Here is a 72089-nt window from a genome sequence, read left to right as displayed (position 1 = left end):
TGTTAAATTGCAACATTTTTAGGCGATTTTCTGAAATGTCTTAAAAACCAATAAACGTTGAATCTCTTTGGGTAGAAATTTCAGTAGGGCTGAAGGTCACAAAGAAAATGATCATTGGTGTATGCTATAAACCACCCCGTATAGATGAGGGGGATGAGTCCCAGCTACTTTTACAAATGGAGGAGGCTTCAAAATTGGGTCAAGTTGTTATTATGGGGGACTTTAATTATCCGGACATTGACTGGAGTAATGGGGTGGCTAAGTCAGAAAAAGCTAGTAGGTTTGTAAATATGCTTAATGACAACTTTTTATTTCAGGTGGTTCAAGAACCTACTCGGAATGAGTCTATTTTGGACCTGGTAATATCTAATAATACTGAACTTATCTCTAACATTTGTGTGGGTGAGCATTTGGGGAACAGTGATCACAACATGGTCTCCTTTGAGATAATGCTACAGAGACAGCTCTATAAGGGAGTAACTAAAACGCTCAATTTTAGACGTGCAGACTTTGCCAGTTTAAGGGCATCTCTGCAATGTGTCAACTGGGAAAGGCTTTTCATGGGGTTAGACACAGAAGGAAAATGGAACATCTTTAAAACATTGCTTTGCAGGTATACACAACAGTATATTCCCCTTGTAAGCAAGGAGAGGCATCGCAAAGCAAAACCCTTATGGCTGAATAAAAGAGTTAAGGTCGAGGTTGGTAATAAAAAACGTGCTTTTAAAGCATTCAAGTTAGCTGGGACAGCGGAAACTTTCATCAGGTACAAGGAAGCAAATAAAGCATGCAAAAAAGCTATCAGGCAAGCTAAAATAGAGATGGAAAGGGATATTGCAGCTAGGAGTAAAAAGAATCCAAAATTATTTTTTAATTATGTGAATAGTAAAAAAATGAAGCAAGAAGGGGTGGGAACTTTATTATCACGGGGAGGTACGTTGGTTGATGAGAACGGGGAAAAAGCTGAAATTTTGAACTCTTATTTTTCATCTGTCTATACATCTGAGGAGCCAGATAATGAAGGCTTCCCTTTTAATATACCCAGTGCTAGTAATTTAGCTACTGGCGCATGGGTCACTCAGGAGGAAATTCAAAAGAGACTTGAACATGTAAAGGTAAACAAAGGTCCAGGACCGGATGGGATTCATCCCAGGGTATTAAATGAGCTGAGCGCTGTGATTGCCAAGCCTCTTCACATAATTTTTCAGGATTCGTTGAGGTTTGGCATGGTGCCGAGAGACTGGCGGATTGCTAATGTGGTGCCGTTATTTAAAAAGGGATCTCGTTCTCAGCCTGAAAACTATAGGCCTGTTAGTCTGACATCAGTAGTAGGAAAGCTTCTGGAAGGGGTAATAAGGGATAGGATAGTTGAATACATTGCAGTTCACAATACTATTAGTTTGTGCCAGCATGGTTTTATGCGTAACAGATCTTGCCAGACTAATTTAGTTGCCTTTTATGAGGAGGTGAGCAGGAACCTTGATGCTGGAATGGCAGTTGATGTCATCTACTTAGATTTTGCTAAAGCGTTTGATACAGTACCTCACAGAAGGTTAATGATCAAATTGAGGAATATTGGCCTAGAACATAATATTTGTAATTGGATAGAAAACTGGCTGAAGGATAGAGTACAAAGAGTGGTGGTAAATGGAACATTTTCTAATTGGGCCAGTGTGGTTAGTGGAGTACCGCAGGGGTCAGTCCTTGGGCCTTTGCTTTTTAACTTGTTTATTAATGACCTGGAGGTGGGCATAGAGAGTACTGTTTCTATTTTTGCTGATGACACTAAATTGTGCAAAACTATAAGTTCCATGCAGGATGCTGCCGCTTTGCAGAGCGATTTGACAAAATTGGAAAACTGGGCAGCAAACTGGAAAATGAGGTTCAATGTTGACAAGTGCAAAGTTATGCACTTTGGTAGGAATAATATAAACGCAAACTATCTACTGAATGGTAGTGTGTTGGGGGCATCCTTAATGGAGAAGGATCTAGGGGTTTTTGTAGATCACAAGTTGTCTAATTCCAGGCAGTGTCATTCTGTGGCTACTACAGCAAATAAAGTGCTGTCTTGTATAAAAAAGGGCATTGACTCAAGGGATGAGGACATATTTTTGCCGCTTTATAGGTCCCTGGTAAGGCCTCACCTTGAGTATGCAGTGCAGTTTTGGGCTCCGGTCCTTAAGAAGGATATTAATGAGCTGGAGAGAGTGCAGAGACGTGCAACTAAACTGGTAAAGGGGATGGAAGATTTAAGCTATGAGGTTAGACTGTCGAGGTTGGGGTTGTTTTCTCTGGAAAAGAGGCGCTTGCGAGGGGACATGATTACTCTGTACAAGTACATTAGAGGGGATTATAGGCAGTTGGGGGATGTTCTTTTTTCCCATAAAAACAATCAGCGCACCAGAGGTCACCCCTATAGATTAGAGGAACAGAGCTTCCATTTGAAGCAGCGTAGGTGGTTTTTCACGGTGAGGGCAGTGAGGCTGTGGAATGCCCTTCCTAGTGATGTGGTAATGGCAGACTCTGTTAATGCCTTTAAGAGGGGCCTGGATGAGTTCTTGATCAATCAGAATATCCAAGGCTATTGTGATACTAATACCTACAGTTAGTATTACTGGTTGTATATATATAGTTTATGTATGTGAGTGTATAGATTGGTTAGTATAGGTTGTGTGCTGGGTTTACTCGGATGGGTTGAACTTGATGGACAATGGTCTTTTTTCAACCCTATGTAACTATGTAACTATGTAACTATGTAATAACTTTAGGAAAGCTTTGCAGATTGGTACTTTGGTGTACAAAGGACTCTTTACCCATGTTGGATTTGTCAGAATGTGTACTTTCCAAAACTATATGGTTTTCTGGCGGTCTCTGTATAGTTAGGGGGTGTACCGGCACATAATACGTTGACAGGGGGCTCTGTATGCAAAAGCTGAGTTGGCAGGCGAGAAATCCATATGCGTGTGTACTTTTTTGTAGCATTATCCCACATAAAGGATGTAAATGTGTTAATTTTGCAGGAGCTGAAATGATAGATCATATGGGGGTATGTTCCCATTGGGGCCCCTACATGCCACATATTTAGGTAAACCTATACATATTGGGCATCAAACTGTTCAGTGGACCCCTGGGGTTCAAATTCAGGGTGTTTTTTATCTTGGTACCTAATGCTATGTGGTACATAAGATGCTGCAAAGTGGAAGCTTTGAGGGGATTTTTGGAAATGTCATCAAAATTGGCAAATTTAGAAAAGCTGTACGGCTTGGTACTTTGGAGTAGAAAGACACAGGTACCCATTTTATGACTTTCTGGGGTGAGCGTACCTTTTACTAGCTTTATCCCACATATAATGATGTAAATGTGTTGATTTTGCAGGAGCTGAAATGACAGAAATGATAGATCATATGGGGGTATGTTCACATTGGCCCCCTACATGCAATATACTTAAGTAAACCTATACATATTAGGCATCAAACTTTTCAGTGGACACCTGGCATTCATATTTAGGGTGTTTTATTAGGTTACTTTATGACCTGTAGGAGATAAGATACTATAGACTAGAAGCTTTGAAGCAAATTTTTATTCTGGATCCCCAGAATCCCCAGAATCTGTTCTTTCCAAAAATGTACAATTTTCTGGGATAAACCTTCTGTTAGTGTAATTTTTGTCCTTGAAATCTAAAGAATGCAGCTTTCTGAAGCAGTGCTTTGGAAATTTGGTAGTGTACTCCTAAGAGTTTTTGACCTATACAAGTGAGAAATCTCCATAAAACCATATATATTTGGTATTGGCACATTCAAAAGACATGGGACTTTCCTAATCAGTTGTATATTCGTGCATAAAATAATTTTAGTTAATTCTAATTCTAGTATGTGTGTTTATATGTGTGTTTGATTTTTTTTTCAGTTTTAGACATTTAGAAGCCTATATCTTGTTACAGAATTGGAATTACACCAAAATTCTACCATATTTTGAGATCTTAGGTTGTCCTGAAAAAAAACATATGAGGCTTGATTCACTAAAGTGCGTTAAAACGCGCGCTATTTATAGCATGCGTTAAAATTTTTATCGCGTCTAAATTTTCACGAATTCACGCGTAATTTTTGCGTCTATTTTAACGCAAAAATAGGTGCGATAAAACTTATCGACCTTGAATCAACCCTATATTGTTTTCCTGGGTAAACTAAAAGTCCCCCCGAGGAAAGGCCCCTAAAGTTAAACAGTGCAAAATGTTAAGAAACTGTCTGGCAATACAAGTTCCGCTTTGACCAAAACGGCTGGCAGTAATAAGGTTAAAGGTTTCAAAGAGGCATTTCACAGGTTGCACCTCAGTACATATATACAATAGACCCCTTTTTACCCAATGCATTGCCTTCCTTGATTTCCTTTATAGATAAGGTAACAATGGTAGGAAGGAGGTGTTATTGTGTTGGTAGGCATTGTAGCCCTGTTTAATATAATTATATTACACTTAACATAGTAACATAGTAACATAGTAAGATAATAAGTTGGGTTGAAAAAAGACATACGTCCATCACGTTCAACCATAATGCCTATATATAACCTGCTTAACTACTACTTGATCCAGAGGAAGCCAAAAAACCCCATCTGAAGCCTCTCTAATTTGCTGCAGAGGGGAAAAAATTTCTTCCTGACTCCAAGACGGCAATCAGACCAGTCCCTGGATCAACTTGTACTAAGAGCTATCTCCCATAACTCTGTATTCCCTCACTTGCTAAGAATCCATCCAGCCCCTTCTTAAAGTTATATAATGTATCAGCCAGCACAACTGATTCGGGGAGGGAATTCCACAACTTCACAGCTCTCACAGTAAAAAATCCTTTCCGAATATTTAAACGGAACCTCCCTTCTTCTAAATGGAGTGGGTGCCCTCGTGTCCATTGGAAGGACCTACTGGTAAATAAAACATTAGAAAGGTTATTATATGACCCCCTTATTTATTTATACATAGTTATCATGTCACCTCTTAAGCGCCTCTTCTCCAGTGTAAACAGACCCAACTTGGCTAGTCTTTCTTCATAACTGAGACTTTCCATACCCTTTATCAGCTTAGTTGCCCTTCTCTGGACCCTCTCTAACTCAATCATGTCCCATTTGAGCACTGGAGACCAGAAGTGGACAGCATATTCTAGATGGGGCTTTACCAGTGCTCTGTAAAGGGGAAGAATAACCCCCTCCTCCCTTGAATCTATACCCCTTTTAATATAGGTCAAAACCTTGTTTGCCCTTGCAGCTGCTGCCTGGCATTGCTTGCTAAAGCCAAGTTTATTATCTACAAGGACTCCAAGGTCCTTCTCCATTATGAATTTGGCTAGTGCAGTCCCATTAATGGTATAAGTGTCTTGCATATTTTTACATCCCAGGTGCATGACCTTACATTTATCCACATTAAATCTCATCTGCCACTTAGCCGCACAGATTGCCAGTTGGTCAAGATCCTGCTGCAAGGATGCCACATCCTGGATAGAATTGACTGGTCTGCAGAGTTTTGTGTCATCTGCAAACACTGATACATTACTTATAATACCCTCCCCCAAGTCATTTATGAACAAATTAAACAATGATACTAATATAAGTATCATGAAAAACATACATATTTATAAAGGCTAAACATGCAGGAGGAAGTAGTGGCATAACATTGGTACGTTGATCCATTCTACCAAGATATATTAAAATTGCTCATTGCACCCACAGGGTCTCCTTCCTATCTAGGTACACCCCTGGGAGATGGGTAAATGTAAAGAACAATTAATTTCTGCATATTAGGAATACAAGTATACAAATGTAATTTACATCATCTTTCTTTATCAGGGAGATGCGAAAAGACAACGTCATATAGTTTGTCATAGAAAAAGAAACCGCATCCTCTATGAGCATTAACAGAAAGGTTAACTGTCCTACAAACTCATTCAGGAAAATAACAGTTTACTTAAAGGAAAAAGAAAGTCAAAGTCACTTGGGGGTGCCAAAATGTTAGGCACCCCCAAGTGACTTTAACCGCCTACCTTTTACCCCGGGCTGGTGACCCTGTTTGGAGAGAACAGCACCAGCCCGGGGTAGCTGCCTGTGCTTCCTCCTTTGTGATTCGCTGCGCGCACATGCGCAGTAGAGTGAAAAGCCGAACTTAAACATTAAAGTCGGCTTTTTCTCTCTACTGTGCATGCCCGGCCACCGGCATTTTAGAAAGCGGAAGCCGGAAGGAGGAAGCGCTCCGCTCCAGGTGCCCTGGGCTGGTGCTGTTTTCTCCGAACAGGGGCACCAGCCCGGGGTACGAGGTAAGCGGTTAAAGTCACTTGGGGTGCCTAACATTTTGGCACCCCCAAATGATTTTGCCTTTCCTTCTCCTTTAATTCTTTTGAGCCACTGACATCTTGTCATTGGCTGAACACTTACGTGAAAGTTTTGAGAGAATTTATTTATTTTCTTTTTCCTTGCAAAACTCCTTTTGAACCTTTGCAGTGTATTCTATTCACCTACCTCTAGAGATTCCCAAACAATATGTTGAGAGCCTGCGTCACTCTCTTGGGAATCATTGCCTGTAGAGAGAGGCCCTCTACAGCAGTGGTTCTCAACCTTCCTAATACCGTGACCCTTTAATACAGTTCCTCATGTTATGGTGACCTCCAACCATAAAATCATTCCTAAGACTATTGGAAATATGTGTTTCCCGATGTTCTTAGGCGACCCCTGTGAAAGGTTCATTGGACCCCCAAGAGGGTCCCGACCCACAGGTTGAGAACCGCTGGTCTACAGGGTGCAGGATGACCAATAGAACAACCTGGACGGGTGAGATACTCTTAGGGGCTGATTTATCAAAATTTAAGTTTGCATTTTTTTTCACAATATGAGAAAAACATGAACACAAATATACTTAATAATATTCTTAAGAAACACGGATAGTTGGTATCTATTAAAGAAAAAATCCATAAAAAAAGAAAATCTAGTGTGGGCAAAAGGGAGGCTGCTCTGGGGTTTGTGCATCCCAACAGATTTGCCAGAATGTAAGAAGATGGGAGCGTGAACTCTGGACTGTTCTTGATGAGACTGATTTCTCTAACAATAAATTCACTGATAGTCAACACGGTACCAGGCTCCTCTCTTTCTGGGTGCACGCACCTCTGCATTCACATTACAGGGCCAATAATCATCAAATTATGAAATGAACTCCATATTCCAATTTTTTTTAAAATGCCTTTATTCACAAATTGGCACAAACCAGTACAGTCAAGCTAACCACATGTGTTGCATATTAATCTATTTATAGTCTGTAACATACCATCTAGTGGTCATTAATTAGGTACAAGCCCATACACAATTACAAAAAAAACAAAATAGAAAAAATCCAATAAAACATAACACAGAAGCTTTCTTTTTATATTGTATGCAAAGTCCACTTAGCTTGTAGAAGAAATACCCCGCTACTGCATTTTTTCACCTAAATATATGACAATCTTTTACTCAATTATCATAAAAAATATATAATTTAGCTAAAAATTGGAATAAAATCATATTCTTTATTCATGCCGTGGGGGACGAGGTTCTCAAACCTCCTAATACACATTGCCTCTTGGCGTAGCTGCTTTTTAACCCTGTCTCAGCCACAGCAAAACCTCCCCACTATATCAACTATTTGAAGTTTTAGTTGATTAACTCCATAACTCCTCCATTTTCTTCCTAACAAAAGGTTGCAGTACACATTGTCTAGTAACTTGCTCCACACTTCTCCTCTCAGTATCCAAAAGATCTCTAGGATACCCATGTTTAGCAAACTTATATTTTGTCATTTCCATAAGTCTCTCTCCACTCTTTTCTGGATCCGATACAATTCGCCTAATACGAGTAAATTGAGACTTAGCCAATTACTTTCTCATTGCTAATGAGTGAAATGAGTTATAGTGGAGCAATGTATTTCGATCACTAGTTTTGACATATAAGTCTGACATTAAATATCCCCCACTTTTATAGATCTTTGTATCAAGGAAACTTATTTCCTGAAATCAAAATTAACCATACATAAAAAAAGAAATAGATGCTCAATGTATATCATGAACAAACCTCTCCAGGGTCCCCTGTGACCCTGTCCACACTGAAAAGATATCATCAATAAAACAACACTTTTGACTTTGCATAAAATATAAAAAAAAAAAGCTGCTGTGTCATGTTTTAACTGATTTTGTTCTATTTTCCAAACCCATAATTGTGTATGGGTTTGTACCCAATTAATGACCACTGGATGGTAGTATGTCACAGACTATAAATAGGTTAATATGCAACAAGGTTTTTTGACCTGAAACATTGCTGTACTGGTTTGTGCTAATTACTGTATGTGAATAAAGCTGTTTTTAAGAAGATTGGAATAGGGGGTGCTGTTCATAATTTGATGATTTTTCTAACAGCCGGGAGACCAGTTGCTTTGTTAGTGATGGGGAGGGAAGCTGAGCTAGGCCCAAGCAGATGTGGTTATATGGCATTCAATTATTAGAAAAGGGTAATCTGATTTCGCATCTCCAGCATTTGTCTGTGGGTAATACCTTAAATTTATAAAGCTGTGTTGGTGTCCTATACCATCTGGTGGCACGAAATATGTTTTCCCACTTTTCTTCTGAAAATGTAGTACTTAATTCTCTTTCCCAAGATTTGGTATATTGAGGTAGATTTGTGTATTTACAGTCTTGTAATATTTTGTAAAATAGTGGGTATGCCTGAGGTCGACCTCTATTAAACATATTTTTTCAAAGTTAGTTCGCAAAGCAAAACCCTAATTTAAGTGTGTAGGAGGAGGCCCAGCTCCTGTTGCAAATAGAAAAGGCTGCTAGTTTGGGGCAAGTGATAATAATGGGGGACTTTAATTATCCTGATATTGACTGGAGCAATAGTACTGCCAGGACAGTAAATGGGAACAAGTTTATAAACTTGCTGCATGACAACTTTATGTCACAGGTTGTTGAGGTTGAGGTTGATTGGATCTAGTGATCTCTAATGACCCGGAACGTATAGCAAATGTGCAAGTGGTTGAACCCCTGGGTAATAGTGACCATAATGTTATTTCATTTGATGTTTGGTGCAGGAAACAAATTTACACAGGGGCAACAAAGACAATGAATTTTAGGAAGGCAAATTTTAGCTCCTTAAGGGCAGCGCTTCAGGGCATAGATTGGGGCATTTTGTTTTCTGATAAAAACACAGAGCAGAAATGGTTGTCATTTAAAATGATATTAAATCATTACTTTTCTCAATTTATTCCATTATTAAGAAAAAGTAGAAGTGTTAAGAATCACCCTATGTGGCTTAACTCTGAGGTAAAGAAGTTAATAGGGAAAAAAAGGAAAGCTTTTAAGAAATATAAGTCAGAGGGGACAGCAGCTGCGTTTAATGAATATAAACACTATAACAAGTGTTGTAAAACAGCAATCCGGAAGGCAAAGATAGAAAATGAGGAGTGCATCGCGGCCGAGGCCAAAACTAACCCCAAAAAGTTTTTTAAGTATATTAATAGTAAAAAGATGCAGGTTGAGGGTGTAGCCCCATTGAGTTATAGTAACAATATGGTTACAGCGGATACAGAAAAGGCAGATGTGCTTAACCAGTTCTTTTCTTCTGTGTATACAGTAGAGGAGCCAGAGTGCCAAGTCCCACCCAATAGCTGCACTGTAGCCTCAGCTCCAACTACACAGTGGTTGGCACAGGATATGGTGCTGAAAGGGTTACACACGATAAATGTAAACAAGGCACCTGGGCCAGATGGAATACACCCTCGGGTACTGAGAGAGCTAGGGTCAGTATTACAGTGGCCCTTGTTTCTGATATTTTCAGACTCGCTTTCATCAGGTAGGGTACCTAGGGATTGGAAGAAGGCGAATGTCATTCCTATATTTAAAAAGAGAGTAAGATCTCAGCCTGGCAATTATAGGCCTGTAAATTTGACATCCGTGGTGGGCAAGTTATTTGAAAGCTTGTTAAGGGATCACATACAAAATTATGTACTGGAGAATGGCATTATGAGCAGTAATCAGCATGGCTTTATGAAGGACAGGTCATGTCAGACCAATTTAATTGCTTTTTATGATGAGGTAAGTAAGAAGCTGGACAGTGGGGATGCAGTAGATATAATCTATTTGGATTTTGCCAAAGCATTTGATACCGTTCCCCACAAACGACTGCTTTCTAAACTAAGGTCTATTGGTCTTAGTGAAGTCATTTGCACATGGATAGAAAACTGGCTACAGGATCGGGTACAGAGGGTGGTTGGATTCTTAGCAAGTGAGGGAATACAGGGTTATGGGATATAGCTCTCTGTACAAGTGAGGGAATACAGGGGTATGGGGGATAGCTCTTAGTACAAGTTGATCCAGGGACTGCTCCGATTGCCATCTTGCAGTCAGGATTGAATTTTTTCCCCTCTGCGGCAAATTAGATGGGGTTTTTGCCTTCCTCTGGATCAACTAGTAGTTAGGCAGGTTATATATAGGCATTATGGTTGAACGTGATGGACGTATGTCTTTTTTCAACCCAACTTACTATGTTACTATGGCAATGCTTTCTGCAATAAATACAGTGTTCTAGGTGGCACTAATGTGGAAAATCTATTGGCAGTAAAATGCCAAAATGACTTTCCTTCTCCTTTAAGAATGGCTTGGATGATTCTTGAACAAGCATAATACCCAAGGCTATTGTGATACTAATGTTATCTCAGGGAGACTTGCTTGCATTATATCTCTATTAAATAGAATATGCATGTATTTTATATATACATTGTGACTTGTGTATTTAAGGATGTTGTGTAATTTACATATTAGTTACAGTTACATCAGTTTACAACAGATGCAAGCTTCAAACAGTCCTATTTAGCACACAATTGCTAAGTCTCCTCCCCTTTGACCAAGGGTAGTTGGGAATTCAATACCTTCTTTCCTGAATTGTATTTTCCCAATTTCCATTGACCAACCTGCCTGAGGAATCCATGACCAACTCCCTAAAATTAACTTAATTGTCATTGACCAATTAGTAGTTGACACATGAACCTATGGTCAATCTCTAGGTTAATAGCATGGGTTAAGTTTTATTGAGTGTGTTCCTGGAGTTCCTGAGGACACAGATGCCAGACTCAATGGAAGGATGAGTATAAGGGAGGCAGTGGGATTATATGTAACATATCCACATTTATAATTATCTTTGTACATATCAGTTATATATTGTATTTAGGTTTAGTGCTGTTTTATATTTTGCATGTTTGTTATTTCTGTACATACGTGTCAATCGCTTTTGTTAATAAATGTATATTTTTGATTAAATTATCTCTTTTATTAAAGAACCCTCATAACCAGGAATATTCATGTACATGAATGTATATAAGAATAAATATACATATTTACATAAATATAATCTTGGGCAACAGTAAAATCTAAAATGATTATTGATGTTGGTATATATAGTTTATGTGAGTGTACAGATAGGTCAGTATGGGTCTATGTGTGTGTGCGCTGGGGTTTGCTTGAAAGGGTTGAACTTGATGGGCTTTGATCTTTTTTCAACCCAACTTAACTATGTAACTATGAAAAGTCGCCAGAAAAAACTCAGCAAGTAAAAGCTGAGGTTAAATAGAAGTTAATGAGACTTTATTTATTTTGTCAGATATTAAAACATTCAGCTTTTTTAGCTTTATTGAAAATAAATGGAACAGTGTGATTATCACTTTCCATCAGAGGCTAACAATTTTTTTTTTAGATTCTCCACCTTTTGTTATTTAACGCCAGATAATGTTAGACTTAATAGCCACGCTACTACAGTTCTAAGATTATCTAATATCAAAAACATTCAAACAAAATCTTATCCTAACAGCTTATCTAACAGCTCTAAAAGTATAAAAAATATAAAAATATAAAAGTTTTTCTTATGCCGGTTTGTAAAACCAATCTAAAGATTGTTGCAGCATTGACACTGACACCCCTGTCAGATATTTGGGAATGTGTTTTTTTTTTAATTACCATTTTTTTGTGCCAGTCTTCAAGTGTTAAATGTTACATTATGACTACATTTTTTTTGTTGTGAGCTCACATGTTACACATTGAGATGCAACAGAGGCAAAACGTAACTTCTCTATATGCCATTATTTTCTAAATATTTTGTGAGGAGGCCACATTTCATCATCCCTTCTCCATAGGATTCCACGCCAGAAGTCGTGCCTAAATAATATTTATAAGTTGTACCGTGTAAGAAAAGTTTATTTTGCCCAGCTAGCAAAATAAAATAGCATTTTGAATTTCTTAGGTTGACAGGGTAACAAAAGACAGGCAAAGGTCGGTTCAGGCAGCAGACAAGAAAGGTCAGGTACAAGCAAAGGTCAAACACGGCAGAATCAGCAGACAAGTCACACCCAGGAAGTAAACCTACGATGGGCAGGGAATACAGGCAGCAAGCACCTTAAATATTAGAATTTTGGCGCCAGAATGATGTCACGCGCACTGAGTGACAGACATGAGTTTGCATAAGCAAGGGCGACGAACGTGAACGCGCATGCGTGCGCATCACCGGACAAGGCAGCGCCTAGAAGACGGCGGGCGTCCCCGCCACCCCACTACACCACCAGGTATTGTTACAGGCACTAGGCAATGCCCATTTGTTTTTTTTAACAACATAAATCTTTGTAAAAATGCTTGTGCAGAATCCTCAGATATTACTTAAAGGACATGTAACGTGTGTTTCACTGGGGGTTGCTAAAATACTAGGCTGGTGCTCCTTTTAGGAAAAACTGGTCCAGCCTGTGCCTGTGCTGACATTTTACTTATCATTAGTGATGAGTTTCGGCTAAAAATTTGCAAATCATGTGTCTTTTTTGTTTAATTTTTTTGACCCAAGCGCATAATTTGCTGATGGAGAAATTCGGAATTTCGCTGCGAATACATCCCTAGCAAAAAAATTTGCTCATCAATTACTTATCCTATCCCTTATTATGCCTACCAAAAGCTTTGCTACCACTGATGTCAGACTAACAGGCTTATAGTTTTTAGGCTGAGAACATTCCACATACAGATGGTATAGCCGCCTGCAAAGAATTTCTGGAAAAGGAGGGCCTACCATCTCATGCAGTTACACAACTGATTGGGTTCACCTTGACACACAATCACTTCCTATTCGGGCAGGAAATATATCTACAGAAGATGGGAACCAGTATGGGTACACGATTTGCAACCCAATATGCCAATCTTTTCATGGCAAAACTAGAAGAGGACTTTCTCTCTACCTGTAACACCAAGCCTCTGACGTACCTCCGCTATATAGATGACATATTCATAATCTGGACCGGTACTGAACAAGAACTCATTCAATTTCACAAACAATTTCATGACTTTCACCCAACTATCAATTTAAAGCTGGACTACTCCCATACTCACATTCACTTTTTAGATACAACCATTCTTATCAGGGAGAATAGTTTACAAACCACCATATATCGAAAGCCAACGGATAAACCATCTTATCTAATGCATGATAGCTTTCACCCTGACTACACCAAACACTCCATCATCTACAGCCAGGCTCTACGATATAATCGGGTATGTTCTGACACTACTGAAAGGGACCACCATCTAAAAACACTTAAAGCAGACTTCATTAACAGGGGCTACAACCCAAGGATTGTGGATCAAAACATCTATACAGCCACCAGAATTCCCAGAAGTCAACTTCTGCAATATAAACAAAAAACAGAAACAAATAGAGTTCCTCTAGTAGTCACATAAAATCCCCAACTAAAGACCCTCAGAAAAATAGCTAAAGATCTACAGTGCACACTCCATAAGGATGAGAGGCTCCAAAACATATTCCCAGACCTACCACTTCTGGCATTCAGGCAGCCCCCAAACCTAAAAAGACTAATAACAAGAAGTGCCTTGGTACAACCCAACAAAAATGGAACCTATCCCTGTGGCAAAAAAACAATGCAAAACCTGCCCACACGTCTGTAATTCAGACAAAATACAGATTCCGGACACATCAGAGGAATACAGCATCCATGGCCAGTACAACTGTTCTTCCTCCAACGTGGTGTACTTAATACAGTGCACTAGATGCCCAACAGGAGGACTGTATATAGGAGAGACTGGCCAAAGCCTGAGAAAGAGGAATACACACCACCGCTTTACCATAGCAAATAAAAAACTGGACACACCAGTAGGGAACCATTTTAACAGCCCTCACCACTCCATAAACGATTGAAGAATCTTGGTTATTAAGGGAAACTTTAAAACAGAGAATGAAAAGAAGGTTTGGGAGTATAAATTAATGAAAACTTTCAACTCTCTGGAGAAGGGACTGAACCTGGGCCTTGGATTTATGGCAAATTATATAGATTAAGAACTGCCTGCACCCAGCCAGAAATACCAACATCTGTAGTGACACTGGGCCTGTTAATCACATGGAATTCCATTCACTTCACACTTCAGTAACTTACCCTAATTTACATCAAGTCACTTTGATCCACATTATCCTGTACCTTATCTGTTTGTATCTGTTTGTCCCTTGCAGCCCCCCCCCCCCTGTTTATATGACTTTGTTAACACCTTCCACACAGATATTCTGGTTATTTGATCTATGAGCTGAATGTTGTATATATATCAGAGAGCACCACAGCTTCATTGTAATCAGCTTGAAAATGGAACTAAAATGTTCTGAAAGCTTGCTATGGTTATCTTAGTTAGCCAATAAAGGTATCACCTTTATACCACTTTTGTTATTTTTTATTTCAAAAGGGTTACCCTGTAAACATAGGCTGAGAAAGGGATCCCTTTTTGAATAGCGGAACCAGCGCAATTGCCAGTCCCTTGGCACCATGAAAAATTAAGTGCAGAGGTTTAGCAATCACAGAGCTAAGCTCGTTTAACCCTTTAACTGCCAACAACATGCCATACGTTGTTTGGCAGATAAAGGTACTCTCTGCAGAAGCGGCATGTGCAACGAGCCAGGGTGGCTGTCATACATACATTTACACACACTTACAGCACACAATTTAGCAGGTTTTTTTTTTTGTTTGTTTTTTTCATTTTGCACACTTATATACACTAATATATACACTTACACACTGTCACACAACTTTTACACATGTACACACATGTACAGTATACAAAAACATTTATTTTACATTTTTTTTTTACTACTTTGTCTTTAGTTTCTTTTCCCTTAAAACTATATATTTTGATAGTGTGACTATTGGATCAGATATTCTGACCACTAATTACACTGTTGTGTGACTTATTTTGTTGTTTCACTAATTTGCACAATTTTTGTGGTTTTATTGCATATTTATCCCTGTATTAGTAATCCTGATCTGTTTTTAGCATAGCTTTGCCATGGGTAACTTTGGTTTATAAAAATATCTTTACCTATTTTGAATTCATCAGAATGTGTACTTTCCAAAAATATATGGTTTTCTGGGGGTCTCTGTATAATTAGGGGGTGTTAAATTGTTCAGTAGACCTTAGGTGTTTCTATTTGGGGTGATTTGCCTTTGTACGCAACAAATTGTGTGAGATAAAAGCAGCAAATTGCAAAATTTTTGGAAATGTCATCAAAATTGCTACATTTAGAAAAGCTGTGAGGCTTGGTACTTTGGAGTAGAAAGACATGGGTACCTATTTTAGATTCGGGGGAATGTGTACTTTCCAAAAATATATGACTTTCTGGGGTGATCATACTTTTTACTAGCTTTATCCCACATATAATGATGTAAAGGTGTTGATTTTGCTGGAGCTGAAATGACAGAAATTAGAGATCATATGGGGTTATGTTTACTTTGGGGCCCCTACATGCCACATACTTGGGTAAACCTATACATATTGGGCATTAAACTGTTCAGTGAACCCCTGGCGTTCAAATTTAGGGTGTTTTATCTTGGTACCTAATGCTATGTGGGGGATAAGATGCTGCAAAATGGAAGCTTTGAGGGGATTTTTGTAAATGTCATCAAAACTGCTATATTTAGAAAAGCTTTGCGGATTGGTACTTTGGAGTAGAAAGACATGAGTACCCATTTTAGATTTGGGGGAATGTGTACTTTCCAAAAATATATGGATTTCTGGGGTGAGCGTACTTTATACTAGCTTTATTCCACATATAATGATGTAAATGTGTTTATTTTGCAGGAGCTGAAATGACAGATCATATGGGGGTATGTTCACATTGGGGCCCCTACATGCCACATACTTAGGTAAACCTATACATATTGTGTATCAAACTGTTCATTGGACCCCTGGCCTTCATATTTAGGTTGTTTTATTTGGTTACTTTATGACCTATAGGAGATAAGATAGTATAGACTGGAAGCTTTGAAGTGATTTTTTTAAAAATTTCACAAATTTTGGAGTAGACAGACAGTTGTGCCTATTCTGGATTCCCCAGAATCTGTTCTTTCCAGAAATGTGTAATTTTCTGGGATAAACCTTCTGTTAGTGGAATTTTTGGCCTTGAAATCTAAAGTATGCAGCTTTCTGAAGCAGTGCTTTGGAAATTTGGTAGTGTACTGCTGGGAGTTTTTAACCTATACAAGTGAGAAATCTTCATAAAACTATATATATTTGGTATTGGCACGTTCAGGAGACATGGGACTTTCCAAATCAGTTGTATTTTTGTGCATAAAATAATTTTTGTTTCTGTTATGTGTGTTTATATTATGGAAAATGTGATTTTTTTAAATTTTCTTAGATATTTAGAAGCCTATATCTTGTTAGAGAATTGGAATTACACCAAAATTCTACCATATTTTGAAAGCTTAGGTTGTCCTGAAAAAAAAAATATATTGTTTTCCTGGGTAAACTAAAAGTCCGCCCAAGGAAAGGCCCCTAAAGTGAAACAGTGCAAAATGTTCAAAAACTGTCTGGTAGAAGTTCCGCTTTGACCAAAACCGCTGGCAGTGAAAGGGTTAATACCTTGGGATGAATACCATCCGGTCCTGGACCTTTGTTTACCTTTACATGTTCAAGTCCCTTTTGAATTTCCTCCTGATTGACCCATGCATCAGTAGTTATATTACTAGAATTGGGTCTATAAAAATGGAAGCCTTGATTAGCTGGCTCCTGAGTTGCATAGACCAATGAAAAATAAGAGTTCAGTATTTCTGCTGTTTCACTGTTCTCACCAACAAAGTGTAACTTAATGCCTGGAAATGAACCAGTGACCTGCAGGTTGCTGTGCAGCATCTTTTACCACTGCCCTATTTGAGCAGACAGCTACGGTCCTGGTTCCCTGCTATGGTACCCTTATGGTACAATCAACCTGCCCATATATCCCTCTGCTCTGCACTCAGTCATTGCCCGTTATAGGTCTTTTTAGTAAAATTCCTGGGTGTGCTGCTATTCTGTGTATTTGGTTTCGATCCTTGTCTGTATCCTGACTCCGAGTGAACTCCGCCTGAACTGACCCGTTTCCTGTTTGACTTCTCTTCTAGATCCTGATTCTAGTAAACTCCTTCAGTCCTTTTGAAATGATCTGGTTCCCTTGCTTACCCACCAGCGTATCTGGCCGACATCTTTGCAACTGAAGACACTTCAGTCTCAGGGTCTGTGTCAGCGGTGAGATCCGAAGTGTCTTTAGTTGCAAAGAAGATGTTGGCCAGGTATACTTGTGAACTATGCAATAAGGGAGAGGTGAGGGAGGTCAAGGCAATGATAGTTAAGGGGGCTTTTATCGCCCGAGGGTTTAGGTCTCCTTGAAGACCTGGCAGCACCCGAGTAGCGGAGGGCTCCACCCGAAGCAAAAGGTAGCTGTTAAAGGCCAAATTGTGAGCTGTGACTGGGACCTTGGCAATTGTTCCGGGTTTTGGGCTACCGATCGTGACACAAAGTGACCCTCCTGTGATAATAATTGTACCACCCTACCACGATTACGCCACTTCAGACGCACGTGACTTTAGGCGTGGCTGTCTAGAGGGTCCCCTGCTCAGTCTCACACACCTGACACACAGGTCAGACTAGCGTCACAGCACCCCAAAGACCAACCAACACTCACAAACTCATACACAACTTGCTGCCACCACTCTCATACTTCTTTCACTGGCGATGAGAGATGCCAGTAGGGAAAGGGTTAATGTGAGGAACTGACACACACACTCTTCTTACCAGCAGTCAAAGGGTTAATCAGCACACAGCATGCCGAGGGCTAAGGCACACAACACAGTTACACACTCGGAGGTTAGGTACGTTTTAGAGCATCAAGGACAACTTATTAAAGTTTATATTTAATAAAAAGGTATAACAGTGCAAATTTAAAACAAGATGTTACAAAAAGGACATACAATAAAATAAGTACAAACAGTTTTGTAAAATAAAAGGGAAAAATATAGAAGTCCTATATACTATACCAAGCAAAGTCCTTCTACTCCTGGAGGCAAGGGGAAACCACAGGATAAACTTTAAATAGAAATTGGTCCTCCACAGAATATTCAAAGTATAGTCAGAAGAGCTGACTATTTATCCCAGTTTGCAGGGGATCAGGTAACTGGACACTCTCCCCTCCCTCAGGAATGCAAGAGGTGTCACCGTTAGCAAGACACAGTGTGAGTTTTATGGCCTCCTGTGTATGGACTGAGTGTATGGACTGGACCAATGATACAAATGTCCATAACTCCTTGTGGGAACATAATAGAAAGATGAAATTAAATGCATCAATTCTAAATGATCCCATACAGACCAAACACCACTACTGTGTGACCTGCCCCTGCCCAGATATTCCTATCTGACAAACCGAGTGCCAAAAGCCAGTCATGTTTGGACTTGTATAAAAGGCTATAGTAAATTAAACATATACTCAGGTTTTGGTACCTCTAGTATAAATGGTATGGGTTCTGGGACAATAAATGTTTGTGAGTTTGGGTTATGGTGTGACCTCCACATCACCTATGATGGGTCCCAATGTGAACTCTAAGTCACCCCCACGTGGGCTTTCACTCCCCCACATGGCATGGCTCTTATCATCCAGGGATTAGAGCTGGGGCTGTCCAGGTTGTGAGGCCTTTACACATGGCTGGTTCCAGACCCTAGTGACCAGAGGCCTGTTGTATATCTGTTTCTGTCACATTAGGGAAGATTTTGGGATACCTTGGCCTGCTTGATTAACCCTTACAGGCCTATATCATGACACACCCCTTCTTAATTTTTTTTTATTTACATATTTTAAAAATAATTTTGGATTCCTTTTACTCCTTACTGCAATACCCCTTTCCATCTCTATTTTAGCATGCCTATACATCCTATCAGTTTTCTGTCCGTGTTTGAAATAAAGGGTGGGCGTGTCCTAACGGTCCTTGCCAGAAGCACAGTAAGAGGGGGATCGCCAATCACTGCCCTGCGGTCACACAAGCAAAGACAAGCATCAGTTCCTTATCAGGTCAGCCTGGCTGCTGATTGGTTCCTATCCTACAGTGCAGTGTACTGGGAGCTGCCGGCTCCCCTGCACATCCAGAGAATTCAGCCAGGAGGAAGTGGAACAGATGGGAGGGACTAGTGGGGTTTTGGGGGAATTTCTCAATAAATCAGTCTGAAACACAACTTTTTTAAGAACAATCCTTCTATATCTAGTAAAGGTTTGGCTTTGCAATGTCTTTCCTTGCTTACAAGTGGAATATACTGACCTATATACTAGTTAAGCAATATTTTAAAGATATTACATTTTCCTTCTGTGTTTAACCCCGTGTTGATACATTGCAGTGATGCTTTTATGCTGGCAAAGTCTGCACACTTAAAATTTTGTGTTTTAGTTAATCCCTTAGAGTTGTCTCTGCATCACTATCTCAAAAGAGACCATGTTATGATCACTATTCCCTAAATGCTTACCCACACAAATATTAGAGATGAGTCCAGTATTATTAGATATCACCAGGTCCAAAAGCGAATCATTACTAGTAGATTCTTGAACTGCCTGAAATAAAAAATATGCATATTTACAAACCTGCTAGCTTTTTATGACTTGGCCACCCTATTACTGGATAATTAAAGTCCCCCATAATAAAAACTTGACCTAGTTGTGAGGCCTCCTCCATTAGCAATAGTAGCTGGGACTCATCCTCCTCACTTATACGGGGTGGTTTATAACATACACCAATGTTAATTTTTTTTTTTTTTTTTAATTTTTGAAATTTTTATTGGGTTTTATGTACAATCCAAACAAGCAATAGACATATGCGAGCATTGGTTCAAGGATAATGAGAAAAAGCATAGTGAATATCACAGAAAGTGGTTTGACAATGCTATCTATTATACATAATACTTAAAGCATAAAATTGTATTAGGGAAGAGACTGTCCGTTGTTGTGTATTGCTTATAGCTGTTGGATTGAGTTAAGGTAACCGGGGAAGGGAGGGGGAAAAGGGGGTATCAGACAGAAGGGGCGTCAGATGTAGAGTAGTCGTGGGTCCATCTCTTGTACTAGCTTCCATTACCCAGGCCTAAGGAGTCTATATGCTGCCATTTATTACTCCTATTGCCTTTGACTCGGTCAGCAGAGCAAACACTCCATTAGTTGTTAATTTGGATGATTTGTTGGGTTTGATATTTTCGTTTCCAAGAAGGCTCGCCAAGGTCTCCAAGTAGCCCAACGAGTTTGTTTGGCTTTATATGAGTCCGTATGTGTTTCCTCAAATTTGCGGATGTCCTCCATTTCTTGGGTCCATTCCGCAATGGTAGGCAGAGTTGTAGATTTCCATTTGCGGGGAATTAACAGTTTGGCCGCATTGAGTGCATATTGTGTGAGAGATTTTTTGTATGATGAGACGGATTGGACGTTGAAATGCAGGAGAACTGTAGCCGGGTTTTTGTCTATTTCCAATTGGAGTTTATCGTTGCATATTTGGAGTATTGCAGTCCAGAATTCTTGTATTGCAGAACAGGACCAGAATATGTGTATTAAGGTGCCTGATGTTAGTCCGCACCGCCAGCAGATGTCTGATGTTCCTGGGAACATTTTGCTCAGTTTCGTTGGTGTGTTGTACCATCTTGTGATGATTTTGTAATTGTTTTCCAGTATCCTGCAACTCCTTTGTCCGGTAAATGATTTTAATGTGATTTCTTCTAGTTCTTGTTCCGAGAATTGTTTATTTAGGTCTTTTTCCCATTTTGTAAAGTGTGGTAATTTTGGAACAAAGGAGATCGTTTGGGAGAGTAAAATTTGATATATGGAGGAAATACTGCGGGAGGGAGGTATCTTTTGGCGGCATATATTTTCAAAGCTTGTATAGATTTGATCATCCGTGATGCCTTTCAGAATAGGTGATATAAAACTTTGTTGGTATTTGAACTGTTCCGAACTTGGCAAAGCGAATGTCCTCTGGATTTGTTCCCATCGGGGTAGGGAGGCTTTAGGACATAAGTGAAAAACTTGTGATATTGTATCCTGGCTCCAATTGGTGAAGTAGCCTTTTTGTAACCCGGGTCGGAAAGCGGGATTATGTGTCAGCGGGGTTAGTAAAGAGTAGTCTGCCTCTAGTTTGAGTTTGTGTTTTAGTGAGTCCCAGGTGTCCAATGCATAAGATAATAATGGATGTTTATTCCAGGGACCTTCTCGGTGTTTAGGCTTCAGCCATGGGAGCAGCCGTAAAGGTTGTGTGACAAATGTTTGTTCAATTGATGGCCATGCTTTGTGGTGTTCGTGGAAGGTCCAGTCTATAATGCGTTGTAGCACGCTAGCCTGGTGGTATAGCTGGAAATTTGGTAAGCCCAAGCCTCCTTCTGTTATAGGGCGGTGGAGAATAGTTTGTTTGATGCGTGGTTGTTTATTGTTCCAAATGAATTTGCGGGTTAGTTTGTTTAGAATGGAGAAAAAGTCAGGTGGTTTTAGAGGAAGCGTTTGGAAGATGTAGAGAAGTCTTGGCAAGATATTCATTTTAAGAGTGTTAACTCTGCCGAGCCATGACAAAGGCATTTTAGTCCATGCACTGATATTGGTTCTGAAATCCTGGATAATAGCATGGTAATTGATGGCAGCCCAGTCTTTGTAGTTAGCTGTCAGAGAGATGCCTAAATAGGTCATTTTGTTTGTAGTCCATGGGAAGTGGAACTTGTCCTTTAAGGCGGTTACCATTGGGTAAGGGAGGCTAATGTTGAGTGCGCTAGGTTAATTTTTTTTTTAACCTTCAGCCCTGCTGAAATTTCTACCCAAAGGGATTCCACACTCTTCCCATTGCTGTCTCTGGTAATTTCTATAGCAAATGGCTTTAAATATGGCTTTACATAAAGACAAGCAAACAGATTTTTTATATATAATTTTGAAATACTCATTCTTTACTGCTGATCTGCAAGTTGTAGCGATGTCACCCCTTTACTCACCCCAGCAGCAGAACAATGGGAAGGTAGCAAAATAGCAGATACCTGACACCAATTGCCTAAACTGATAGTGCCTCCATGAGGCTGGCACTATCCCGAATTTTAGCAAGTGGGTAAACAAGCTCAACTAATCTTTTTACAGAGAAGTCAGTGCAGCATTTCTGTGAGTGCTTATGGCTGTATTTACATAGACCTTTTTGATAAAGCTTACTTAGTTTTTACCTTTCTTTCTCTTTTAAATACAGTGAGAGACAGACCCCCCTTACCCTTCCAAAAAAAAAAGGTTTCCTGAGGGCTGGAGAAGATTTCTGCTTTGCAGAGTTCAGAACAAGTCCAAAAACATATTGCTAAACATGCTCACATGCCCAACCTAGTAGGTAGACATGAGAATAGCACCTAAGCAGGAGAAACCCTGTCTTGCTATTACATAACTTGGGTCCTATTCAAAGTACAGTGAGTAGAGGAAACAATAGCTTATCTGAAAGCAGTTCTATTGTGTAGTGCTGGCTCCTTCTGAAAGTTTAGACTTAGGGGCAATACACAGAGTTGACTGCCTACACACCAATATTATAGCTAAAAAAAATAAATTTCTTGGTTTCAGAATAAAATTTGAAATGGTACAATGAGTTATTTGCAATGTAAACAGTGTAATATAGAAATAAAAAGTTATTCATAAAAATGACAGAATCACTGCAACATTTACATTCCATTCTTAAAAATATCTGTACAAAAAGTAATTTTTGTTCTTATACGCATTTTCCTACAGTTTTTTTTTTTATAAATAAAACTTTAGGCTTATGCCTGCTGTAGGGAATTTTTGGCTGTATGGTTTGGATTTATATGTACCTCACAGAGCAATCGTTTGGTTGCGCCCCCCACTACTACTGCGGTTTCCCGCCTTAAACCCTTCTGCCTTGCTGCCCCTTACATTTGGAATGCCCTCCCTGATTTCCTCCGGAGAGAATCCTTCTCCGGAGAGAATCCTCCCCCAGTCTTTTTAAAACTACCCCCAGACTACCTTTTGGAGCACTCGCCCAGCACCTGATCTGGGAACTGGCACTTATATTGTACTGTCACCCACTGTGACCTACAGCACTTATATTTGCCTATTTGTATCTGTAAGTTACCCTCCCATATAGATTGTAAGCTCTACGGGGCAGGGACCTCCATCCTCTTGTGTCTTTGACTCTTAACTTATTGCAACTGTAACTGTATCTTGTATTTATTTGTATTTATTGTTATACTTTGTATTTATCTATTATCTATGTACTGTTTCCACACTATACTGTGCCTTGCGTAATATAGGTTAACCAGCCAGCTTAACACACTCCACATAAGACTCAGCAAAGAATACTCAGACTGCTCTGTGAGTTGAATAACTTGAATGCTTTATCCTTATGAAGAGTTTATTTTGTAAAAAGACGGTTATGTAACCAGGGCCTGTGTAAAGGTGAAGGATCCTAGGGTCTGTCCCTCTACTTGTGAGCTGCCTGTGTGTGCTCAAGATGGATGCTCTTCCACTTCCTGAGAACTTTAGGGGGAGGTTTAACCTTGAATGATGTGTATAATTAACATATGGACAACTATCCCAAAGAGGGTCACTAGGTGGCAGCACATAACAGCTGAACTAATATTAATGCATACAATTCTAACATTAAATGGCATCAGATAAGATATAAACAGCACAATCTAATTAACCCCCTGTTTGTATTAATGTATTCTACTGTACAGCACTGCGTACATAAGTAGCGCTTTATAAATAAATATATACATACATACATACATACATGTACAAAGTGGACATGCTAATCCAGTTAATATCTATAATAAACTGCTAAATAAAAACTATTTAGTTTAATAAAAACTATTTAGCAATCTTGCAGTCTTATCTAATATGTGGCAATTAAAAATCTATATGATCTTTTGAAAAAAGGAGGTTAGTATAACCTGTATAAAAATAATAAAAAAAAAAAAAAAAAATGATTGGTGAACTTTATATAAAATACTTACAAAGCTCCTAGTTGTTGCTCTGTGCTGCAACCAAATACAATTGTAGAAATCCAAAAAATAGGAAAAAAGCTTCAGCAGGTTTACTGCAAAACATTTATAGTGGGTAGTGGTAACACCCAGAGTTTAGCACATGATTTTAGTTGAGGAGCTCTATTAAATGATTTATTTAAAGACTATAATGTATACTCATGACAGTATACAGGTATGGGATATAACATCCACAAACCCATTAAGAAGAAAGTTCAGAATTATAGGAAGGCCATTTCCCATAGAGTACATTTTAAGCAAATACATTTTTTTACAGTTATTTCCTTTTCCTCAGTAATAAAACAGGTGCTTAACAGTTCCTTGGATAAATCAATATTGGTGGCAAAATAACCCTATTGGATATATCTAATGATTAAATGTTTGTTAAGTAGCCTTAAAGGGGTTGTTCACCTTTGCATACCTAATTTTACAATATCACTCTGTAGTTTAATTATAAACTTTTGACTGTAGTGTAAAATTTGCAGCATTAGAACTCCAAAACCCACATCTTTTGCCTATCCTTACATTGCATCTTTCAGACTCTGAAAAGTGCTGAGAAGGAAGAGCTTAGTCTGCTTAAAGGACAAGGAAAGGCAAAGTCACTTGGGGGTGCCAAAATGTTAGTGACTTTAATCGCTTACTTTGTACCCCGGGCTAGTGCCCCTGTTAGGAGAAAACAGCACCAGCCCGGATCACCTGGGGCGATGCGCTTCCTCCTTCGTTAAGCTGTGACTATGGGGCACATTTACAAAAGCACAAACGCTCGAGCGTTCATGCGAATGCTCCGAGCGTATTTTCGCCGATTTTTTCGGGTGCCCGCACGACTTTTTTGTACGGCGCACAACTTTTTCGGACGTTTGCACGAAAAAATCGGAAAGGTTTTACCGCTGTTTACAATTGTTTGGTAAGAAAATTTCGTGACTTTTGGATCGCCAATACGATATTATCGTGACTAATACGTTTTTTTCGTAAGCATTTTCGTGATATTTGCGAAACGAAATTTTCGTTTCCAATACGATTTTTTCCCATTCGTGATTCGGATTCGTGGATTAGTAAATGTGCCCCTATGAGTTAGACGCATGCTCAGTAGAGTGAAAAACCGACTTCACTGTTAAAGTTCAGCTCTTCACTCTACTGCGCGCGCGGCGATACAGGAAGGAAGCGCTGCAGGTACCCCGGGCTGGTGCTGTTCTCTCCCAACAGGGGCACCAGCCCGGGGTACAAGGTAAGCGATTAAAGTCACTTCGGGGAGCCTAACATTTTGGCACCCCCAAGTGACTTTGCCTTTCCTTGTCCTTTAAGCAGACTAAGCTCTTCCCTCTCAGCGCTTTTCAGAGTCTGAAAGATGCAATGTAAGGATAGGCAAAAGATGTGGTTTTGGAGTTCTAATCCTGCAAATTTTAATGATTAAAGTCACTTGGGGGTGCTTAACATTTTGGCACCCCCAAGTGACTTTGCCTTTCCATGTCCTTTAAGTGGGTCAAGGTGGTCACGTCATGATGCTGCAGCTTCACTGCCCTTACTTTTCCCTTTGTACACATTCATTCCCTTCCACATGTTTTTGGAGCAGCTTGGATTGCTTAATTCATACTGTCACACTGACTCCTCTCTGCTGAGCCGGCCCATAACAGAAACCCTTAGAATGCAGTTTAGATCGTGTAGATTTGGTTGGCCTGCCTAACCTGACTGCAATAAAGATTTAGCTTTCATTTCAGATTGTGTCCTTTTTATCAGCCTGCCTAATCTGCCCATAATATAAATCTTTTTTGCCTGCTGCTTGGGTCACATGATTTTCAAAATCACGTGATCCAAGCTGCTGAGTACTAAGCGTACTGCTGTGTGTAGCGGCCTGAAGAGTTTTGTTGTTAATTCCCAGGTTAGGGAGACCAAAACGGTGCCATATGAAATGTGAGCTAAATCGTACTGCTTAGCAAAATTAATGTTCAACTGTCCTGTGTGCCGGGAAAGGGAGGCGGTACTTCCTACTGCAGTGAAAGAAAAGAGCCAATGGCAATACAATGCACATTCAGGCGAAAGAGACCCGCATGCGCAGAACGCTTTTGATGCTTGGAATGCCCTTACACTACATTAGTTAAATAGCAGCATACTACTGTAGTTAAGCATTAAAAGGGGTCAGCGACATACATGGACCTGTCATTGAGACGAGCAGTATCTTTACAGGTGATTTTCTTAAAATCTATAGAAACTGAAAATACAAATATATTTGAAACCTGCATTAACTTCCATTGTTTACTGAATGGAAAGCAGCGTCGGACTGGGCCGGCGGGTACTAGGAAAAAACCCGGTGGGCCCCGGCGGCCCAGATCCGATAAGTTTCTTTTAGGAGCGGTCGGGGGAGGAGGTCGGAGGGTGTAGGGGCCCCTGAGGCAGAAGCCCCGGTGGGCCCTGCACCCAAAGACCGACCCTGAATGGAAGACAATTTTATGAAAGAACCCCTTTAAGTTTTGGTGTTCCCTTATTTGGAGATTCCAGATCCTTAGCATTTCTCATAATAGGTCCATACCTCTTATTTGCATTGTTTTCAGAGACAAATATGTTAAGGGTCAGACTGATATGAACGAATATGCGCATGTTTACTTTGGTGCAATTTAGACTTTAGTTACAGCTGCCCTCTTTGTTCTTCACCTGCTTTTCTTTTACCAACCCTTGATTGTATATTTGCTGTTGCTTGAGAACACACAACCTCTGCCTTTACCTGAGCCTTTCTCATGCCCAGTCTACTCTACGGTTTAATTTCTAACACTGAGCAGGTTTGCATCCAGTTATCTTTAGGTTGCATTAAAAAAAATGTTTAAAAGAAGTGGGAACAAATAATAATTTCAAGAATGGATCTGCGTTCATGCAAGTAATATGATAATTTGAATTGTAAACAGTTTGGTGTAACAAGAATACATTCAACATGTATATATGTATGAGGCCTAATAGAGACACTTAATCATTTTAAAAATAATTGTAAAGAGAATTATGACTTGTAATGACAAGCAGAAAAAGCTTTGGATATATATGTGTATAAACAATAATGATGCTTTGACTGCTGGTCAGATGTTTGAAAGTTAAATACTTTGGGCAGCATAGAACTCTAATGCCTGTAGGTAGACGTACAAAAGAGTGGCAATAGCATATTCACAACAGGCAAATCGTGGGGAAACAAGTTATACCTTAAAATCACTGAACCAATATGGTAAACGGGATTTATCACTTGGAGGCTCTTTGTCCACTCAGATTAAGAAATACTGACCAATTTCTTTTAATTTCTAATTTACACAGACAAAGGATGACTTAATTGCACAAGAATTTAAAAACAATGGAGATTTTCTTGATTATTTGGTAAGATAATTTTTTTGCTGTTTTTAAAGGATAATGCTATGCTGCTTCTTTTCTGTTTTGTATTTACACAATATAGGGATGCACCAAATTCAAGATTCAGTTCGGGATTAGGCCACACACATGGCGATTTGATATCTTTCGTGCGACCATCGGTTGCACGAAAGATCGTACAATCCACCACTAACCTTCAGGGCTGAAACGGCAGATAAGGAGGTAGAAACAATAGGATTTCTGCCAATTCAGCCCTGACGGCAGATTTTGCTCAGGCGCTTTCTATGGCGCCCGATTAAAATCTTTTAACCTGGCCGATCGGCGAGTCGACCGATATCAGCAGCCTCCTGCGATATCGGTCGACTTGCCATACACGCACCAAATATTGTACGAAACGAGGTTTCTCATATCAACATAAAACTTTCCAAATATGAATGCCTACTGAGCAGTTCGATACCCAATATGCATAGATTTACTAAACTATGTGGTGTACAGAGGCACCCAAAATTATATATAGCAGACAAAATGTCCATGGGCAAAGACAAGTAACAAAGAACAATGTGAAATGCAATAAAACCGCTAAAAAAACAAAAACCCAAAAATCAATGTTTTGGTTTTTTTCACCTGGTCATACCTGCGTCAATATAATTGTACGAACAAAGTTTTGTATGAATTTTGGACAATGTGTGGGCTCCGTTGACAATTCTTGAACCATGACGATTGGTTGTTTAGTCTGACTATCCATGTGTGACCTATGACGTATAAACATATGCATACACACCCACAGAGAAACTTTATTTACGTTTGCATTGTAAGACCAACATTCGTACCAAAGATTGAAATGAAAATTTAAAAATCATTTATATACATGGTTATCAAATGTTGACATCCTTTTCATAACATCCTCATGCTATATCCTCATGCATGTGATACTTGCAAAATACTGTATATTTTTGAGTATAAGCCTAGTTTTTCAGCACCCAAAATGTGCTCAAAAAGTCACCCTCGACTTATACTCGAGTCGGGTGCCATGGGTCCCTCCAAACTAGCACCCTCTGTCCTTTGTACTCTGTCCTTTGTGTGCAAATTAGGCCACCTGCAACCAGACCCTCCAGTGCCCTGGCCCTCTCACAAATTTATCTTCATCTACCATCCTCACCTGTCCCATTCTGCACTAGACATTTCACTTTATATTCTATATAAACTATATATAGTTTTGAAGGATTTTAACTCTTTTGTGTTTTAACTTGGTTGCTGAGTACTCTTAAGGTATCATTGTTGATAAAACAATTGTTTTTGTTGACCCTCCACTTACAGAGCTAGTTTACAGTTTTTATTTGAAATAAATATTTAAAAACATATACCCCACTGATGCCTCATTTAATGTAATTTTTTTTTTTTTTAAAGATGTTTATTTTTCCATTTTTATAGACGAACAATACATACAAACTTTAGCTACATAAGTGTATCTGGTAACTGTTGCAGTCTCATTGTAAGGTACAATACACAGTTTTGTTCTCAATAATAATAATAATAATAATAATAATAATTATTTTTATTATAGTCATTGTAAAGCCGTATTTGATTGACATAGCTTTCTATTGGTCTGGGTTCGGTTGCCTCTTATGCATGGCGATTGCCCAATTTATTAAAAATTGGGTTTGCTTTGGGGCTTATTAGCTAGGATGTGTTTCGGGCAGATTTAGCATAGGGTTAGCATCCAACCAGGGGGTACATATCCTATCAAATTTTTGTGGTGTGCCTCTTGCAACAGATGTTAGTTTTATAAGTGGCACAGTCTTGTTGATCATTGCCACCCATTCTGATATTGTGGGTGCGATAGGACTCATCCATTTCATAATAAGTAATTTTTTTGCATAGAACAGGGTTGCCCTCATTAGGTTTCTAACATGGTTTTGTGGGACCAGTTCATCTATTATGCCTAGGAGACATACTTCTGGGGTCTTGACTCTAGGTAGGACCAGTTGCTCATCCAGGTATTGCATGATTCCAGACCAATAGTTAGCTATGTGGGTACAATCCCACACCATATGTATAAATCCTGCATTGGCATTATGACATTTGGGGCATTCTGCATTTGGTGATCTACCCATAACTTTGAGTCTGGCTGGGGTGATATATACTTGGTGGTAGAATTTGAATTGTATTCTATCCCTGGTGGCTATGAGGAAGTCATATATATGGTCTCAAAACACAGAAAGAAATCGCCAGTGCTCGGTCTAACCCACGCTGTAGCGTTGACCAGCTGCTAGAAACACACTATTGTGCCAGCGCTCGGTCTAACCCACAATCTGGAGTTGACCAGCTGCTAGAAACACACTATTGTGCCAGCGCTCGGTCTAACCCACAATCTGGAGTTGACCAGCTGCTAGAAACGATAAAAAGCCATTAATTATACACAAAGAGAAAGTTTGCCAGCGCTTAGTTTGCCTTTAAAAATAATTTTTACAAAAAATGAGGTGTTAGTACCACACTTTGGCCAAAATATGTAAGCTCACGTGCCACGTCAAGGCCCCTCATTGTACATGAGTCCTACACTGTCTAATATATGGTCTGTTGCTTCTTCCCATTGTTCCTCACTTAGCTGCGGGAGTATTTTGTCCCATTTCTCTTTGGCTTTATCAAATGGTGTGGGTGTTATTTTCAGTATAGCCTTGTATAATTAGGACAGGAGTTTCTTCCCTCCCGGGTCCCATAGCCTAATTTCCCATGGCGACCCAAATTGTGCTCTAAAAGCATGCCTTAATTGTAAATATCTAAAGAATTGTAAGTTTGGCTTTTCCAGCTTTCCTTTGAGTGCATTAAATTGTGCAAATTTACCATCAATTACCACGTGAGAGCCATTTCACCCCATTGACTGGCCAATAGTGAAAATCAGTCAGTTTCTTGAAGTGCTGTAAGTTGGCATTGTTCCACAGCGGCATTTGCAGTGAGTGACCCTTTGTATTTACCCTATTCTGCTTCCCCAGTTTGGCCCAGGCTATCATTGGGGCAGTAAGTACTTCTGGAAGGGTAGTGATGTCGCTCTTTTTTCTATATGGCGCATTGCGGAATGCTTCCAGTGAGCCAATTATGTTCCCATGTAGTGCTGTGAGTGGGTTGTGGGAGTGGGTCTGGGTTAAACCAATTGTGCAAGTAAGTTAGTTGGCTTGCCATATAATATAACTGCATGTTGGGAAATGCTAGCCCTCCTAGCTGGTATGGTGCTATAAGTGTATACCATCCCACTCTCGGGGCTTTGTTGGCCCATATGAAGGAACGTAATACCTTGTTCACTTGGTTAAAGAACTTGTTTGCTATATGTACCAGAGAATTGTGTAGTGGATACATAAGTTTAGGAAGATAAATAATTTTGAAGAGATTGATTCTCCCCCAGACTGTTAGAGGTAGTTTAACCCAGTGAACAGCATCTTTTTTTTAACTTATTCAGGACTGGTTCTAGGTTTGTGTCTTGGTATTTGGATAAGTCTCTAGTGACCTCAATACCTAGGTATCTGAACTGCCGGACCCATTGCAGGCCTTGTAGCGTGCCTTCATGTTGTGGCCCTGATAATACGAGGAGATGGCATTTTTGTCTGTTTATTTTGAGACCACTATAATTGCTGTATGTATCTAGGATTTTGAGCGCTTGTGTGAGCAAATTATCGTGGTCTGCCAAAAACAGAATTAGGTCATCCGCAATATAACGCTATTTTTTCCTCGATTTGCCCCACTTGTAAACCTCTGATTGCTGGATCCATACGAATTGCAATGGCCAGCAGTTCGATAACCAGCGCAAAGAGCAGGGGGGACATCGGGCATCTCTGTCTAGTTCCGTTATGCAGTTTTATTTTGTCTGATAGTGTAGTGTTTACCCGGATCCGAGCATTGGGCTTATTGTATAGTAGTTGAATCCATGTAATATAGTTAGGGCCAAACCCAAATTTTACCAGTATTGCCCAGAGGAAGTCCCAATTAACCGTGTCAAAAGCTTTGGTTATGTCGAGGGATGCCAGAAGTCCCCCCCCCCCGCCTCCGCTTTGCATTCTGTATATGCGTGGATACCCTTCTTAGGTTTATGGATGTTGTTTTGTGTGGCATAAATCCACTTTGGTCAATGTGTATCAGTTCCGGGAACTTTGAGGAGTCTGTTGGCTAGCACTTTTGCCAAGATTTTTGCGTCTGTATTAATTAATGAGATTGGGCGGTAGGAGTCGCAGTTTATTGGGTCCTTGCCCTGTTTGGATTAGGGTTATAATTGCATCATAGAATGTATCTGGGAGAGAGTGAGTATCTAGTGCTTCGTTGAATATTTTTGTTAATGGGGGGGTGACTTGTTTCCCTAATAGCTTGTACCAGGCTGCCGGCAAGCCGTCTGGTCCAGGAGTTTTGTTAGTTGGTAGTCTGCTAATAACTGCTTCGATTTCTTGTGGAGTGATAGGGGATTCCATAGACTGTCTCTGCTGTCTGGTTAGCTTTGGGTTAGGGAGGTTGTCTAGGTATTCCTTCATACTATTTTGTGTTGCTGCGTTTTTTTTGTGTGTATATTTCTTTGAAATGTGCTGCAAATATGCTGGCTATTTCTTGTGGGTCTGTGGCTAGGTTTCTCTGTGTTCCTTTAATAGCTGATACTACTGTTGTGGCTTCTGATATTTTGGAAAAATAAGCTAGTGCTTTGCCATTTTTATCTCTGGTTTCAAATGTTTTTTGGTTTTGGTATAGGAGTTTTTTCCTAGTTAATGTCACATGTTGTAGGTCAAGTTCCCTTTGAGCTGCTACTAATCTAGAGTGTGTTTGTTCTGATCTATTGATTATAAATTCTGCTTGTGCTTCTTGATAGATTTGTTCTTTCTGTTTCATCTCCTCTTTATGGGTTTCCTTGACTCCCTTTATAGTACTAATCAAAGATCCACGTGCTACTGCTTTTGAGGCATCCCATACTATATTCGCAGCTGTTGAGTCTTTGTTAATGCCCCAGTATCATAGTTGGCTGTGCATTGTTCTGCTACTGTGTCATTTTTTAACCATAGTGGAGATAATCTCCATAGTCTATAATGGGTACTAGGGCCCCATGATAGTTTAATTAGTAAGGGAGAGTGGTCGGAGTGTACTCTAGGTAGAATTTGGATGTCCTGGAGCAACTGTGCAAAGTTTGTCGTTTGAGATGTCGAGTGGCAAGTATATTGTTGGTCAGTCGGGTGTTTGCTACGCCAGAGGTCAAGTGCTAAGGCTGTCATCCATCCCTGTAAGTGTGTCGACGCCGAGTCTATTCCTGTCTGTCTATCCATTGGGGGGTTTACTGTGCAGTTAAAGTCACCTATGAAGCCAAGGGGGTCTGTGGGTAGGGTCATTACCTTTTGTGCAATTTGCTCCAGTATAGTAATAGAGAACGGGGGGGGGGGGGGGGGGGGGGGGGGGGATATATACATTTACTAGGATAAGTGGCTGGTTTTGTATCTTGCAGTGTAGGATGATAAACCTTCCATAAAAGTCTGTCTGTACAGTTAGTAGTTCAAATGGCACACTCTTTCTTATTAAAATAGAGACTCCCCTGGAGTATGTTGAATAGGGGGCATGATAGACGTGCCTTTTGAGTGCTAATAGCTTTTGTCCCGTTAAATGCGTTTCTTGTAATAATATAACATCGGTTCTTTGTGAATTTGGTTGAGTATTAGTGCCCTCTTAAACTTTGAGTTCAAGCCCCTTGATAATATGGTGATCCCTGTCATTTTTGGTTACTAGCTGTTCTGTGTTGTGCGTTGTACCTGCTCTTTCTCATGGATTTCGGTGACTGCTTATATAAACATAAAATTATGTACAAACAAATAACAATTGTTAACATTCCCAACTTTAGCTTCCCTCCTCCCTGCCCACCCCCCAAACTTGGGTGGGCCTATACCCGTAACAGTAATTTATTTTGAGGTACATGTTAGTTACCAAGATGGCCTCTCGTTGGCCTTTTATCAAGTTATAGCCATATAGACTCCCTTTTTTGTTATTTCTGCGAGTGGCAGGAGAGTTATGACAAGGTTAGGGTTTTGTTGCCCTTTTATACTTCACCAAGTGCAGTTCGCTTCTGGTTTTCAGTTCGGAAGGTCTCTTTTACTTGCTCTCTTATGGGTTGCCGGTTTCTGGGGTTCGAAGGTGCTGCTGCCATAGAGCACTGTGTCGTTTGTCCTTCTGCAGGTGCCCGGCCAGCAAGCGTAGTGTAGTTTAAATCCGCAGTTCATGGGGTGAGTAGTTGAGGGTGCGTTTGCTGTGTTCGGATGTTGCTTCTCATCAGTAGGTCGGTAATTTCAGCTTCAGGTCAGCCGTGTAGGTTCAGTTGGTTCGGCTTCCCTGCGGGGAGCATCTCCGTTGCGTCGTGGAAATCTTTGCTTGTCAAGCCATTGGTCTGCTTCCTCCGCTGTAGTGAAGAATTGTGTTAGATCATCATGCGCTATTCAGAGCTTAGCCGGGTACAGCATTGAGTAGATAATGCCCTCCGCTCTCAGCCTTTGTTTTACTCCCTGGTATGTTGCTCTCAGCTTCTGTATCGCTTGTGAGTAGTCCGGGTACATGGAAATATTTGCTCCATTATATGTAAGTTGCCCTTTTTTCCTGGCTGCTATCATCGCAGCATCGCGGTCTCTGTAGTTAAGGAACCGCATTATGAGTGTCCTCGGTGGAGCTCCTGGTGGCAATGCCCTTGTAGGTATGCAATGTGCTCTCTCAATAATAAATATATTGGAGAAGGTGCCTTCCCCCAGTGTCTGTTTTAACCATGCTTCCACAAAGGTTTCAGGTGCCTTTCCCTCACTGCCTTCCGGCAGGCCTACCAATCTCAGGTTATTCCGTCTGTTGCGGTTTTCTAGGTCTTCTGCTCGTGCAGTGAGGGTCGTTATTTGTTGCTGTAGCATATTAATTTGCCCCGGGAGTGGCGTGGTTGCGTCCTCAAGCGTTGAGATACGCGCCTCTGCTTCTGTGGTTCGTTCTCTCAGGGTTTGTAGGTCCTGCTGTAGCAGCGATGTCTATTTTGATTGATTCCAGTTGCGCAATTGTACTGGAGTGAGTGTTATTGATTGCTTCCAGTAATTCTGCGTTTGTTGGCTCCGAGACTCTGACTGTATGGCAGGGGAGTTAGGCGATGCAGGCCCAGGGCCTTCGTCATTTGCATGGTCTGGTTCTGACTGGGAGGGATGCAGGAATTTATCCAGTTTCTGCGACTGGTCTGCTTTCCCTCTCTGGGTGTGCTTCCCCATCTCTCTTGCCTTAGTTTTCTGGGTTTAGATGGGTGTCTTTATGTTTTATGGCGCTCAGGATAATCTGGCCGTCGAGGAGCTCTGTGAGGCACGTCTACTCAAGTCACCATCTTGGCCACGGCTCTTTAATGTAATTTTATTGGTATTTATTTTGATGAAACTTAGCAGTAGCTGCTGCATTTCCCACCCTAGGCTTATACTCGAGTCAATAAGTTTTTCCAGTTTTCTTAGGTAAAATTAGGTACCTCGGCTTATATTCGGATCGGCTTATACTTGAGTATATACGGTATGTTATATATCAAAAAAGAGTGTTGTTCTGCTAGGTTCATGATGATAATACAGTAAATAAACCTGAAAGAAAAAGCAAGTAACTTTTTATAGCATTTTTTATTTCTCAGATTATCTGTAGTTTTGTGTGGTGTGTGGTTTTTTTTTTTTTTTTTTTTTTTAACAAGCAAAAGGACTTTTTTTTTTTTTTTTTTTATTAATTGCACACAAAAATGTTAACATTTACTTTTACAAAGAGATGATTTTCATGATTTCTACCAGATAACAATGTCAATAGGAATTGACATACAAATATTTCCACAAACCAAATCAAATAAAAAAAAGTTTGAGCTTTTTTTTCCATTACTATTCCACTATTCCATTTCTATTTCATTTTTAATTTCTTGCATCATTTCTTTGGTTTGTTCATCAGGTAATATTATGGCTTCCTTCGCACATTGTAAATGCTCAACGCAGCTTCTTATTCGGGTCTGGTAATGATATTTTTTTTTTTTCTACCTGTGTTTATCAGTTGAACAAATTGCAGTTTTAATACAATGTACATGGATTAAAAACTGTCCAAAAAGCAAAACCTAAAGACCTTTGTTGGACTGTGCACAAACCTAACATAGCCAATGTGTCTTGTTAGATGCTGTGGGGCTCTTCTAAAAGTTTCCTTGGAGTCTGGATTTCCGCCCAAAGTTTCATTACAAAATTATTCAGCAAATAGTACGTAATTGGTCTTCCACTTTCAGTTTTAGGTCTGACCAGCGCTTTCTCAGTTGGTCTTTTGATTGAAGCACCCCAATTTTTTGTGGAGACCTTCAACAACCTTACTTAAGATGTTAAGTTTGCATGATGGTATACTGCTTTTTTACAGTCATAATCATGTTTAAGAAACTGCCCCATTTAGACCTTTTCTGCACAGGTTATTTTCTGTAGCCCTCCAGTCTTGCTCCATCACTACGAGACCACAAACTGTAGCGAGAAACCATCAGTGACGTCAAGTGGAAATGATGTAGTATCTTGTGGTGATCCAGAAGTGGTCAGAATTTTAAATTTCTTCAGTATATAATACAAGTGTACGTTACAAGGAAATTTCTTTTTTTTTTTTTTTTTTTTATTTCAACACACTTGAATACAGGTGAGTATGTTTGTAAGTATAATATCTGTATGCTCTTGTAAATCAGTATTTTTATATTTTGAAATGTATGCTTCTATATAAAATTTTGAAAAGTTTAGGAATTCTGACTTTAAGGGAATACATTGACTAATATCATTCTTTGCCATGTTTGTGGAAGTAAAGGTGGCTGATTATTTAAACAGGCAAAAAGTATGGAAACATATGAGATACTGGTGCAACTATGCTGTTAATGTTGACTTTTTTTTTTTTTAAAAACAAAATCTTACATTTAAGGACTGCTTTAAAAGGAATATGCCCCACATATATGGTACTATGACCTCCTCTCCTTTACAGAGCACCAGGAGATTCCGTGAAACTCTGTATCAAGTTTTGAAAAATGTTTGCAAAATACCACTTCAAACCAACAAAAGAAAATATGAATTCTCAGGAAGACAAATTGCTTACAATAATGTCTTAAATCTGTGCTTTTCACATCCCAATTTGGATATCTGTAGCAAATTTTTTTAGACATCTCTTGAGAGACTCTTCTAAGATGCCCTGGGTTAGGAGTGATATCACCCCACCTCCTATTTTCTCCCCCAGCAGCTGATCAGCAGAACATGGGATGGTGGCAAGATAGCTGCAACTGCTTACAGAATAGTAGGGGGATATATATACCATAAGTTTTTACAATGCACTAAACCATGTAAAATAGAAGTTCTTTTATTTTAATACCTTTTGCTTCAAATATGTCCATAACTGCTTGAAAACTGTGCTCTACCCGGACCTTTTGCATGCTTCCGTTTTAGACTCTTCAGTATGTCGCAGCGAGCCGCCGGCCCTGATAGACTTCAGTAACAGAGCAGAGCTACTTAAAGTGCAGTGAATATGCATAGGGTGGTCGGGGCTTTGCAATGTCACAGGCAGTCCGTTCCTGCTCTGCTCGCTCCTCTCTACCCCCCCAGAGGGTTTTTTTTTTCCTGTTACTGTTAAGTAAAGCCCGTCAGTCAGTGCTGTGATCACTTCCTGTAGAGAGGTTGTGTATGCAGCTTTCACAAGTAAAATGCCTTCAAAACATTTTTTCTTTCTGCATCATTTCACATTTTGAGGGAGGATGAATATTGTAACTGAATCTGAACTTTTATATAAAATGTCTCCTTTTAATAGTAAGAAATCCAAGTCTGGCATGGGACTCCTCCAGTTACATGTGAGTAGAAGAAAAATTGGGTTACCTGAAATCAGTTCTAATGTGTAGCACTGGCTCATTCTGAATGCTCAGGATCAGGCACAATGCATTGAGATGGCTGCCTACACACAAATATTACAACAACAAAAAAACATTTACCGTATGTACTTTGAGTATAAGCCGATCCGAATATAAGCCGAAGTACCTAATTTTACCTAAGAAAACTGGAAAAACTTATTGACCGAAGTATAAGCCTAGGGGGGGAAATGCAGCAGCTACTGCTAAGTTTTTTGTTTTTGTTAAACTGTCAGGCAAGTTTGGGAAGGCTAAGGAAGCTGCCATACTAAGTATGAAGTACTTGCCATCCTGCTGTGTGCGCTCCCATCATATCATGGTTGAAGAAGATACTGTATCTATTTCATCTAATACTGGTAAAATTGATCAGATTGTTAACAGATGCATCCAGATGAAATCTCACCTATCCTTTAAGACATGTGGGATTTTGTTTTTGGGGCTTATCTACTTGGCAGACTGCAATGCAGCATGTCTCCCAGCACAACTGACCGCAAAGCTTCTGCTTCACCCTTGTGAGTGCATCAGGGTTGGCATACAGTTTGTGCAGGTTCACAGGGGTCTTATGCAGCCATGGAGAAGCCACCAATCTCATTTGTGCTGTGTGAGCTCCCATCGTATGAAGCCCTGCTGTGTGCGGCCCCATCGTATGAAGCCCTGCTGTGTGCGGCCCCATCGTATGAAGCCCTGCTGTGTGCGGCCCCATCGTATGAAGCCCTGCTGTGTGCGGCCCCATCGTATGAAGCCCTGCTGTGTGCGGCCCCATCTTATGAAGCCCTGCAAGTGCGCGTACGTCCGTCCATCCACAGGGGGGGTGCCGGCATGTTACATCTTCAAATCCATATACTCAAGTATAAGCTGAAAAACTTGGCTTATACTCGAGTATATACGGTAGTTCAAGAATACAATTTTAAATATAATAGCAAATCATTTGCTATGTAAACAGTGCAATTTAGAAATTTATGAATTACACCATAAAAATCATGACGGTATCCCTTTAAACATACGGTTAAAAATATGCATACACTTTAAAAGGTTACATTTTCTTTATTTTTCTTTATAACCATATTACACCATATATAAAAACCATATTTATTTTTTTGAACTTTGACAATGGCATTGAGCAATCACAACAGAAATCGAAGAAAATTAAAACACAAGGATATTTAAAAAAAAAAAAAAATTGAAAAAAAATGAAACCGCAGCCATACTTGCAAAGCTTGATTATAATCTTGCTGCTTTTGCATTTTCTGTGGCTTGAAATTTATGTAGAATGTGTGATGAACAGAGGGTGCACTGTGCATTATAACTGATTTAGTGCATAAACCTCTAAAATAAACTTTCTGAATCATTCCCTCGGCCATGTTTCTTAATCCCCCTCACCAACTAATCTCTCTTTTTCCAATACCCCTGGAATCACCTTATTGTTGTAGGTACACCCAATTTTAAGCTTTGAAGATATTTTATTATATAGTTGCACTAATGTAATTTTGTTTTGCACATATTTTATTATGATGTAACTTGTGTTTTTGTATTTTATTTAGATGTTAATGTCAAAGATTTTGTGTTTGTTTTATAGAACTAACAGAACCTCCTTATTGCACTGTAATTTAATAATGTAAAGTAGGGGCCCATTTACTAAACTACGATTGACCACGAATGTGAGAAAATTTTTCTAAATTATAGAACATTTTGTAATAACCACAATAATTTTGTTAACATTCCACAACTTTTCCGTGGTCCATTCGTTCTTCCATGAAAATTTGTTCTTTTTGCAACGACTACGAAAATTTATTGTTTGCTCTTTAATTTTTTATTAAATTCTGTCCACCATCAGATACTCTTCCTTTCTTTACAATCCCAACCATAATACATTCATAGTTTGCAGTTACAGTTGCAAGCAATACAAATACTTAATAGCCTTTGAAAAAATATGAACCAGAATTTGGTGGTGGGTTTATATGTTGTGTTTTGTATTTACCATCAATTGCTCCACCATAGTTTGGGAAATTTCAATAATCCATAGGGATTAGTAGTGATGGGCGAAAGAATTCACCAGGCATGGATTTGCAGCTAATTTCTGCGTTTTAGCTATTGGTGTGTTTTTCGCGAAATGTGTCAAAATTTGTCACGTGCAGAGAAAATTACGTGCGTCATAGAAAAAAGTCGAGGGTTATGATCTTGTCACTCCAAAGAAGTGCCATATGAGACCAAGTTTCACGCTTTAAAAGGTATTGCTTATGCCAATATATATATATTTAATATACCCTGTACTGTACTCATTTTAAAACGGAAAACAATCTGATTTTTCTTTTCAAAATAGGAATTGACAAAGCTTTGTGAACATGATCGAATGACGGTTAGCTTGTTTGTTAGTATAAACATGTATTATACGTTTAAGCAACTACGTAATTTCTGGGATGAACATGAGCATGCATCACTATTTCCTGACATTACTTTCATATGATTGTTGTCAGTCAATTAATGGCCAGAATATCATCTGACTTGTTATTTTTCCAATTAAGCCTTACTATGTAAATTTGAATGTTAGTTTTAGATTGTTGCATTAACTTGTACAATTGGTATCCGAATGTTCATTGTACAAGTAATAAAATCTGAATGTGTATGGCACACAACACTGTACAGCAGAACAATAAATTATAGAGACGAGGAAAAAGGTCCCTGCGTTAGCAGTAATGAGCGGTTTTGACACTGCCGTTAAAGGGGTGGTTCACCTTTTAATTAACTTTAAATATGTCATAAAGTGGCCAATTCTAAGCATTTTTCAATTGGTCTTCATTTTTTATAGTTTTTAAATTCTTTGCCTTCTTCTGACTATTTCCAACTTTCGAATGGGGGGTCACTGAATTCCAGCAGCCAAAATATTTTTTTTTTCTCTTTCAGGCTACAATTTTATTGTTACTTTTTATTACTTTTCTTTCTTTCTGTTTAGATCCTCTCCTATAAATCGGCAAGGTAATTTGGACCCTATAACCAGGAAACTGCTGAAATTCCAAACTGGAGATTTTCTGAATAAAAAGCGAAGTAATAAAAAAAAAAATAATAAAAAATGAAGACCAATTGCAAATTGTCTCAGAATAGCACTCTCTACATCATACTAAAGGTTGATTCAAAGGTGAACAACCCCTTTTAATATAGTAAAAAAAGAAAGGGAGGAGTCCAACTATCCTAAAACATGCTTGGCAATAATTAACAGTCAGTATAAATATTAAAGGGGATTATAGGTCCAGGTTTATGTGGAAAGATCAGTTTAGTTTTTGTTAGGTTGAGGTACATTAATTCATCTAGCTAGAGATTGCTAGGAAGGAGTAAGAGATTTTAGTCTTACTTTTAGCTGTTGATGTAGGGGTTGATGAATATAATTAGGTATTAGCAGCATACAGATGATATTTAAAGCCCAATGAGTGTATGAGATCTCCCAAAGACACAGAGTTTATAGGGAGAAAAGCAACAGCCCAAGTACAGAACATTGTGGCGCCCCCTACATTAAGGGCAAGGTCACACATGGCAGATTGTTAGCCTGAGAATAAGCACCCTAAATGGAACTGGAGATGAGGTTCTGTTAGCATAGGAGACAGTGAATGATTGATAGAGGAAGATAAGAAGAAAGTCATAATGCTTATAAAGCAAATGCAGAATTTGCATATGGAGGGATTGGTCAGCTGTAGCAAAGGCAGATACCGAGGAGGATTTGAATACAGAAGTAACCTTTGGTTTGGGCAACCTGAAGATTATTATTAACTATGCACAAGGCCGTCTCAGTTGAGTGTGCAGTTTGTAATGGGGACTGCTGTAAGATGTGATAGACAGTCACTACTCATTGGGCTGGTGGGGAGCTGTGTACTTGAATACGTTCAGGCCTGGGTGCATAGAAAGTTAGCAACACAGAAGAATACAATATGTTTTTTAGGTGACACTTGTGGTTTAGTGGATAGGTTTAATGTTTTTCTGTCACTGCTGTACCATTTTAACAATCAGTAAATATATTGGTTGAGCAGGTGGCTAACCTGACCCAGTAGCTTTAAATTTTAGTTAACGGACAATTTTTTTAAATCTAACGGCTGACCTTAGATAAACTAAGCCTGTACACAGTAGACTTGGATCAAGCTCATATATGTAGTCTGAACAAGTACCCTCTCTTACAGTTTCTGCCATTTAGCTGTTTGCCTTTAACATCACTTGGTGTGTAGCTGAAAATTTTGGCATGTTATTGTTGACTTTATCTAGTGTCAGAGCGCACCATACATGCTGGACATTACTGGCTAATGATGAGATTACTATCATGGTTTTAACTGATAAGCGATATATATTTTATCGCATTCTTTCCCGCTTGTCTAGCCTTGTGAATTATGCCTAATATGTGAAGGCAGATTTACCACAATTTGAGTTTGTGTAGTTTAAGAGGATTTTTCTACCATGACTAAACTTACAAATGAAAAAAGCATGAATGGCTTCTTCTTTATAACAAAAATGACAAAAGAAACCTGCGGACGCCAAAATGTGAAGAAAAAAAAAAACCTTGAAAAGCGATTTTTACATCACTTAAATATAATGAATAGTGATGTCTCCTAAAATATACACAACTTGAATACCTTCAAGTAAAAGGACTTCCAAAATATTGCCTTGGACAGCTTTTACATGAGCTTGACAGATTTTTAGATGGTATATTTTTACATTTGTTGTTTTCACTGTTATGATGCACAATTAAAAACAAAGTGTTATAGCACAGAAATAAAACAATGATTGTTAGTAAATGGCCCCCTTAGTGTTTGTCGTACTTGATCACTGAACTTGGTCACATTGCACATTTTTAGGCTGAATTTTAAATTCGTGTTTAACTCTTTTTTCTCTTTTATTGTACATTGTTCCTTTCTATGCTAGGTTTAATAGACTTGTTTGGCATGTGTTCAGTTGACAAAGGCTAGATTAAAGGCTAGATTAAAGATTATCAAGTTTTCATAAACCCTGTGAAGGTGGATGCAGTGGCTGCAAACAATACAGTTTTTGGAGGGCACACCACAATTACTAGAACAAAATTACTATCTTTAAAAAGAATACTAGAACAAAATTACTATCTTTAAGAAGAATGAAAAGGGTGCAAATGAGAATCTGCTTCCCAAACCAAACGGAAAATCAGTACAAATCAATCAATTGCTCAATGCACACCTATTTAAAATTAAAAAAAAAAAGAGCAACAAATGGTATATAAATGGCATATAATGCTCTTTATATAGTGAATGTTCACAAAACAATTAGCACAATTACAAAGCATAATCTATATACCACCAATTAGCCTAAATACAATGAAGCAGAAAAAGCAGACTCATATGGATTGAGAGAACCCCAATGTTCTGGAATCCAGTCCTTTGTCAAGGATTCAGAATCCATTTGCTGTTTTTTGTTTGTCTTTTTTTTTTCTGATACAGGTATAGGACCCATTATCCAGAATGCTCGGGACCAAGGGTATTCCGGATAAGGGGTCTTTCCGTAATTTGGATCTCAATGCCTTAAGTCTACTAAAAAATCAATAAAACATTAATTAAACCCAATAGGATTGTTTTGCATCCAATAAGGATTAATTATATCTTAGTTGGAATCAATTACAAGGTTCTGTTTTATTTCTACATAGAAAAAAGAAATCGGTTTTAAAATTCTGAATTATTTGCTTAAAATTGAGTCTATGGAAGACGGGCATTCCGTAATTCGGAGCTTTCTGGATAACGGGTTTCCGGATAAGGGGTCAGATACCTGCATTTAAATAGGTGAGCAATTGATTGATTTGAGGATGCAGTGACTCTTCAACATGGATACACTGTGTGATTGCACCCAGGCTTTACTAGTGTTCTGATATGTGTAGGCTGATAATGTTGAATGTTATTCAAAAATTCTTGCTTACATGTCTGATTTTTTTTTTTTTTTTTTTTTTTTTTTTAAAAACGGTCAGTTTTTCCACACAGTTGGTGGTTTACTGAGAACTTTTGAACTCTACAGTAAATATAAATCCTAATGTGTTTTTGAATTTTTTTTCCATGTACTATCCATTTTATGACAGTTTGGGAAACTTAATTTGCAAAAAATTAGGCTTTCAAGCAGATTAGCAGATTGTTTTTATAAAATATATGTAAAAAAAAAAAAAAAAGACAAACCTATGCATGTAGAATATATTTTATCGTATTATTTTATTTTTTTTTGTTAGAATGGCATAATTATCTAGCATGCTATGTTGAGGTGACTCAGTTGGCAATTATTTATTCTCTCTTTATTTTAGAAAACTTTTGAAATACACAATGATGAAGATGCCTCATTTATTTGCAAAATTACAAAGAACTTTACCTCAGCACTTGTGAATTATCAGGAGCAAGAGACAAAAAAGAAGGTATAGTGATATATGTGTAAATATGTGTAGATGACAGTGTCTTACATACTGTATTAACCCTTTCACTGCCAGACGTTTTGGTCAAAGCGGAACTTGTATTGCCAGACAGTTTTTGAACATTTTGCACTCTTTCACTTTAGGGACCTTTCCTCGGGGGGACTTTTAGTTTACCCAGGAAAACAATATATTGGTTTTTTTTCAGGACAACCTAAGCTTTCAAAATATGGTAGAATTTTGGTGTAATTACAATTCTCTAACAAGATATAGGCTTCTAAATATCTAAAAAAAAATTTAAAAAATCACATTTTCCATAATATAAACACACATAACAGAAACAAAAATTATTTTATGCACAAAAATACAACTGATTTGGAAAGTCCCATGTCTCCTGAACGTGCCAATACCAAATATATTTAGATTTATGGAGATTTCTCACTTGTATAGGTCAAAAACTCCCAGCAGTACACCAAATTTCCAAAGCACTGCTTCAGAAAGCTGCATACTTTAGATTTCAAGTACAAAAATTCCACTAACAAAAGGTTTATCCCAGAAAATTGTACATTTTGGAAAGAATAGATTCTGGGGAATCCAGAATAGTCTCAACTGTCTGACTACTACAAAATTTGTGAAATTTTTATAAAAAGTTGGTAATTTTGATAACATTTCCAAAAATCCCCTCAAAGCTTCCACTTTGCAGCATCTTACCTCCCACATATCATTAGGTACCAAGATGAAACACCCTGAATTTGAATGCCAGGGGTCCACTGAACAGTTTGATACCTAATATGTATAGGTTTACCTAAGTATGTGGCATGTAGAAGCCCCAATGTGAGCATACCCCCATATGATCTATCATTTCAGCTCCACCAAAATCGACACATTTACATCCTTTTATGTGGGATAATGCTACAAAAAAGTACACTAACCCCAGAAAGCCATATATTTTTGGAAAGTACACATTTCCCCGAATCTATAATGGGTACACATTTCTCCAAAGTACCAAGCCGTAAAGTTTTCCTAAGTTTGCAGATTTTTTACGACATTTCAGAAAATTGCATAAAAATGTTGCAATTTGCCGCATTTATCTCTCACAATTTCTTGATTAAAGATCAGATAAAGACAAAATCTCCCCAAATAGGACCAACTAAGGTCTACTGAACAGTTTGATGCCCAATATGCATAGATATGCCAAAGTCTGCGGTATATACTGACCCCAAAATAAAAATCGCGCATATGGATTTCTCGCCTGCCAAATCAGCTTTTGCATATAGAGCCCCCTGTCAGCGTATTATGTGCCGTAACACCCCCTACGGGGGAAAAGAAACTAAAAACAAAGTGGTGAAACGAAATGCTTGTAGGTCAGTCCTGTGACGATCGCATTGCAGGACCGACATGACAGCCCCCCTGGCTAGTTGCTCAGGGGGCTGGCATCTCTAGAAACTCTCTGCAGTGGTGGCCGCTGCAGAGAGTATCCTTTATCTGCCAATGATGTATGAGACGTCGTTGGCAGATAAAGCTTTTTTCTGCCATGACGTATGCCATATGTCGTTGGCAGAAAAACGGTTAAAGGCAAACAGACAAACTCAATACATGAAATTACTATAACGGAGGGTACTACCAAAATTTAAGATGAAATAATATCAAAGGGTTTGTTTACCTTTAACCTTCAAGCCTGCAAAGTTCAGGGTTGCTATATTGCTCTAGGTCAGTGCTGACCAACTGTGGGGGCCTGTAACTCCCCTCTGTTTAGCCCCCCCCACCTGTCTGGCTGCTGTACTTTTGTGTAAGCTTTAAATGTTATCAGTACTGAGATTAACTGGCCCCAGTTAAGTAATTCCCAGTATTATTCACTCCTTTTAAGACCCTGTGTTCACACCTGTTAGCGCCAGCATTGTTCACACCTCAGGCTCAGACTGTAAGCACCCACATTGTTCACCTGTTCACACCTCAGACCAGCATTGTGTCACTGTATGTACTGCCTGCCCTATGCTGCTTGTATGTATGGCACACACAGGCAGTGTAGGGCAGGCAGAGTATGGCACACACAGGCAGCATAGGGCAGCCAGACTACTGCATGTGTGTGTACCATACTCTATCTGCCCTATGCTGCCTGTGTGCGCTATACTCTACCTGCCATATGCTGCCTGTGGGAGGTGAACCTGGCAGTGGATTGTTCTGGGAGTTTGTTAGCATTTGGAAAGAGTCAATATATGGTCCCTAAGGTGTGTAATTATGTGCTGTTAATATGACATAATACAATTCTTTCACATATGCATGATGGGTGATATCACCGCAGTGATCACTAACCATTTGGGTTTTTGCTGCGCTACCACCATTAGTATGGGTATGGTCTTAAAAGCTCTTGTGATAACCTGGGTGTGGTTTGAAGTGGGGGCAGTTTAAAAAGGGGGAGTGGTCAAACCTGGCTTTTATTAGCGACCCTCCACCATGTAGGCCAGAAAAATTCTGCCCGTCTGTACCACAGATGTTGGACAGCACTGCTTTAGGTTGTTGCAGAGAAGGGCTGATATACTGAGAAAAGATTAGTAAGTGTAATTTATAGAATTAATGTGCGTGAGGAACTAATGATCCCATAAAGCCTAAATAGAGTTTTCTGCTTTATAAAAGAGTTGTTTTGAATTGTTCAAGGGCACTTTTATACAGAAAATTACTTTTTTATATACATTATTAAAAACGTATACATATCTTTTTATGGATGAAAAGGTACATGCTGTTTCCTTATGTCGGTTATGACCAAAATACAACGTCTATAATAGACCAATGTACACCTCACAAAAGCAAAAAAAATGCTTTAATATATTTGAAACATGTATACATATAATTTACATTACAAACAATTCCATATACATTCCACCAGCTTTCACAGTGCAAGTTAGCAAATGTGTTTGTCAAGGGGATTTTTAGTGCGAAAAACAGTGCTAAAATGTTAGATTGTTTTTTCCCTATTTAAGATAGTCTAAGGGGCACATTTACTAATCCACGAATTTCCGAAAAGCGTCCAAATGCATTTTTTTTGTAATGATCGGTATTTTGCGAATTTTTCGAGTGCTCAATACGAAAAAGTCGCGACAATTCGCGAAAGTCGTAATGGCTATGAAAAAGTCGCGACAATTCATGAAAGTCATAATGGCTATGAAAAAGTCGCGACAATTCACGAAAATCATAATGGCTATGAAAAAGTCGCGACAATTTGCGCAAGTCGTAGCGGTTACGACAAAGTTGCGACAATTTACGAAAAAGTCGTAGCGGCGACGAAAAAAAACGAAAAAAATACGAAAAAGTCGCAAAATGTTCGTTTTCCAATCCAAATTTTTCTCATTCGGATTCGTGGATTAGTAAATCAGCCCCTACGTATTGCACATGCCTGTCACAAAACGTATGACGTATGAGCCACTAGCACAATCAGGGAAATACCACACGTGCCACAAGGGTTGTTTCACAGGGGTTTATTACAACCAAAAGTAGAGAAACAGGGAAAGGGCAATACGCATGGGAGGTCCAAAAGTCCCAATCACATCAAATCCTCCTTCAGGAAGTCTGCAGGGCAACCCCCCTCTGCACAATCTCCAGGGAACAAAGGCAAAGTCTCCTAGCCCAACCCCCAATCCACAAAGCTTTCCCACCCAGACAGCCCACAATTAACTGGGTAGTCTCCCCAGGCAGTTCCAATGGAAATAAACAAAGTTCCTTTTCGGGTAGTTCCACAGAAACACACTATCTTGGTTCCAGGGCAAACAGTCCTTCCGTAGGGAATAGGGGAATACACACAGTTGGGCGGAATCTTCTTGCCGCAGCTAAGGTAGATTCCAGGGGAACGCAGGGGAGGGTGTCCTGCCGCAGCGAGGCTACAGAAAATGGCAACTAAGCTGGTAAAATGTGTGGAAAGTCTTAGTATATGTATATGTTCTTACAGTGTAGCTTTCTTTAATAAAGTTATGTTTTGTTTTTATATAGGCTTGCCAGCCATCTTCAGACAAAAATAATAAAGAACACTCTAAGAAACCCTCAGGTAAAATGAATAATTTATGCAAATGAATAAGAGTTTTTATACGTTCCCTTTCTCAAATCATAAAGCATTTACTTATTTATATATACTGTTTTTAAAAAGAACACTGGGAGGCTAGTAGCATTGTAAATACAAGGAAGCCTAAAGAAACATGGTTTCGAAAAATCTGCAGGGGGCTCTTGGTGGAAAACAAATCTAGATAGATTGTTGTGGTTTAACAAGAATCTTTCATAAATTAGTTTTTATATTCTAAAAAAATATCTCACACTAGTGGGTGAGAAAAAACGCAGTGAAAAAATTTGAATATTATTGAGAATATTTTATTAAAGTGGACCCATGAAACCCAAATTCATTTTTTTTTTTATTAACGCATCCATACCCATTATAAATAGCACAGCTGTCAATCATATATTGCCTGCCCTGCCTTTCTCCCTTCCTCCTCACCATCTATAGTAATTGTGTATCCAGTGCATGGGCATGTGCATCCAGTCCCCCTTTCTGGCACATAAGATTTTGGGGTAATAGCTTTCCTCAATAACAGTGTCCACAAAATGCTTGCAGTAATTGTGTCATATTAAGACAGGGGGAAACAAGATCTATATCGCTTATATAATGTAAGTGAAGTATATTTTACTTGACAAACACAATAGAAAAGAATTTGGAATTATTTTTTAGGGTGACAGGTCCCCTCAAATAGTTGCGATTTCTCAAACAAACTAAAATCCGCCAAGTTTTTATAGAAGTCAATGGGATTTGTCTTTATCAACTTTGTTTTATTTTTTTTCTCAGTTTATTAAAACAGTCAAGATTTTCAGCCTCACTAAATAATTTATAGAACAATATGATTTTTGTTTGTGTGCGACTTTTCCATTAGAAAACTTGACTATAACTCTTCTGTCTGAGGTTTTTTTTTTTTTTATAAATGCGTTAATGCTATTGGCACCTGTGTTAAAAAAGCCCTTATATGCCACCTTCTTACTACCAAGCTTTCTCTAAATACGTGCTACTGAAGCACATTAAAGAACAGATTCTGCTAGTCTGAAGTCAAGGGGACTTTGGGCTAATGCACATAGGAAATTTGTCAATCACCATCAGAAAACAGCAGTGCTCAGTGGCAGTTAATATCATCCGTTCTGTCTGTCACAGCTCAAAATGTTATTAAATAGAAATTGCCCAGAGGTTCATCTGTCGCCTCTCTCCCCATGTGCATCAGGCAATTCACTTTATATTACTTTATATACCTGTATTATGATATGTTATAGATGAACAGGGCTGTTTTGGCTGCCAGTGTTTTAGCCAGATGATAGTCTGTCAAAATTGTAAATGTTCTATTGGTCATATACTGTTCCAGATGTTGAGCACACAAAGGAACTGTACTATACACGTAATGATTTCTAGGGGAAGTGACCAGGAAGTGCTTGTATTGAGGTGCTGAGGCTATGATCAAGGCAGTATTTCTTCACGTGGAAAAATACTATACCTTGATGTATAACACAGGACTGGCCTCCCCTGCCCCACCCTCCTCCAAAGCAAAGGTGACCAGAGATATCTTTATTATATAGGAACATGCTAGATGACCTAGTCACCTGTGTACCATAGGCTCTCAGCATTTTCTTGTTAGGAGAAAGGCTGTGATGGCAATTTCTTAAAATTTCTTGTAGTTTATCTGGATGAAAGGGACATAAATGTAAGGACTGTTCTCATAATACATAAAAAAATTAAGACATAATCTGGGAAACGTTAAGAATAAATTGCAAAGGTGCACCATGTCTAGTAACAAAAACCAATAAGATTTTTGCTTTTAACCCTTTCACTGCCAGCCGTTCCTCGGGGGGACTTTTAGTTTACCCAGGAAAAGAATGTATTGTTTTTTTCAGGACAAACTAAGCTTTCAAAATTTGGTAGAATTTTGGTGTAATTCCAATTCTGTAACAAGATAAAGGCTTCTAAATGTCTACAAAAAAAAAAAAAAATCATATATTTTCCATAATATAAACACACATACCAGAAACAAAAATTATTTTATGCACAAAAATACAACTGATTTGGAAAGTCCCATGTCTCCTGAACGCGCCAATACCAAATATATATAGTTTTATGGAGATTTCTCACTTGTATAGGTCAAAAACTCCCAGCAGTACACTACTAAATTTCCAAAGCACTGCTTCGGAAAGCTGCATACCTTAGATTTCAAGGCCAAAAATTACACTAACAGAAGGTTTATCCCAGAAAATTACACATTTCTGGAAAGAACAGATTCTGGAGAATCCAAAGTAGGCACAATTGTCTGTCTACTCCAAACTATCAAGTCACAATGCTTTCCTAAAGTTATAGGTTTTTATCAAAATTTGTGACGTTTTAAAAAAATCGCTCAAAACTTCCAGTCTATAGTATCTTATCTCCTACAGGTCATGAAATAACCAAATAAAACACCCTAAATATGAACGCCAGGGGTCCACTGAATAGTTTGATGCCAAATATGTATAGGTTTACCTAAGTATATAGCATGTAGGGGCCCAATGTGAACATACCCCAATATGATCTATCACTTCTGTCATTTTCAGCTTCTGCAAAATCAACACATTTACATCATTATAAGTGGAATAAAGTTAGTATAAAGTACACTCACCCTAGAAAGCCATATATTTTTGGAAAGTACACCTTCCCCTGAATTCAAAATGGGTACCCATGTCTATCTACCCCAAAGTACCAAGCCGCAAAGCTTTCCTAAAGCTGGCAATTTTGATGACCTTTCCAAAAATCCCCTCAAAGCTTCCACTTTGCAGCATCTTATCTCCCACACAGCATTAGGTACCAAGGTAAAACACCCTGATTTTGAATGCCTGGGGTCCACTGAACAGTTTGATGCCCAATATGTATAGGTTTACCTAAATATGTGGCATGTAGGGGCCCCAATGGGAACATACCCCTATATGATGTGTCATTTCAGAAAATCAATACATTTACATCCTTTATGTGGGATAATGCTACAAAAAAGTACGCTCACCCCAGAAAGCCATATGTTTTTGGAAAGTACACATTCGCTCGAATCTATAATGGGTACACCTTTCCTTTTACTCCAAAGTACCAAGCTGCACAGCGTTCCTAAGTTTGCCGATTTTTATGATATTTCAGAAAATCGCTTAAAAATGTTGCAGTTTGCCGCATTTATCTTACACAATTTCTAGCGTACAGTGGCAAATCAGCCCAAATAGGAACACCCAGAGGTCTACTGAACAGTTTGATGCCCAATATGCATACCAAAGTCTGTGGTATGTACTGACCCCAAAATGAAAATAGTGCATATGGATTTCTCGCCTGCCAACTCAGCTTTTGCACAGAGCCCCCTGTCAGTGTATTATGTGCCGTAACACCCCCTAACTATACAGACACCCCCAGAAAACCATATATTTTTGGAAAGTACACATTCTGATGAATTCAAAATAGGTAGTTATTTTTGTACAACAAAGTTACACACGGCAAAGCTATGCTAAAAACAGATCAGGAACACTTATACAGGGATAAAAATGCAATAAAACCACAAAAATTGTGCAAATCAGCGAAACAACAAAATTAGTCACACGACAGTGTAATTAGTGGTCAGTTTTTAGGGAAAATAAACTAAAAACGAGAGGTAAAATGGAAAAAAAATAAATAAACACAAAAAAAAAAAGTTTTTGTATACACGTATGTACATATGTTAAAGTAGTGTGACAGTATGTAAGTGTGTATATGAGTGTGCAAAAAAAACAAAAGTGCTAAATTGTGTGCTGTATGTAGGTATAAATGTATGTAAGTGTGTAAAGGCAAAAAATAAAAACACACTTACCTGTTCAGAAGCAAGGATTGCATGGCTGGTCGTCCTGCTGCAGTCCTGGTGAGTGGGGGGAAGCGGGGAGCAAGCAGCAGACGCAATATAACACCTAGACCTATAACACCTTTTATTAAATGTATCTTGGGGTTTTAATAAAATGCTTTTTTGCTTTTCGCTCTCACTGCATTCTCTGCCTGCTAGCTGAATGCAGAATCTATGAAAATAATTTAAAGGAGATCTAAAGGCAAAAAATAGGTTAATTTTCAGGTTTTCTACCGGCTTGTATCCATTTCAATTTCCAGTGTCCAAGTATGTTTCTGCACACCAAATTCAAAAAAATGGGTGCTAATGACCAAAAAGTGTAAATAGTTGTGAGAAACTGTCAGCACAACAATATATGAAATTAGTTCTAATTTAATCATATTTTTATCATAGTCCATATTAAGTGCTTTCAAGACCATAGTAAAATGTATGCGCAAAGAGTACCTGTAAAATATAAATATATGCACAAGTCAGATATGTTCCTTTTGTTTTTCATTTACTTACCTTGATACTTTATTTTCACACAGTTCACTTACCCCAAGAAGCATGTGAATACTAATTGTTGATTTAGGCCTCTTGGAGCTACACAATTCAACTCACGGATCCAAAATGCCTCTCTTTGTAGTAACATTTTACTCTGATCTCCACCGCGCATACACCTAAATGCCGCTGCACCGTGTTTTGCTTCAGCCCAATGTCTAGCTACAGCTTTTTGGGCTGTATCCTGCTTTTTATCCTTAGATTTATGGGCCTTTTCTGGTTACAAAGTGGCTCGTATGCTATATCTATGCATATTAATCCAATCCTTCAGCTGTATTATGGTTTTACCACAATACTCTAGCCTCTAACTGCCTCCTAGCTATCTCCAATTGTATGAACCAACACCATGTCAAACTGAACCTAACAAAAACTGAACTAAAGATCTTTTCGCCTAAGCCTGGTCCTACCCTCCCCTTTTCTATCTCTATTGAAGGCACCCTCATCAACCCGGTCGATTAGGCACGTTGTTTGGGGGTGACTCCTGTCTCTCCTTCTCTTACCATATTAACACCACTGTCAAAACCTGTCACTTTTACTTGCGCAATATTGCCAAAATGTCAAAGATAATTTAGGGCGCACGCCTGCGCATTGCTTTCCTACTGCGCCCCATGCATGCGCAGTAGCCAGCCTTGTGTAGTCTCCTGGATTGATGACGCTCGGGTCACATGACAATCCCAAGCATTATCATTGACCTCTCTGCCCCTCCTGTCAGCACATCGCCAATCACAGACACGCTTCTGCTCAGAGCGTTACTATAGCAACGCCCTGAACAGAAGCGATGCTGGTTTTTCCTGTGAGCTGACACGGAGTGGGGGTGGATTTTAGCAGGAGCAGCAAGCAGCATTGTGCTCTGTCTGACTGAGGTCTGTACTTCTCCTGCCTAACTAGTTACATGAAGAATAAGTTTTCCTGGCAACATGTGCAGTACCGGGCATGAGATTAGGGAAGTGACGTGATGAAAGCAAAATGGCGGCCACAAAATGTGAAAAGGAGCCGATATTCTTTACCTTGCTGCACTAATTTAGTAGTGTATTTTGAAAAATAAAGCAGCGTTTCATGGGGGGGGGGGGGGGTAGGGAACATTTTACTGTAAAGTTTAACAAATGGCTTTCATTCTTCTTTAAGATACGAATTACCATGGGTGTTGTACTGGTCATCCTTTGTTTAATCATATTTTCCCCCCCATGTATGGATGGACAAAATGGGTACCCAGTATAAGACTATTACACATTATATAACCAGTGCATTTATATACACCGGGATAAAAAATGGGTCACACTTATTTTTTTTTATATTTATCCACAGGATCAGCTAGGCCAAGTAATTCCTGCCCCTAGGATAACCAAATTTCGGCTTTGTCAACCTTTTAAAGGATACATTTTCATGAGATATAAGCCAATATTTTAGTACACTTTTACGTACTTCATCACTATAGGGACTGTATTTGCACATATATAGCACAATTGATTCTTACCTGTATCTATGCTTCTTGGCCTTTCTGATCCTAACTATACTTCCTCACAATATAATATAGTAACATGATAATTAAGTTGCAAAAGGACACACATCTATCAAGTTCAACCTTTTGGTCTAAATAAAACCTGGTAGTAGACCCATCTAAATGGTTTGAGAAAGCAAATAAAATAGCTCCATCCCTAGATCCATCCCTATATGAGCCTTGTGCTGATATAGCTCTCACTTTAAAAACAAAACTTACAAATATTATGACGATCCTCTCTCTTGCATCTGCTAAAAGGACTTACTGGTGAATAAAAGATCAGAAAGTTAATTGTATGGTACCCTTATTTTTATTCACTGCAACTCCATTGTCCATCCCACCTACGTCCTCATAAAAAGCAATTCAAGGGATTTTGTCACAGGGAAACATGTTTCTTTTAATACACATTAGTCTAAAATATATATATATATATATATATATTTATAAAAAATACAGTTCTGCGCTCTGTGGGTTTTGCATGCTACTAAATAAACATTTTAGTCACTGCAGCACATTTGCCTACAATGTATATCAGTTGGGCATGTCTCCCACACCCAAATGGCATCATGTGTACTGCATATGTCCCCTCTGCTTGGCAACAACCATCACATGGCCATTTTTAGAAAATTGAATATATAAACGCTCAGCCTTACTGCTCACACGGCACGATGCGTCAATCCCCAATAGCCCACCGCTTGGCTTTTTTGGAATATCGCAAGAAAAGAGGAGAGCACCTTCATGCAGATGGCCATTTTTCCTCTGATACATAATCAGTTACATTTAAATCTGCAAACAGCATACACACACACAGACCCTTATTTAGCATACATTTCATCAAGAATACAGGCTCACATAGAACTTTTATCAAAGACAGTTCAGCCTGCTTTGTTTGAGCACTGCAATGGTACAGCTGAGCTCAGGAGAAAAAAGTTGAAGCAGACAGAGTTTTTATGGGAACCAGCAATGCCATCTCTTACTGGCTGCTAGACTGGAGGGTGTGTTTAGTAATCTGAGCTTAGAACAACTGAGCATGCCTGGCAAGCCAGAAATTAAAGCCGGGTGGGTTACAGGAGGAGAAGGAAATCTAAGTGATTAAGGAGATGTTTTCAGCCTTACTATTAACCTCTGGACAACCAGTGTGGCAGGTATTGGAAGATTTCAAAGAGGCTGTTCACTGATTAAATTTTTGTGTGTGGGCTACATGTCCTTTTAAGGAAGGATCTATATATTTTTTTGTAAATTTACATACAGTTCCTTGAAGAAAGGTCACACTGCAGTGTAGTATATAAATTTATAAATATGCATTTGTAGAGTAGTGATATCCTAATGGGTCCTTACCCCATGTGTAGATCAATTTAATCAAAATTAAGAAAGTGTCTTGAAAGGAGAAAAAGCTCAGTTATTCAACAACTAGGAGATTAAATAGATAAGGGAACAGCTGCCTGAAAGGACTTGTATTGTTTTGTGCTGACTCTTTCTGAAAGCGCAGAATAATGCATTATAAATTGAGATGACTATGTGCACTGCTTTATTGGTTCAAGAATGCAAATAATGAATTTCAAAAATATGTTAATGCTCACAGTTGAATACAGTACTAAAACATTATAAAAATCATGACCGAATCCCTTTACATTTGTTTGATCTGTTCTTCATAAAGGCATGATTTCTACTGCCTTTCTCCAAAACCTATTTTTAAATATGATGCTTTAAAGGAGAAGGAAGGTCACTTTGACATTTTACTGCCAATAGATTAGCAACATTAGTGCCACCTAGAACACTATATTTATTCTGGAGAAAGCTTTACCATGCCTAAGTAAAGAGCCCTAGAAGCTCCCTCGATTTTTTTAAGATTGCAACTGCCATTTCAGCTTGGTCTTCATAGCTTTCTGCTGTAGCTCTAGCCATTGTAGCTCAGATTACACATTCCTAAAAGTGGGGGGAGTGCGTTTTATGAATTCTTATGGGAGGGGGGAGCAGGAGAGAGCTGTGCAGACTCTGGCCCAGGAATGAAGAATACTGAAGAACATGTTTACAAAAAAGGAGACAAGAAATCCAGTGTTTCTATTGATAGAAATTGCAGCTTTTCTGTGAGTGCTTATGGCTGTATTTACATAGACCTTTCTGATAAAGCTTACTTATGTATATTTATCATGATGTGTAAAAAGTGGAGTGAAGCATTACTGGTGACGTTGCCCAGGGCAACCAATCAGCAATTAGATTTTAACAGTTGGCAAACCAAAGCAAAGCATCTGATTGGCTGCTATAAACCACATCACCGGTGATGTTTTACTTCACTTTTTACACAGCATGATAAATATAACCCTAAGTGTTTACCTTTAACAAACCCATGTGTTTACTACAGATGTCAAATTTACAGGCCTTTAATTGCTAGGCTGAAAATGTTTTGTTCTTTAGGGTACCAGGAAAAGGTAACTTACTTCATTTGCCCCCTTGCTGTCAGTGAGCTTCAGACATGTGATGGGAGCGCATATATGTGCCTGCATATTCTTTCCCCTACACAGCTTTGCATATTGTTCCTTTTCTCACTGAAGTCCCAGTAGAGCCACACAGGTATTGGATGGGCGAAGTTTGAATTCCCCCCCCAGCCCATCCAATCCTCATGCCACTTTACAAGAACTTAACCTTTCCTCCTGTTAGAAGAAACATGCTAGCACTCAAGCTCCCACCCTTCCTTCTAAAGTCTGCAGCTCACTGACAGGCAAGGGGCTGGCTAATCAAGAAAGTGCAGCACAGCTGGGCACCCCTAATACCCAAAAACCCACCAGGCCTGGGATTGCCCTCCCCGTGGTAAAAAGTCCTCTGCTATCTTTCTTTATTGTACTTGTACAGAGTACTCATGTCCCCTCAAATGTCTTCAGTGAAAACAATCCCAACCCCTGATAGTCTTGCACTTGAGCCACTGGGATACCTGGATGACCCCTGCTGTCTTTAAAATTCTGGGTGCTGTAAAACAAACAGTTTATTATGATTATGTTTCTAAGTATTGAGCTTTTTGCAAATCACAAATCGCTTTTCTTTTTGTCAAGAAGCAGACAAGCCAGTGTTTTCCCCATCTGCCTCATCGTCCAGTTTATCTACAGAAACATATTCAAATCCACCATCAATACCCCCAACAAATGATGCTACTGAGGTATTTTTTAACAGCATCAAGAATATGGAAGCATCTGAGGTGGTTAGTGTGTTCCAGAAAATTGCTGCTACAAATCCTGCTTTTAAAGGTAATCATGTTTAAAGCCGCTTAGATATGATTCCCATTTTCCCTATTTCTGGGGGACAGACCTCATTTCAGGACTTTGGCCCCCAGGAAAAACTCTCCCCACTGATTTTGTCATAAAGTCCCTATGTAGCATGTCCTGTAGGGAGATGTACATTTTAAAGTAGATTTTTAACACTTTTTGTGATGTGCGATGTAAGGATGCTACAATATGAGGAAGCAGAAAAGGAACTGAGAGTGGTTCACCCTATCCCGGGAAAGTATCTGACTAAAAACTGTGGTTGTGGATTGAATGGGGAGTAGTGAAAAGTGGTTATGACCTATAGATATTATTATCATTTATTTAAATTTGTGTGTGGCATGCTATATGCTCACTTTTTTTTTTTTTTTTTTTTGTCTTGTCCCTGAAAAGGGGATCTTGTGGTTTGTTAAAATCACTGCAAGGGTAAAGGGTGACTGTGTAATTTTATTCTTTTACAAAGCTTTTGCAGCAGTCTTTCTGTAAGCAGTTTATATGTGCCGGCACACACAATTTGTGAACTGTATATAACATATGTGATGATCTAGTACTTAGCACCTTGCACGAGTGTGCAATTTAGATTAATCCCTTTATTTGGCTGCCTTGTTTCCTGGTTGGCTCCTCAGAACAGATAAGAGGGCAAGGCAGGCTGAAAGATTGTCAGAGTCAGGGATGGACTACAGATGCTGACCAGTATTCATAAACAATGGATAATGGAAAAGAAAATAGAGTTTGGACCTATAAACAAAAAATGTCAGTGTTTTTAAGTTATTTAATATATATATATTGTATTGGTGTCTGGTTGCATTGCTAAAACTAGTGTGTTTGCTTTATAAGCACTGCTATAGTTTATTAAAATAATCTGATGCACATCCTTGAGTTTAGCCATTCTAGTTCAGATTCTAGTATGGATAAATGACAGATTAAATAGCAGATTTGTAGAATACAATGGGTTTAGTTTACACACAGCAATCCAGACCTGTTGTATTTTACAGAGTTTTATCTGCTGTGTAACCTCTGCCTTTTCTCATTTTCACACTGAATAACTACCACCATGGCTAAATGACAGCTTATTTATATAAACTATTGTAGTTTTTTTTAAGCAGTTCATTCAGTGAATTCAGGGAATGTAAAATCCAAGCTGTATGATTTTTCTTCATTTTTATATCATACAGTTTAGAACGGTGGTATAACATGCAGGCACCAGGCCCCTGAATAAATCTTGGAGGGGAGCACAGTGCACAACTTCACAACATTCAGCTGCCATCCTCTCATTTTCAGCATGCAGCCAAGTTAAACATGTCCGGGTCCCACTTGTCTGCAGGGTCTGCTATATCATAGTTGTGCCACTCATTAAAAAGTATTGCAAAGTGATAGATTTCCTGAACTAAAATGGTGAATCTTATTGTCCTTTCTTTCCATAGGCATTGACATACCAAGCCTGATGAAATACTTACAAGAAACTGGAAAGCTAAAGAACTCATAACAACTTTAGATAGGGAATGCTGTTAATTCCATAATTTAGTTTGTTTTTCTATGTAAAATAGGATTAATGTACACGTAAGGTGTAATCTATATTTGCATTTATTTATGGCTGTATTTTGTATTAATGTTTAATACAATTGCAATAAAAGAGCATATCTGAAATCAATTGCTGATATTTGTTATATATTGCTTACATATAAAAGAGTGGACAACTGCTTATCAGAGCTTTAAAACCAGTGCAAAATCTTGCTCCCTAAAGGTGGCCATACACGTGGCGATCTGACGATGTTTCGTACGACCATCGGTCGCACGAAACATCGTAAGATCCGCCACACACCATTCAGGGCTGAATCGGCAGGTAAGGAGGTAGAAACAATAGGATTTCTACCTCCTTCTGCCGATTCAGCTCTGAAGGGAGAATTTTGGTCAGGCGCCTTCTATGGCGCCCGATCAAAATTTTCAAACTGGTCCGATCGGCGAGTCGTCCAATATCAGCAGCTTCCTGCGATATCGGTCGACTCGCAGACATGCCATACACGCACCGCTTATCGTACGAAACGAGGTTTCGTACGATAATATCGGTGCGTGTATGGCCACCTTTAGTCAGATGTGTAGTTGTGGTTATGGGCGCAAGTTTGTTTATATGATCTGACAAACTCATACGTTAAAGTATAAAAATGAAACTTGGTAAAATAGATAGACAAAAAATGTTTTCAATATACAGTAGTTAGTTAGGCATCTGCCTGCTCCAGCCTTTATAGATTACATTTTTGCAGTCAGTAACCAATCAATGACTTGATAACTTGCTCGGTAAGTTTGCTTTTGAATCTGACCTGCTTGCTTATAAACTAACTGAACAGTTATGTCCCATGTGGCCCTCCTAAAGTCACTGACAAACTAAGAGGTTAGAGAGAGCTAAAAACAGAAAGTAGTGTTCTGGCAATTATTTTAGACATCTGCTCAATCCAGCCTTTATAGATTATCAAGATTTAACATGTTTGGGCAAAGACACACGCGGTGATTAGTAGCCATGGCTTTTTAAAAAGTTGCAGCAACTAATACACACACTGAATCCACGCGGGCGATTAGTCACAGCAACTCATATTCAACTATGGCGGGAAAGTCACTGCGGTTTGCCACAGAGACGGACTTTTTAAAAAGTCAGGGCTTTTTTCTTTGCCCTTTCCTGCAGGAAAGCAATATGTACCGTATATACTCGAGTATAAGCCGATCCGAATATAAGCCGAGGTACCTAATTTTACCTAAGAAAACTGGAAAAACTTATTGACTCCAGTATAAGCCTAGGGTGGGAAATGCAGCGGCTATTGCTAAGTTTCAATAATCAAAATAAATACCAATACAATTACATTAAATGAGGCATCAATGGGGAATATGTTTTTAAATATTTATTTAAAAGAAAAACAGTAAATTAGCTCTGTAAGTGGAGAAGAGGGTCAGCAAAAACAATATGGTATCAACAATGATACCTTAAGAGTACTACTCCCTTAGCTCAATCAGCAACCCAGCTAAAACACAGAGTTAAAATGATTCAAAACTATATATAGTTAATATAGAATATAAAGTGCAATGTCTAGTGCAGAATGGGGCAGATGAGGATGGTAGATAGAGATGAATTGGGAGCGGGCCAGGGCAATGGAGCGTCTTGTGGGTGGCCTAATTTGCACACAAAGGACACAGGGTGCTAGTCTGGAGGGACCCATGGCACCCGACTCGAGTATAAGCCGAGGGTGACTTTTTCAGCACATTTTGGGTGCTGAAAAACTAGGCTTATACTCGAGTATATACAGTACATGTTCTTTTGTAACACATACAGCATATTTGCTTACTAGGAATATCGTGGACAGGCCCATCACATTGAAGGATCCAATATTATTTCTGTAACACCACTGACCATGAAACTTTTATTTGGATACATGCAAGTTTTATTATTCTTAAAAATGGCCCGTAGGATTGAGGCAACCTCACTGATACGGCAGATATAGAAGAACAAAATTGTTCTTGTTGGATTTTTTATACATCTGTATGCAAGTCACTGCCTGGCAGCCTTAGTAGAGCTCCCACTATAAGATATCATTGTTGTAAAAACAGCGTTCAAGTGATAATAAAGGAAAATATTTTACATATAGTATTGTTCACTTAACTTTTTTGACCCACCCATCACTGGTCAAGTACAGCTCATTGATCATCTGTGTCCCAGCTCACACAGCAACCACTAGAAGGCACTGAACACAGCACATATAACGAGTTTGAATCTTTGTACGAAAATTTCGAATTTACATTCAAAAATGTTAAAATTCAGAAAATTTGAGTTTAAATGGACGTTCATTTTCATGAATCCTCTTTAATTTTTCCCAACAGGAATTGCTCTAAGCCATTTAAGGAGCATTGGCACTCATTCTTGGAAGACAATAATGTGTTTAAGTTTCACATGAAACTGGGTGAAATAGAATGATGGGATTAACTTCCCCTTAAAACTGAGTGAAATAGAAAACAATGAGGGGATTAACTTCTGCTTGAAAATGTGTCAAGGACAGGCTGTCACTGACTTAGTTTATTCCTTTACTATTCTAAAGCTCCATAGGACTCAATGGTACTCGACAGATCAAACCTGCCAAATTTTTTGACAACAAAAGTTAACTCCCATAATTCGTTATTTATTAATAATAGAGTACTGTCAAAAACCCATTCGTAAATCTTGAAAAATATCTTTAAAAAAAAACAAAAAACTTTTTCTCAAAATTGCTTAGTAAATGTGCCCCCAAGTGTGGACCAACATTAGCAAAAAAAATTTGAAGAAAATTCAGTTCATGCAAGCAAAGTATCAACCAGGTTGCAGCAAATGTAATAAAATACACAATGTTAATCTAAATGCTATATACTGAGTTGTATAAATTTATCAAACTGAAAAAGCATTTGCATGAAGGACACTGATCTTTGTCAGAGTCACTCCACAAATGCAGACTTTTTTTATACAAAGTGCCCCAAAGGCAGCGTCTCATTTAGGCACCTTGGGGTGACTGTATTGCCATCTCCATCGAGACTTCCTTTGTAGCCCTGCCTCTCCTCAAAGGTGGTTGGTCAGTTGCCATGCATTTGAAAGTAGGGAGGGTATGTTTAATGTTTAGAAAGTGTTTGGCCATCGGTTGTTGAGCCTTGCCCTAAATAAGGGCTTGATGTCTCCCAATGCACTGGTTAAGCATTGTCACAATTTTGCTGACCAGATATAGGTCACAACAATAGGCAACAAGTATGTTCAGCACAACCAAGTGGAAAAAATGCAGGGTTACTTAGTAAGCAAAGTAGAGATTGGTCAGACTGCCATCTTAGAGTCAAGAAGGCAAATTGGAGAGCCCTAATACTGCCCCTTTAATAATTGCATTATACACACAGTTGTAACTCAACTGTAAATCTGTACTCACTGTAAATCCCTTTTCCCCTCATTCGTTAGAGCTGCCTTTGAGACTGAGATTGGATCCTGTTGCTGGTAGGAAAATACAGTATATAGCCATTAAAAACTTTCCCCTCCTCATATAAGGTTCCTCCTTCCTCTTGCTAATAATTGTTATTCTTAAGAGTAGGAAAAGAAAAAAAACACATTATGCTAACATATTTATTGGGAGGGACTATTGTGCTGCCTTTGGGATTAAAAGGAAAAGGCATTTACAGTAAGTACTTTCTTTCTCTTACATCCCTACAGGCAGCACTAATGAATGAAATATGGATCCATTTGACCCGCTTGAAATAAATCAGAAGGCATTTTTTGACATCCAATAAATGTGACATGCTCTACTTTGGGATTTTCAAAAAGAGGTGGCAAAGAAATTTCAATGTTTCTATGAAATTCAGTATTTACTTTCGGAGAAATAATTTTTTGAGATTTGGTCTCTAAACTATTTAAATTGTCAGAATTTAAAAAAATAAGGTTCCTTAAAGGATATTGCCTGAAGTTTGACAGTGTGTCCGGCTGAGGCTATAGCTGTCAAGAAGGTTGTTTTAATGGACAAGTGGGACATAGAGGCATTACTTAAAGGAACAGTAACACCAAAAACTATAATGTACTGTTGCCCTGCACTGGTTAAAGTTGTGTGTTTGCTTTAGAAAGACTACCAGGGTTGGACTGGGCTAACAAGCCCTCCAGCTCAGACCCGATTCCTGCCAGTGCTCTCCCGGGCTGCTGGTGTCCCTCCCCTGACATTCTGTAGAATACAATGGTGTTTTATCTATTATCTGGTATGTAACTTGTGCCTTTTCTTCTTTTTTCCAGCTTGAATGGCTGCCCCCATGGCTACACAGCAGCTTATTTATTTAAATTATAGTAGTGTTCCTGAAGCAAACAAACCTGCTTTACCAGTTTAGGGCAACAGTACATTATATTTTAATTACTTTAAACATTTTCATTTTCTGGTTTCACTGCTCCTTAAATGGCTCAAAAGGTGGAAGAATCGGGGCATTCAAGGCCAGAGACAAATCCCATTTGGGAACACATATATAAAGCCTTGGTTTAAGATTAGAGATTGCCTTACATAGTAACCCCATCTGAAGCCTCTCTAATTTGCCACAGAATTCCTTCCTGACTCCAAGATGGCAATCGGACTAGTCCCTGGATCAACTTGTACTAGGAGCTATCTCCCATAACCCTGTATTCCCTCACTTGCTAAGAAGCCATCCAGACCCTTCTTAAAGCTATATAATGTATCAGCCAGTACGACTGATTTGAGGAGGGAATTCCACAACTTCACAGCTCTCACAGTAAAGAAACCATTCCGAATATTTAAATGGAACCTCCCTTCTTCTAAACGGAGTGGGTGCCCTTGTGTCCATTGGAAGGACCTACTGGTAAATAAAACATTAGAAAGGTTATTATATATGGATCACCCATAAATTTATACAGGAGACCTACAAAACCCTTATCAAAGAATTCTGGGAAATTAACGCAGGAACAGCTACACAACAAGTAGCATGGGATACTAGCAAAGCCTATACAAGGGGAATATATATATATATATATATATATATATATATATATATATATATATATATATATATATATATATATATATATATATATATATATATATATATATATATATATATATATATATATATATATATATATATATATATATAGATCTCATTAATAAAGGAGGCCAGGCGCCTACAAGATGCTGACCTAGAATCCCTTCGCAAGCACAGGGAAGAGGCATATACCAATGACCCAACTGACCACTAGGAGAGGCCCTCGCAACGGCCCAAAGAGACATAAACCTAGTGTATGTACACAAATACACCCAGTGGGAACTCAAAAAAGCAGCCACATGGTATGAAAAGGGGGACAAATGCGGGAAACTCCTAGCTATTCTAGCTAGGGAACCCACACACATAACATCTATCCCTAGACTAATTACCTCTGGAGGCCAAGAAGTACTTTTATATGATTCCAAAAAAAACTACCCCCCTGAGACCCTGACTCAATATCTAAGAGAGATACCAATACCCAGACTAAGTCAAGGAGAAGCTGAGGCGCTCAATAAGGAAATCACTTTAGACAAAGTCACGGAGGCCATAGACAGTTTCCCCAATGGAAAATCCCCTGGACCAGATGGGCTCCCTATAGAGTGGTACAAAACGAACAAAGATATAGTGGCACCCAAACTCTGTAGCCTGTTCAATACGATCATACAAGGAGCCCACCTACCAGAAAGCACGAGAATGGCCACTATCACTCTGATTCTTAAACAGGGAAAACCTCCCGAGAGATGTGAATCGTATAGGCCAATCTCACTGTTACACTCTGATGCTAAAATACTTGCTAAAGTAGCTAAAGCTAAGAAGGTCATAGAACTCCTAATCCACCCAGACCGGCTTTATGCCTGGTAAAGCCACTGATATCAACAGCAGGCGCCTGTTTACAAATATCTTGGTTAAGCATGATGTCACAGGGGAAAGAGTGGTTGTAGCTGTAGACACTGAAAAAGCGTTTGATCCAGTGGAATGGTCCTACTTATGGGCCCTTCTCGCACGTTACAGGCTGGGAAGTCAGTTTATCAGATGGGTGAAAGCCATATACGAATCACCCAGTGTAAGAATCATGGTCAACTGAGAACTGTCCCAGGTGTTCCCCCTGAATTGAGGTACAAGACAGGGATGCCCCTTGTCACCCTTTCTGTTCGCACTGGCTATAGAGCCTCTAGCCATCAAAATTCGTAATAATTCAGACAAATTACAAAGGGTTGAGGAAAAAATATCGCTCTATGCAGATGATATGATAATTTATCTGGCCAATCCTAAGAAATCCCTCACGGAACTTCTAACAGAGGTTATTAGGTTCGGAGGATTATCAGGCTTTAGTGTTAATTGGGCAAAGTCTCTGGTGTTCCCCATAGACAATGAAGCGGTCAGAGACCCAATGCATGGACCCTAATTACAATGGGTCTCCTCCTTCACATACCTAGGCATAGTAATCCATAAGGATCCTAAGAAATATACAGAGCTAAATCTGACACCCCCACTTAAATCCTTAAGGACTAAACTACACCACTGGGCCAGTCTGCCACCTTCCTTGCTGGGTCGCATTAATATCCTAAAGATGATTTGGCTACCCAAGTTCCTCAAACCCTTGTTTGCCCTTGCAGCTGATGCCTGGCATTGCTTGCTTCAGCCAGGTTTATTATCTACAAGGACTCCAAGGTCCTTCTCCATTATGGATTTGCCTAGTGCAGTCCCATTAAGGATATAAGTGGCTTGCACATTTTTACATCCCAGGTGCATGACCTTACATTTATCCACATTAAATCTCATCTGCCACTTAGCCGCCCAGATTGCCAGTTGGTCAAGATCCTGCTGCAAGGATGCCACATCCTGGATAGAATTGACTGGTCTGCAGAGTTTTGTGTCATCTGCAAACACTGAAACATTTATGAACAAGTTAAACAAAAGTGGACCCAGTACAGAACCCTGAGGGACCCCACTAAGAACCTTACTCCAAGTAGAGAATGTAGCATTAACAACCACCCTCTGTACCCAATCCTGTAGCCAGTTTTCTATTGATGTGCAAACGACTTCACTAAGACCAATATACCTTAGTTTAGAAAGCAGTCGTTTGTGGGGAATGGTATCAAATGCTTTGGCAAAATCCAAATAGATTACATTTACTGCACCCCCACTGTCCAGTTTCTTACTTACCTCATCATAAAAAGCAATTAAATTAGTCTGACATGACCTGTCCTTCATAAAGCCATGCTGATTACTGATAATAATGCCATTCTCTAGTATATCATTTTGTATGTGATCCCTTAACAAGCCTTCAAATAACTTGCCCACCACGGATGTCAAACTTACAGGTCTATAATTGCCAGGCTGAGATCTTACTCCCTTTTAAATATAGGAATGACATTATCCTTCTTCAAATCCATAGGTAACATACCCGATGAAAGCATATCAGAAACAGAGGCCACTGTAAATCTGCCCCTAGCTCTCTGAGTACCCAAGGGTGTATTTCATCTGGCCCAGGTGCCTTGTTTACATTTATCTAGTGTAACCCTTTAACCCATTAAGTGCTACAGGACGTAGAATCTACGTTCTGTGTATCAAAGTACCTAAGTGCCACAGGACGTAGAATCTACGTTCTGTGTATCAAAGTACCTAAGTGCCACAGGACGTAGATTCTACGTCCTGCTGCACTTCGGGGTTTGGGAGCAGAGTTCCCCAGCCCCTAGACAACAGTCAGAGGGGGGGGGAACGAGTGCCCCCTGGGGCACGATCGCCCAGGGGTCCCATAGCACATACCTGCAATCCACGGCTTTCTCTGCAACTGCTTTTGCCTTCTCCAGCTTCCCCCTCTGGCCCCCCCTCCTTTCTGCACCGCCCACTCAGACCCGACTGTAGCTGCCTGTGTCTCTCCTCTCTTCCACTTGTGATCACCAGCTTCTTCTGCACAAGTAAGTGCCAAATACACACACAAATACACAATCACACACTTATTACAGTAATACACACTTATACTTACACACAAACACATACATTTTGGGGGGGTTTGGGGGTTTCACACATTCACAGCACTCACACTTACTTTCACACACACACGCACACATAACACATTTTACCTAGTATACACACTTACACACATGTAATTTTTTTTATCGCATCGTTTTTATTCTTGCCTGAAAAAAAAAGTTTTATTGTCATTGCAGATAGCATATTCGCTAACCACACTGCGCAATACCTTTTGTGTATTATTTTGGTGTTTTTACTACATTTTCTGTGATTTTGGTGCATTTTTGGGTAGTTTATTGCATTTTTACCCATTTTATTGCATTTTCAGTTATGCATAGTTGTTGTTTGCTTGACTTTGTCTGTAAAACTTATTTGCCCAAGCCAAAATACTCAAACTGTTATTCTGACCGCAGATATTATTAGGCAATTTTTTAAAGTGATTTTTTTTTATAATCAATTTTATTGCTTTTAACATGTATGTATGTATGTATGTATGTATGTATAACTTTATTTATAAAGCGCCACAAGGGTACGCATCGCTGTACAGTCTTACAGATACAAAATTACACACAAGGAGGACGAGTGATATAATAAATAAATACAATAAATACATATATGTATATATATATAAGTGCCATGTGGTATGAGACACAGTAGGAAGGAGGTCCCTGCCCCATAGAGCTTACAATCTGAGTGGTTGGGTAACATACAGGCACAAACTGGAAGGTAAGAGTGCATCAGGTATGGGCATTTGCCCTTAAGCGCAGGACTGGGCAAAATAATGTCTTAGTGCTTCAGAAGGTAACAGCTAAGTTTTTTCTTAAAGAGAGTTAGTGAGTGTTCCCTACGGAGGGATTCAGGGATAGAGTTCCAGAGGTAAGGAGCAGCGAGATAGAAAGGTTTAAGACGTGAGAGCGCAGTGGGTGTGGATGGTGTAAAGAGACGGAGGCTCTGAGAGGAGCGGAGGAGACGACCAGGAACATGTAGGGAGACCAGTGAAGAAATGTAGTGAGGAGCAGAGGAGTGAAGGGCTTTGAATGTCAGCAGAAGGATTTTGTAAGCTATCCTTTGCTTGACAGGCAGCCATGCTAGTGAGCTTAAATGAGGCTGAACGGGTTCCCTCTTAGGAGAGAGCAGGAGGATCCTGGCAGCAGAGTTTAAGATTGATTGCAGGGGAGAGAGGTGGGAGTCTGGGAGGCCGGTTAGTAGGAGATTGCAGTAATCTAAGGGCATAGATTAGTGTTTTAGCTGTTGCTTGTGAAAGAAAGGGGCGTATCTTGGCAATATTGCGGAGGAAAAAGCGGCAGGTTTTGGCAGTGTTATTAGAGAAGGAGAGAGACTGGTCAAAGATAACCCCAAGGCAGCGTGCAGAATTTACAGGGTTGATGGAAGTACCAGAAGCCAGAGAGGAATTGAATATGTGGGTAAGAGCTGGAGTAAGGGCAGGGGCACACTGTTTTAGTAGGGACGAGGGCATAGGATCCAGTGAGCAGGTAGTAGGCAGAGAGGATCGGAGAAGCTGAGAAACTACATTGTCTTTGAACATGGACATTTTGTCTGCTGTATTTCAATTTGGCATCCTCTGTACCCCACATAGTTTGCTACTTAAAGTGTTTCATGTTGTACATTACTAAATGTGAGGGTACATAATGGGGCAACATGCAAGCTTTGTGCCGATTTTCAGAAATGTCACAAAAAACGTTCTGTTTAGCATAGCTTTGTAGTTTGGTAGTTTGCAGTAGAAAGTTGTATTTACCCATTCTTGTTTTGTCAGAATGTGTACTTTCGGAAAATGTATGGTTTTTTAGGGTCTCCGTACTGTTAGGGGGTCTTATGGCACATAATACACATACCGGGTGCAAAAACTGCATGAGCCGGAGCGTCTTATGTGAAAATTTATATGCACTATTTTTACTTGGGTGCCCCTGTACATCACATAGTTTGGTAAATCTATGCATATAGGACATCAAACTGTTCAGTAGACCCCTGGCATTCATATTTAGAATGTTTTATGTTGATACGGTACAAAATGTGGGGGTACATAATTTTCAGAAATTACCTAAAAACTTTTCTGTTTAGCATAGCTTTGTAGTTTGGTAGTTTGCTATAGAAAGGTGTATTTACCCATTTTTGTTTTGTCAGAGTGTGTACTTTCAGAAAATGTATAGTTTTCTAGGGTCTCCATACTGTTAGGGGGTTTTATGGCACATAATGTATATGCCGGTAGCTTATATTGCAGCGTATACACTTTGTATGCACTAACTTCCTTTTGTGGTCTCTAAATGGCAGATACATCGGTGATCCTATGCACAATGGGCATCAAACTGTTCAGTGGACCGTTGGCTTTCATATTTAGGGTGTGTTTCAGGTGTTTTCAGGTATTTCATCAAAACTGGCAATTTTGGAAAAGTATTGCGACTCAGTAGTTTGGAGTAGAAAGACATGGGTACCAATTTTGAATTTGCCCGAATGTGTACTTTCCTAAAATATATGGTTTTGGGGGAGTCACTGTGTTTTTTTGTGTCTTTACACCAGAGAAAATGCAGTAAATGTGTTGAATTTTCAGTAGCTAAAGAGATCTCCGGGGCAATTTGTATGTACTTTCTTTTGGGGTCTCTAAATGCCAGATACATTGGTGATCCGATGCACAATGGGCATCAAACTGTTCAGTGGACCCTTGGCTTTCATACTTATGATGTATTTTCTTGGTACCTAATGTTATGTGGGAGATATGATGCTTGAAAGTGGAAGATTTGAGGTGATTTTTTAGAATTTTCATAATTTTTTATAGAAACTTCTAAATTCAGTAAAGCATTGCCGTTTGGTACTTAGGAGTTGGAAGACATAGTTACCCATTTCGGATTCATCAGAATGTGTACTTTCTAAAAATTATGCTTTCCTGGGGTAAACCTAATGTTCCAGGATTTTTTGCTTTGGAATCTAAAGTATGCCGTGTTCTGCTGTAATGCTTTAAAAATTTGGCAATATACTGCTGGGAGTTTTTGATCTATAAAAATGGGAAATCTCCATAAAGGTATAGATATCAGGTATTGGCATGTTCAGGAGACATAAGGCTATGTAAATCAGTTGAATTTTTGTCCATAAAATAAAATATGTTTCTGGTATGAATCCCTATATCATGAAAAATAGCATTTTTTCTTTTTTTTTTTTGTATTTCAAGCTCTAAATCTTGTTCCAGAAGTGGAAATACACAAAAACTCAGGCAGATTTGGAAAGCTCAGGTTCTCCTGAAAAAAACAATATATAGTTTGCCTATCTGAACTTAACCCTTCCCCCAGTAAAAGCCCCTAAATTGAGAGAGCACAGAATGTTTACAAAACGTCTGGCACTGAGGGGAACCGAAATGTCAAATTCTGCTGGCACTTAAAGGGTTAAGCACCATATCCTGTGTCAACCACTGCATAGTTGGAGCTGAGGTAACAGTACAGCTATTGGGTTTGAAAACTTCTGTTTAGCCTTTAGATGTGAGCTACATCTAAAGGCCCCCAGTGCAGAGATCTGGACCTTGAGGGTACTAGCAGCTAGATTCTTAGAGAATTGAAGAAAATCGAGTATTGTCTGAATTTGGACCATATTCTTAGGCAAGTGTGTCTAGTAACCAGTTTTCTACTGTGTAATATTGTCCAAAAACTTCTTTAGAAATACCTTGTACTCTCATTACATCTTCCTCAGTTTCCAGGCATGTAAGTATGGAGAACTGGGATCCAGGTGTACAGTTGGTCCCTGCTGAAGAAAATCCTAGCACCAAGGCAGCTGCCAAAGAGGGGCTATCGAGAGCTTGATCAAGTCTGAATAACATGCTGAAGTGCCAGGGTTGAGTGACTGCATCAACTGTCAACTGCCCTTGTCCTGGTGTCATAGAAATATCTTACCTTTCTTTCTTTTGAAGCCATAAGGCCTATTTATGGCATTCCCCAAAGAGCACAGATCCGCTGAAAGACTTCTGGGCGGAGGCTCCATTTGCCTGGGCGTATTTCATTCCTGCAAGACACATAAGAGGTGGAGCAAACACATTGGCAGATTACTTATCTGCCAGTGTGTTTGCTCCACCTCTTATGTGTCTTGCTTGCAAGGCTTCCAAAGTTTTTTTCTGCCCAATTTACAATTTTTCTTATTTTCAGGTCTGAACTTTTTGTTCTGCCCTGATGATTTATGTAATATGCCACAGTAGTGGTGTCTGTCTAGGTTTGTACAAAGTTGCTTCTTAACTCAGAAGGACTCAAATGGCTTCTTTCCAAGAGTTTAAGGAAAAGCTTCTTTGGTTTGTATCATATAGACCGTGACTCCCCAAGTCTGTGGTTATAAATAAGAGTTGACCTGGAAAGAAAGAAGCTCCTTTTGAAAGGACATTGTCCCTTATCCACCATACCAATGATTTTCTTATTTGTGTTGGAAGCCTTACTGTTTTGTATAAAGTACTTTTTTGATGATCCCAATGTGAGATAAAACATTTTTGCTTTATTTGGGCCCTTGCCCATGGAACAACTTCTATGGCTGCTGAGAACAGCCCAAGCATTTCTAATATTTGAGGGAAGGATGGTTTCCTTCGTGATATGAGATTATTCACTGTGTCAAATTTTGTTTGCAAATTCTCTAAGTGTTCTTTGTACATTTCCCATTGTATAGCAATTCGTAAATATTTGTGATGAACTGGTCCTATGCGTATTTACATATCCCTATATGTAATAATATATATGCTCATGTGACATTTTGGCGTGAAGATTTAAAAAGTTGGCGCTTTCTTCTCCTGCTTGCTGTTTTAGCTCTGGGTGCATACAGCTTGTTAAGGGACAAGAGGTTGTAATTAAAAATGCTGAAGCCTGTTGTCATTCAATTTTTATATTATGAAACTTTGTGTTAATATTTTTTTCAGGCTGTGTAATGAGTTCACGTCATTCTTATTCAGGCTCAAGGTGGTGAGTTTTTGTTCCTGGTGGACCTGTGAGATGTTAGAATTTTTTGAATTTTCAGAATGGTTTCAGAATGTTCATTCCTAGCAGTTTTCCTTCTATGAGGATCATCTCTAGATGGGAAACTTCTAAAAAGGTATCAGGAAACAGCACATCAGTTCCAGAATGTTCCTGTGGTGCAGAAAATGTCCAGGGGATATAGCTGGAATGAATTTTACTCAATTCTCCGACCTTATGGATTGTATAAAGAAATCATTTAATAATTCTATGTCTAATATGGTTTCTTAAATCACAGATAATGTCATGATTAATATTATATGAATAATTCTGGTGACAGCACTGGAAATATCAGAGATGAAGGTCTGGAAGCCTTGAAAGGTTAGACTTACAGGTTACAGTTAGATTCAGACAAGCTTGCAACTAAATCTATGAGTCTGGCAGTGACAGCTAGGCGCTCTCTCTGGCTTACAAGGGAAGTCTTCAGTTCAAGATTAGATC

General features: G+C 39.1%; 1 protein-coding gene across 4 annotated transcripts; it reads left to right on the top strand.

Moving 5' to 3' along the window:
- The first annotated feature begins 26381 nt into the window (after positions 1–26381).
- On the top strand, positions 26382–58813 carry LOC101732754. Of its 4 annotated transcripts, none has more exons than XM_012965442.3 (6): positions 26385–26543; positions 27651–27710; positions 43880–43987; positions 47963–48017; positions 56956–57147; positions 58587–58813. In XM_012965442.3, the coding sequence occupies exons 1-6, from the start codon at positions 26508–26510 to the stop codon at positions 58646–58648; spliced, it is 513 nt and encodes a 170-aa protein (XP_012820896.1). In that variant the 5' UTR covers positions 26385–26507; the 3' UTR covers positions 58649–58813. The 4 variants fall into 4 exon arrangements, with proteins under 4 accessions (XP_012820898.1, XP_012820896.1, XP_004915376.1 ...); XM_004915319.4 differs by having other exon boundaries at positions 26386–26543; positions 56959–57147; XM_012965445.3 differs by lacking the exon at positions 26385–26543 and adding an exon at positions 35643–35703 and having other exon boundaries at positions 27660–27710.
- The last annotated feature ends 13276 nt before the right edge of the window (positions 58814–72089 follow it).

Source organism: Xenopus tropicalis, chromosome 6 (genome assembly GCF_000004195.4).
Source record: "Xenopus tropicalis strain Nigerian chromosome 6, UCB_Xtro_10.0, whole genome shotgun sequence".
Classification (NCBI taxonomy): domain Eukaryota; kingdom Metazoa; phylum Chordata; class Amphibia; order Anura; family Pipidae; genus Xenopus; species Xenopus tropicalis.
This window is presented reverse-complemented; position numbering and strand designations above follow the sequence as displayed.

What these genes read in the sequence shown, in the direction of transcription:
- LOC101732754 (XM_012965442.3), top strand. Translation starts at nt 26,508, where the DNA reads ATGGACCTGTCATTGAGACGAGCAGTATCTTTACAG. An exon ending in ACACTCTAAGAAACCCTCAG is followed by an intron (nt 48,018 to 56,955) that starts GTAAAATGAATA and finishes CTTTTTGTCAAG; the next exon opens with AAGCAGACAAGCCAGTGTTT. An exon ending in TACAAATCCTGCTTTTAAAG is followed by an intron (nt 57,148 to 58,586) that starts GTAATCATGTTT and finishes TTCTTTCCATAG; the next exon opens with GCATTGACATACCAAGCCTG.